The 72,089-nt window shown below is 47.1% G+C and overlaps 1 protein-coding gene across 1 annotated transcript; it reads right to left on the bottom strand.

Moving 5' to 3' along the window:
- Positions 1–55,233: 55,233 nt before the first annotated feature.
- LOC125538360 (uncharacterized) lies at positions 55,234–60,596 on the bottom strand. The gene is made up of 8 exons (XM_087544215.1): positions 60,224–60,596; positions 58,719–59,285; positions 58,529–58,635; positions 57,095–58,436; positions 56,767–56,994; positions 56,438–56,671; positions 56,087–56,340; positions 55,234–55,997 (listed from the first exon to the last, which is right to left on the bottom strand). The coding sequence occupies exons 1-8, from the start codon at positions 60,395–60,397 to the stop codon at positions 55,526–55,528; spliced, it is 3,378 nt and encodes a 1,125-aa protein (XP_087400341.1). The 5' UTR covers positions 60,398–60,596; the 3' UTR covers positions 55,234–55,525.
- Positions 60,597–72,089: the final 11,493 nt, after the last annotated feature.

The raw sequence follows: 72,089 nt of genomic DNA, 5'->3' as shown, positions 1-72,089 counted from the left end.
ACCGCTGAAGTTTCGCATCGGCTTCCTGCCCGAGGGCAGGTCGTCCCTACTCCTGAACCCAATGAAGACGTCGTGTTCATCTCCCACTTCCTCCGAGGACTAGGCCTCACTCTGGATCCCTTCGTTAGGGGTTTGATGTTCTATTACGGGCTAGATTTCCACGATCTAGCTCCAGATTCCTTTCTCCACATCTCGGCATTTATTGTCGTATGTGAGGCCTTCCTCCGCATTACCCCTCACTTCGGCCTGTGGCTCAAGACCTTTGATGTGAAGCCGAAGACGGTCGAGGGGCAGCATGCAGCGTGCGGAGGTGCATTGATAAGCAAGATCGCTGGAGCTCCATGGCCAAAGGGTTCTTTTCCAGAGGTGTCCGGATTATGGCAACGGGAGTGGTTCTACGTCACCGCTCCCAGAAGTGCCAAGTGGGTAGCTTACCCCGCCTTTCTCTCGGGCCCTCCACCACAACTGATGTCATGGATCAGCTAGGGGCTGAGCTGGGGTCCAGCCAAGGATGTGCCCATACTGCAGAGCCGCATCCGAGATCTCTTCGAGGGAGATTTTAGTTTGGTTATGGTAGTGCAAGTCATGCTGGTTCGTCGAGTCCAGCCTTGCAAACGTCGGCCCCTCCGTATGTGGGAATTCAACCTAGAAGGACCGCACACTATCCAGAACTTCCTCGGCCTGACGCACGAGGAGTTGTACAAATCGTTCTTCGGACCCCAAGCAGAGTGTTCGGACACTACCGAGGACGTGGGCCTAAGCAGCAATTGCACCGCGGCCCAAGTAAGTAATCCATGGCCGAACACACTGTTTTTTTATTTATCATGACATCATTCTGAAGAGTCGCTCTTTGACCAGGAGTGGATAGCAAAGGCGAAGATGATCCGGTGTTCGGCCCCCCTTCCTGAAGGCTTGGACAATCCGGTGCTGGAAAAGATGCTCGAGCCAGCACCCTACCCGGTGCCCTCAAAGGAACATGAAGGGGGGAATAAAGAGAGCGAAATTGGGCCTCCACCGCTACCTATTCCAACCGAGGGAATGAGTGTCTCCGTGAGGGAGGATAACCAAGGGGAAGAATCTGACATTCCCTCACCCCGGGGGAGGAAGAGGACTACCTCTGAAGATCCAGAAACCAAAGTTTTCAAACGGGAGAAGAAAACTTCACCAGAGGGTCCTGCCTCAGAGGGTGCTCTTGCCGCACAAAGTCCGCGCGGGGATCAGCCCTCTAACAAGTTGTAAGTAATCAAAAAGTACTTAGTAGCAAAGATATACTACCTTACCTTTGAGGAAAATGACCGAAGCATTTATCTTGCAGTTCGAATCTTAGCCCTTCTTAGCAGAGCTCGTCTTCGGGGGATCTTCTTTCGGAGATGATGGAGAGCGAAACGCCTCCTCCGGATTCCCCGGCTCAAGAAGCGGGCGACCTTGAAGTGTCGTCGCAGAGGGTCACTCCAGATCCGGTGAGGCCAGAAGATAATCCTATGGTCGCCCGAAGTCCCCAGTATCCGGCTCTTGAAGAGAGCAACCAAAAGAATCCGGCACCGTCTGGTATGTGGTCGGATGCACTGAGGGATCTGCTAGAGAGAGCCACTATCTCAGAAGAGCACCGTACATTGATGGGTATGGTGATTGAAAGGATTTCGTCCGCCAAAAGCGGGTTGCATGAAGCCTTTATGAGTCTACTGGCGAGCCTTGAGGTACGTGAAATGATATACATTTGTGATAGTACCGCACATGTTTAGGTGTGCCCTGTGTAGATAGTAGCCCCTGAGACTGTGGTTGTCGTCGAGAACGGCGATGAATAGAGGATCATAGTCCCAGGTAATAACCAGACAGCCTTTATGTGCAGGTGTCTGAAGCTCCGGTGGCAAGCCGGACTGATGGGGTTGCCGACCTAAAGCGGCGACTAGATGCGGCGGGTGCCGACATCGATCATGTTAACAAGCGGCTTGACGAGGCACAGGGTAGGTGATGTTTATAGTGAATGTCACATAGTAAGAGCAGCGTGATGCCAGTATCTTTAATATGTTGTGACTGCAGATGGAGCTGCCACCGTGGAGGCCCTGCGGGCGGAGCTTGCCCGAGCCAAGGAGCAAGCAAGGAGTAGTAATGCGGCCGCTTTGAAGGCGGCCGAAGAGTTGAGAGCCGTGAAGGCCTCACATAGCGAGAGCAAAGATAAAATGGCCAAAATGGCTGTGAAGTTAAAAGACACTGCCGACCGCTGCCAGTTTCTTGAAGAAGAAAACTAGGCAAAGGCTACGGACCTCGAAAAGGCCACAATGGCGACCAAAGACACCCGCTCTGCAATGAGAGCAAAGAAGGAGGAACTGCGTGAAGCCGGGGACATTGTGGCTAGGAAGCCCTTTATGCCGCGGAGGAAGTTCGGAGATCCGCGGTATGCCCCTCTGGATCGGCTGTGGAGTTCGGCCGACGCATATCTTGATTTGGCGGCGAGCGCTGTCGATGCGGCCGAATACTTCCGAGATCAAATAGATCGTGAAGTGGACAAGCTATTCTTGTCGCAATTTAACGTTCCAGAGCATCCGCTTCCATTGACTGGTCAGCTTGCCGAATGGGCTGAACTCAATAGATTGTCCGGACTCGCCATGAGGTCTGTCGTGGATCATCTGTGGCCGGAAAGGCCAAAGCCGAACAACTATTTTAGCTTGGTGCAGCAGTTCCTTGGTGTAGTGCCACGCATTAATGCGATGAAGAGGTCGGCATGCATAGAAGGCTCGCGGATGGCCCTTGCCCGTGTCAAAACATACTGGGCGGAGATGGATGCCACCACTGTCGCGGCGCAGGGTTCGGCCATAGGCCGAGTGGCTGCCGAGCACTATTTTGAAGAAGTTCTTGAGGGCGCTCGTTCGATAGAGGCCCAGTGCTCGAAGAATGTCATGTTTGAGTGACATGTATTCCCATTGTAAAAACAACGTTTTATTGAATTTATCAAGGTTGTATTTATACTTTTGCCCGAAAGTATTGTGATGCCTCCTATGCGGCCGTTTATGTATACATGTATATAACCTGAAAGATTGCAGTCGTCGGCTTCAGCCCCCATGCATATAATGCGGGGGTGTTCGCAGAAGACGCATATTCACACTTAATCCAACATCTTGGTCCTATTAAGGAGGTGATAGCGCAACGAACTAGGCAACCGGACTATAATGATTTAACACTTTCACTTAGCCAGAGGAGTTTGAAAGTGGGGCTACTATATAGCCCCTGGTGGCTCCGCACTCATTCGGATTCGAGGTGCGTACATGCCTGGCCGAGAAACGGCCCTTCGTTAATGCGGAGGAATCCCAAAGATTCCAATAGGTCATCGAGTGGTTGACCAGTCTCACGCTATATCATGACAGTCAGTTTTCGGCTTTCTCTACTAAGGTGCTCGTCCGGATGAACCAGGGCACAATCGCAGTAGTTCTCCTGGTGCCGCCTTAGCCGATAGAGCGGAACGTAAGGCAGCAAAACACAGGAGCCGGGCAAACCCAACATTTGACCAAAGACATGATTCAGAGCTGATGCATATAAGGCCAAACTCGCGAGTCGAACACTCCCTAAGGTATTCGGTCTTTTATGGTGTAAACCGGGCCTAAACAGTGCCCTTTGTAATAAGCCCCTGGTGTCCAGGTACATGCATTATTCTGACGTGGCCACATGCCAAGACATCAGCATCCTTCTCAATTGTACTGAGAATTCAAGGGATGTGTAGCAACAAGAGACAGTAAAAAAGGTTTACGCAGGGTCTTAATCTAAAAAGAATCCTTGGAACGGGTCCCTGCTGCACGTCTGCGCCTGTGTCTCCGTTGTGCTGTATCCTGGACGGGTGTAGCACGATGGTCATCTGTAAAAGAGAGGAACTTAGTTGAAAAGTTGTCGCGCAAAAAGGTAGGTTATACTAAAGAAACCATGTACAATGCAAGATGAGTAAGATTGAGCCTAATTGCCACTTGTTTGCGCACCTTGAGCCCCTTGTATTGTACTAGGGGTATGGCCATCAAACCTGTATTAATTACATATAGCTGCGCCGGACTCATCTAACCGCGTCCATGGTCTTAACGACCTGTCGAATGCTTGAGTTGGTGAGGCCGTTTAGTGTGCAGCTGCCAAGGCGGCCGCACTTTCTTCGGCGCTCAAGGAACGCTTAATATTTCCATTTACTATAATGATGTCGCGTGGGCCGGGCATCTTAAGCGTGAGGGAAGCATAATACGGTATTGCATTAAAGCGAGCGAAAGCTTCGCGTCCGAGTAGTGCTTGATAGCCACTTTGGAACGGAGCGATGTGGAAGGTTAAATTTTCGCTGCGGAACTATCGGGGAAGCCGAATATAACCTCTAGTAGCAGGGAGCCCTTGGAATGAGCCTCTGGACCTGGCGTTACTCTTTTAAAGATAGCATTGCTGCGGCAAATATTTCTTGGGTCTATCCCCATTTTGCAGACTGTATCCTGATATATCAGATTGAAACTGCTGCCACCATCCATCAGGACTCGTGTGAAGTGGTATCCGCCAATTATTGGATCTAATACCAAGGCAGCCTATCCTGCATGCGGATACTTGCCGAGTAGTCCCGATGATCGAAGGTGATCGATTGAGACGACCAGTGGCGGAGCTCCGCGGTGATAGGCCCTGGGGCATGTTTCTCTAAAGGTGCCGCTTTGTTTCTCCCTTTTATCATGTGTAACACATTGACTGTTTTGACTTCTGGTGGGAATTTCTTCTGTTCCCCTGTGCTTTGCTTGCGAGGCTCGTCCTCGTCTTCACTTGGTGTATCCCGCCCCTTGTGTTCGGCGTTGAGCTTGCCGGACTGTTTGAAGACCCAACATTCTCTTTGGGTATGATTTGCAGGTTTATCAGGGGTGCTATGGGTCTGACATATTTGGTCCAGAATTTTGTTTAGGCTGGACAATTCATCTCTGTTGCCTTTGGAGGGCGTCTTTTGCTGACCTGGCCGAGAGCTTCTGAATCCGGCGTTTACCGCCGTGCTCTTCGGGTTGTCTTCTTTATTCCGGCGCTTATTATTGCTGCGTCGTGATTTCCCGTTTCCATCCCTGACTTCTGATGTACTTGGGTCGCTGGTGCTGCATCGGGCTAACCAGCTGTCCTCGCCCGCGCAAAAGAGGGTCATGAGGCTTGTTAATGCTGCCATTGTTCTCGGCTTTTCTTGACCGAGGTGTCTGGCAAGCCATTCATCTCGAACGCTATGCTTGAAAGCTGCTAAGGCTTCGGCGTCCGGACAGTCGACTATTTGGTTCTTTTTAGTGAGGAACATGTTCCAAAGTTTTCGGGCTGACTCACCGGGCTGTTGAGTTATATGACTTAAATCGTCTATATCCGGTGGTCGGACATATGTCCCTTGAAAATTTGCCCGAAAGGCGTCTTCGAGCTCTTCCCAACTTCCGATGGATTTTTCGGGGAGGCTTTTAAGCCAGTGCCGAGCTGGCCCCTTGAGCTTGAGGGGTAAGTACTTGATGGCGTGGAGATCGTCTCCTCGAGCCAGATGGATATGGAGGATGTAGTCCTCAATCCAGACCCTAGGGTCTGTTGTTCCGTCGTACGCCTCTATGTTTACGGGTTTGAATCCCTCTGGAAATTCATGGTCCATCACCTCGTCGGTGAAACATAGGGGGTGTGCGGCACCCCTGTATTTGGGTGTACCGTGGTGTTCGGATGTTTGTTGTGTTGCATTGTATGTTGGAGCGCGCTTGCGTGGTCCATAGATGGATCTGGTTGCGCCATCCTTTTGATGCGAGCCCTTACGCGGATCGCGTACTAGTTTATGTGCGGCGTCGTTTGCCGCTTTATGTTGGCTATGAGGTCGTCTATCTGACCGGATGGCCGTTTTATTTTTTAATTGTGGAGGATCTAAGGCCTCCTCGTCGAATTCAGGTAGCAACTTTCGCTTCGGATAGCTCTTGGTGTGGCGATTACTGCTGTACTTCGCTGCAGTGTTGAGTACTTCACTCCATTTGATTTTGAGTGTGTCTTTGTCACATCCTAGCTACTCATGCTTTAGAATGTTGCATCATGTCTACCTTTCATCAGAAACTTGAATTGGGGAAGACAGAACCCCCAGCACCCCTCTGGAATCAACTAAGGTTTACTAAAAATATTTTCAATGAACCTGAAATGCCCTTCTAAAAAGTTCACTCTCTTTGTCTTGGGTTAGAACCTCTGGCAAAATTGGTGCATAATTTTCTAGGTCAACAGAAGGTCATTGAATTAAATCATATGTAATTTGCATTTGGGCATTTGAATGCTAGTAAATATTTTAAATGCTCAAATAATTCTGAAGATAAGTGTGGGCTGTTGGAAATATTCTAAACAGAGCCTCTGATTATTTTCAGGATTTTTAGAAGTTCCTAGCTATTTTTAATAAAGCCACAAACCTACAGAAAAATAGAAAAACAGAAATTAAAAGAGAGGGAGAGAACTTACCTGGCCGCAGCCCATCAGCCGGCCCACCTGGCGGCCCAGCGCTGTGCTGGCCCATGCCAGCCAGCTGCTTCGTCCCCGCCAGGCAGGCAGAGAGCTGACGCTAGCGAGCGCGAGCTCGCCACGGCGCCAGCAGCTTGCCGCTTCGCGCGCCTGGACACTGGATAGGCTCCACGTCGCCGCCCCGACCCCGTGGACACCTCACTCGCCCCCTGCCTCTCTCCCTCGCTCTCCCGCACCATGGTCGACGCACCTGCCGCCGCACCGCCGCCGTAGTTGCGCCCTCCGTCGTCCCCACGCCGAGCCACCATGTCCAGAAGCTCCGCCACCTTCCACTCCTTCGAGCAAGCCGAGCCCCGAGCGCTCGCTTGCCCCGCAGCCTCTGCAACAACCTCGCCCGACTCCGCCATCGCCGGAGATCCTCTTTGTCGTCGCCACCGCATCAGCTCGTCCCCGACCGCGCCGTCCATTCCTACGTGACCGCCGTGAGCTCAGCTACCTTCCCATCCTCTCCGTTTGCTTTCTCGTGCACTGTAGCAACTGCACGAAGCTTCACCGCACGCGCCACCGCCGAGCTCGTCGCCGACGTGTCTCCAGCCAATCACCGGCCACACCACCGTGTCCAACACACTCACTGCACCCCCAGGAGGCCGTAGCACCCCTCTGCGCCCCCTGTCGCGCCTCCTAACGCCGTTTCCGTGCATGCCCGAACTCCGGCCGCCGCCTGGCTCGACGCCGGCGTCATCTCCGGCCACCCCCGCACACACCGCTTGCTCCACTCGGCGCGCGAGTTCACCAGTAGCACGTAGATGCCCTCCGCCGGCCATTTGGTCACCGGAGGAGGAATCCCGACGCCCTCCGCCGCGTCTGTCCTCGCCGGCGGCTTAACACCGGCGGGTTTGACCCGTTAACCTTGACTGGGTGGGCCCAAGTTGACTCCCCTGAGTCTATGACAAGTGGGCCCCCCCTCTACTAATTAACCCAGATTAGTTTTAACTAAATTTAGTTAGTTTAAATAACTGCTGACACGCGGGACCCACTGGTCAGGTTGACCTGGACGTCCCCGTTGACCACTGACATCACCCTGACGCACTGCTGACGCAATAACTAATTTCTAGATTTATTTTTATATAGAGAATTCCAGAAATTGTTGCAAACTTTAAAAAATAATAGAAATTAATCTGTAACTCCAAATGAAAAGATTTATATATGAATTGTGATCAGAAAGATTCAATCTATCCATTGGTAATGGTTTCATGCATGACAAAACAAGTTAACCTTGCTATTTAAGCAAAATAAGATAATGCACTAATATGGCTATGTTAAATGAACTAACATTTGAATCTTTGATTCAAATGGGTTCATTCCTTTCTATTTTATCTTGCATTAGGCCAAGACACATTCATTTTGCCATGGCATAGCATGCATAATATTGTTGCATATTGTCATGTGTTGATTATGTTCGGTGTGTCTTTCATGGTAGGTTCTGCCTCCGAGGATAACCCCGAATATCCGTCTGAAGGGCAGTACCCTACTACCACTACATCAGGCAAGCAGCCCCATTGATCATATCGATATAATCCCATGTTCTCGCCTCTGCTCTCATTTACTGCATTAAGACAACAACGTTTCAAACTGTTGTGTGCTACGGTAGTTGAACCCTTATCCTCTGCATGACCTGTCATTGCCACAGTAACTAGATGAAACCCACTAGCATGTGTAGGAGTTGATTGAGCCATGTATGTGTTTCCTACCTTGCTATGCCTGCTATGCTTAGAGTTATGTCAAGTCTGGTTCATCTGGGTGATGGGCTAGAGTGAAATGATTATGTCGGTAATGTGAGGGATGTGTTGAACATGTTTTGGTAAACGTATCGATGAGAGGCCATGTAGGAGTACATGGTGGGTTGTTTCATTGAGGCCGTCCATAAGAACTGAGATCTGTATGCGTGATTTAAGATTCAGCTACTACCACACATTGGGCCCTGAAATATGATCCCGCTCGACTTACTGACCCCTCTCGTCCTCTGTCCAGGGGTTGCAACTAGTTCTGGTGTTTGTAGGTTATGTGTTGGCGGCCGTGCGTAGCGCTGACCCTAGGGGTGGGTTATGATGCGGTAGATACACCGTGGCACGGTGTACCGAGTCGCCCGTTTGGTGTCTCGGGAACCCTGCACACATCGTTTGGGGCCGTTGAGGACACCCCAGCCGGATTTCCTTGCGGATGGAACCTGAATAGGCGATAAACCTGGACTAGAGACTTGTGCGGTTAGTCATGTCGTGGTCTACACCCACGTCGGCTTTCGCTTGAAGTCTTCCGAGCACATGTCGTGTGCAGACCCTAAGTGGTGGAAACATGTGTGATGAAGTACACCCCTGCAGGGTATAAAACTATTCGAATAGCCGCGTCCATGGTAAAGGACTACTTGGTTGCCTATACAGTTCATAGACAAGTTAATGTATACTACTAAAAGACTCAAGATAAGTGTGTGTACCGAGGATGGCCCTCTCGTAGGATGACGAGGGAGGATCCCCGGTGGTGTATTGTGTTGGTGATTAGTGGACTTGTGCGCGAAAACTATTTTACTAGTGGTGTCCCGTAGGATAGCTTAGCCAAGAGTCAAAGCTGGCTTGCTGCAATAACTCCACCACCTTCTTGAGAATGAGCATGTATAGTAGGTTCTGATGTAAGACTTGCTGAGTACCTTTGTACTCATGTTTGCTTAATTACTGTTTTCAGACGACAACACCGCCCCCTCCGATGGGTTTTATGTAGATCTCGACGTCGATGAGTGACTTGCCACCCAGGTGGTGATCCTGGCCATGGAGGGCTGTATTTAGATAGACAGGCTTCGAGAAGCCTTCTTTCTTTCTTTCTAGTGTCTGTACTCAGACTATTTGCTTCCGCATGTGCTTGTATGCTTGTATGACTTGAGTGTCGGGTCATGTGACCCCTACCTGTATGAACTTGTTATGTATGGCTCTCTGGAGCCTTTAAATAAAGTACTTGAGTTGTAGAGTTTTGTTGTGATGCCATTTTGTATTTGCACATATCGAGCATATTGTGTGTATGATTGAAATGCTTGGTATGTGTGGGATCCGACAATCTAGTTGTTTATCCTTGGCAGCCTTTCTTATGGGGAAATGTAGTCTAGTGTTCCTCAAGCCATAGTAGTCCGCTACAGCCCGGTTCATCGGACTCCTGCTAGCCCAGCACTACTGCTCAGGACACTTGACTGGCCGGCATGTGTTTCACTTCGTTCCTATGTCTGTCCCTTCAGGTAAATGTCACGCGGTGACATCCGGAGTCCTGCCTAGCCTGCTATAGCCCGGGTTCATCGGAGTCCTGTTAGCCCAGTGCCGCTTTGGGTTCATGTATGCATGTCTCCTTAGGTCTGTGCCGCTTTGGGTTCTCGACTAGCCATGTCGGCCCGGGTTCTCTGTCATATGGATGCTAGCGACACTATCATATACGTGAGCCAAAAGGCGCAAACGGTCTCGGGCCATGGTAAGGCGACACCCGTGGGGATACCATGCGTGAGGCTGCAATGTGACATGAGGTGTTACCGGCTAGATCGATGTGACTTGGAATCGGGGTCCTGACAGCGTTGGCATTAGAGTCGGACTGCCTGTAGGTTCGTTGAGCCAAACTGGTCGATGTCGAGTCTAGAAATGCTTTAGTTATATGTAGGGGAATTGATTGTGGGAGGGAACGTAAGTCTCTTTTTACTCCTTTACCTTATGCCCTCTGATCTGTGTCATTCTCTTCTCTTTCTACGTGGGTTAAGGACTAGGCTCTCTTTTCTTTGTCAGGTTCACGTGTTACTAATCCGTAGTAACTTATAGGATTGTTGGTTACCAGCCTCAGTTCAGTTTCTACCACTTTAGTATGTTATCAGTTGAACCAGAACCTTGATATGTTGTTGTTGAGTGGTTTTGCAATCTGTTGTGAATGTCTCAAATCTGTTCCTGAGCATTTACAGCTGTTATGCAGTCCAATTTTCCCTAGAAATTCTAATGTCTTTGCATTGTGGTTGTGCTTTCAGATGGCCACTCGTGCTCAAAACCAAGTGGTTCGCCTAACCCGGTGCCTCGATGTGCCCGGTCATACTGCTATGTTAGTCTAGGTAATGATCGAGACGGGTTACCGTTGGTATCCTGAATACACCGTCGAAGAGCAATTCCGAGACTTTAATCAAAGCCAATATTTCTGCACCGTCAGGATATTTCCTTCTTATCCTGGATCTACCGAGCCCCTCCACTGTTCCTATGGACTCGGGGTTACTGTTGAGATGGCTGTGCAAGATGCTGCCTATTCCATGATGACCATCATGCGAGTCCGGACTGGCCTGCTTCGAAACACCGACTTCCGTTATATGCCAGCTTCACTCCCGGGAGCGCAAGGGTATCTCCAGGCTATCTATGCTGACTCCACACATGAGGACTCACTAACTCGCACCACTACCAAGATGCTCGAGGATAAGGATCGAGAGAATCGGGCCTTGAGACTAGAGCTTTTCAACGCCCGTGCTGATCATTGGGCCACTTTGACTCGGTTTGCACCTGGTGTGCAAGCTGGATGTATGGATACAAGGGATCTGTATCCTGTGAGATCTGCTCTGCCAGACATGGTGGATTGGCGTGATGTGGGAGGCATCACCCCACCCCGTGGTCCCCGCAAGCCACCGTTTGTTGGTCCAAGACCTCATCCTAGCCCCTATGGTCCACAAGCTCCTCAGGACCGTCTGTTCCCGGATGATCACGTTGAACTTCCAGGCTATGGAGGTGACTTCTATGAGGACTACTACGGAGCTGTCTGAGTTAGTAGTAGTATCACTAGTATTGTAATAGTTGTATTTCCACTGTCCTGCGTGACTGGTGGAATATGACTTAGTGTGTAATCAATTCCGGAGGTGTAGAAAAATAATGTATAGGAGCTTGGAATGCCTCCGATGAGATGTAACGTCTTTCATCATAGTTGTACTGTAGCCTGGGCTTGTACTAAACTATGTATCGTGTGTATGACCGTTGGTATATATATGGCAGTTCTATATTACCATGTCATACGGATGAACATCTCTGCATTCCGTGTCATCCATTACATTCTGCACTTCCTTGCTAAGTTGTGCCATCCTTATCTAAACCGTTGTCTTGTTTTCTCCGAGGATGGTCAACACCCGCAGCAACCCTGCTGCCTCGGAGCAGGGGGAAGCCAGTGCAGTTAGGGGTGAAAACCTGCCTCACCCGCCTTCTTTGGCCGAAGTGATGCTGGAGGCGGAAAGAAACAAGTGTGAGACTAACTGCTTGCTGGAGCGGATTGAGCAGAACACTGCACGCCATTAGCGAAATGACTTGGTGTCAGTTAATGACTTCATCAAGTTGTACCCACCAAAGTTTAACCATTTCGTTGAGCCCCTCGACGCGGATGACTGGCTTCGCAGCATCACCCACAAGCTACGTTCTGCCAGTGTAGCTGAAGCTGATAAGGTTACTTATGCTGCCTATCACCTCGAAGGCCCTGCTAGCCTTTGGTGGGAAAATTTTGAAGCTATGCGCCTGGTCGGCCAAATCACTACTTGGGCTGAATTCAGTGAGGCTTTCCGTGAGCATCACATCCCGGAAGGTCTCATAGATCGCAAGAGGGAAGAGTTCTGCAATTTCACCCAAGGAAGACTGACTGTGGATGCATATAGTCATGAATTTGGGAATCTGGCACGATATGCTCCTGAAGAGGTATCCACCGACGCTAAGAAGCAGGCAAGGTTCCGCAAGGGACTTAGCCCTGAGCTTCACCACGATCTTCGTCTGCACAAGTGCACCTCCTTTCAGAGGTTGGTCAATAAAGCCATCAGTGCTGAGACATGCCAGTCTGACTATGAAGCTTCACGCAAGCACTCTCGTGATTTTGGCTCTTCATCCGGCTCTGGATCTCAGAAGCGCCGGGTGTGGATTCCAAGCACGGCACTGCCACCCAGGTTCATTCCGAGGCCATCCTTTGAGGCGCCTCGTCCCAACTAGTAGTTTGCACCGTCCAAGCCCTATGGTGGCCCCGCTGCTAATGCTGCTCCACGCCCCAATGTTGTGACATGTTTCAAGTGTGGAGAGCCAGGTCACTATAGTCGAGAGTGTCCCAGAACAACAACCCCAATCAGTCTGGAAAGTCTGTTGGTCGTGGTAAGCCAGCGGGAAAGACATTCTACGCCAAGCCGGTCACCATTGCACGTGGCCATGTTAACTATGTCTCAGCCGAGGAGGCTCATGAGGATCCTAACGTCGTCCTTGGTACGCTCCTTGTTAATTCCAATCCGGCATCTGTTCTTTTCGATACTGGAGCATCTCATTCATTCATATCTGAGAGCTATGCTCGATTGCATAACACGACATTCTGTGACATGCCCACTTCCATGGTAATTCAAAGTCCGGGTTCCAAATGGCAAACTTCTAGAGTAAGCCATGGGAATGAAATTCTTGTCGACAGACTTGTCTTCCTTGCATCTTTAATAGCTCTCAAGTCCTCAGACATAAACATCATCTTGGGTATGGACTGGATGTCATCTCATTATGCTAAGATTGATTGTGCCACTAGAACCGTTCAACTTACTCACCCATCGGGCAAGATAGTCAATGTCTTAACTCGAGTGGCCAAGCGCCAGCTTTACTCCCTAAATGCCCCTTCCAGACCTTGAAGATATTCCGGTAGTCCGGGACTTTCCGGATGTCTTTCCAGAAGAACTGCCAGGTGTTCCACCTGACAGGGATGTCGAGTTTGTGATAGATCTTGTTTCAGGAACCGTTCCAATTTCTAGAAGACCCTATAAGATGGCACCCTTAGAACTAGCCGAGCTTAAGAACCAACTCGATGAGTCCTTGAAAAAGGGTTTCATCCGTCCTAGTTCCTCTCCTTGGGCTTGCCCCGTCCTCTTTGTCAAAAAGAAGGATGGAACGGATCAGATGGTTCTAGATTACCGACCTGTCAACTTGGTCACTATCAAGAACAAGTATCCGCTTCCCAGGATCAACGATTTGTATGACCAGCTCGCTGGATCCTCAGTCTTTTCCAAGATGGATTTGAGGTTGGGCTACCATCAAATCAAAATCAGAAACGGGGACATTCCCAAAATGGCCTTTGTTACTCGTTATGGCCAATACGAGTACACTGTTATGTCCTTCGGTTTAACCAATGCCCCAGCCACCTTCTCTCGGTTAATGAACTCGGTCTTCATGGAGTATTTGGATAAATTCGTCGTAGTATACCTCGATGACATACTCATCTACTCCAAGAATGAAGAGGAACATGCCGAACATCTAAGGCTGGTATTGACGAAACTTCGAGAGCATCGCCTTTATGCCAAATTCTCCAAGTGTGAATTTTGGTTGCTAGAAGTGACCTATCTAGGCCATGTAATCTCTGGTAAGGGTATTGCTGTCAATCCCGAGCGAGTTCAAGCCGTCCTTGATTGGACTCCACCTGAGACGGTCAAGCAAGTTCGGAGCTTCCTTGGCTTAGCGAGCTATTGTCGCCGCTTCATCGAGAATTTCTCCAAGGTTGCTAAACCTCTAACTGAACTCCTCAAGAAAGATAAAAAGTTCGAGTGGACCCCACAGTGCGAGTTCAGCTTTCGGGAATTGAAAAGATGCCTGACATCTGCTCCCGTACTGGTACCACCAAATTTCTCCAAGGACTTTATTATCTATTGCGACGCCTCGCGACAAGGACTAGGTTGCATACTCATGCAAGATCGTCAGGTAATTGCCTATGCTTCACGGCAATTACACCCACATAAGGAAAATTATCCCACACATGATCTAGAGCTTGCAGCTGTAGTCCATGCTCTTAAAACTTGGCGACATTACCTCCTCGGTAATCGTTGCGAGATCTTCACCGATCACCAAAGTTTAAAATATATCTTCACCCAACCGGATTTGAATCTTAGGCAACGCCGTTGGGTCGAGTTGATCTCGGATTACGACTTAGGAATAACTTACACCCGGGGCAAAGCCAATGTCATGGCTGATGCGCTAAGTCATAAATCTTATTGTAACAACCTGATGTTACAACAAAGTCAACCACTTCTCCATGAGGAATTTCGTAAGCTTAATCTTCACATTGTTCCTCGAGGATTCCTATCCACCTTGGTGGCGAAGCCTAACCTTACGGATCAAATCATAACTGCCCAGAAATGTGATAAGGGCATATCCCGGATTAAGGAAAACATCGCTAGCGGAGTTGCTAAATGTTTTTCCATGGATGAGCGAGGTGTTGTCTTCTTCGAGAACCGCTTGGTGGTTCCCAAGAAACAACATTTACGCCAGTTGATTCTTAAGGAAGCTCATGAATCCCCTCTCACCATTCATCCCGGTAGTACCAAAATGTATCAAGACCTACGCCAGAGGTTTTGGTGGACTAGGATGAAGAGAGAAATTGCTCGATACATTGCTAGCTGCGACGTCTGTCCTCGTGTTAAAGCAGAGCATCAACGGCCTGCTGGCACCCTTCAACCTTTGGCAATTCCTGAATGGAAATGGGATAAAATCGGTATGGATTTCATTACTGGGTTTCCCAGGACCAAGAGGGGGAATAATGCCATCTTCGTCGTGATCGACCGTCTTTCCAAAGTAGCCCATTTCCTACCTGTTCGTGAGAGTATCACCGCTAGCCAGCTAGCTGATTTATACATCTCCCGAATAGTGTCTCTTCATGGTGTCCCATTGGAAATTAACTCAGACCATGGGAGTCTCTTCACCTCTCAATTTTGGGAAAGTTTCCAAAATTCTATGGGAACTCGTTTCTCTTTTAGCACCGCCTTCCATCCTCAATCAAGTGGTCAAGTAGAGCGAGTCAATCAAATTCTGGAAGATATGCTTCGAGCTTCTGTCATCTCATTCGGAATGGGTTGGGAGAAATGCCTTCCATTCACGGAGTTTGCTTATAACAATAGTTATCAAGCTAGCTTGGGCAAAGCTCCTTTCGAAGTTCTCTATGGACGAAAATGCCGAACGCCTCTTAACTGGTCAGAAACTGGGGAAAGACAACTCTTTGGCCCGGATATGATCCAGGAAGCAGAAGAGCAGGTTCACATTATTCGTGAGAAATTGAAAACGGCCCAATCTCGCCAAAAGAGTCAATATGACCGCAAGCATAAGCCTATGTCTTATGAATTTGGCGAGAATGCTTACCTTCGGGTTACACCTTTAAAGGGAACCCATCGATTCGGTATCAAGGGCAAGTTGGCTCCTCGTTACATTGGACCCTTTCACATTCTTGCCAAACAAGGAGAAGTTGCCTACCAATTGGAACTACCTTCGCATCTTTCCAGAGTCCACGATGTCTTCCACGTTTCTCAACTCAGGCGTTGCTTCGCGGATCCTATCCGTGAAGTGGACCATGAAACACTTGATCTACAAGATAACCTCTCATATCGGGAATATCCCGTTCGTATCCTTGATCAAGCCGAGCGTACCACTCGACGCCATAATATCAAGTTTCTCAAGGTTCAATGGTCACACCATTCCGAGCAAGAAGCTACTTGGGAAAGGGAGGATCGTCTTCGACTCGAGTACCCCACCTTCTTCCCGGCAGATTCTAAATCTCGGGACGAGATTCGTTTGAGTGGGGGTGAGTTGTCACATCCTAGCTAGTCATGCTTTAAAATCTTGCATCATGTCTACCTTTCATCAGAAACTTGAATTGGGGAAGACAGAACCCCCAGCACCCCCTCTGGAATCAATTAAGGTTTACTAAAAATATTTTCAATGAACCTGAAATGCCCTTCTAAAAAGTTCACTCTCTTTGTCTTGGGTTAGAACCTCTGGCAAAATTGGTGCACAATTTTCTAGGTCAACAAAAGGTCATTGAATTAAATCATATGTAATTTGCATTTGGGCATTTGAATGCTAGTAAATATTTTAAATGCTCAAATAATTCTGAAGATAAGTGTGGGCTGTTGGAAATATTCTAAACAGAGCCTCTGATTATTTTCAAGATTTTTAGAAGTGCCTAGCTATTTTTAATAAAGCCACAAACCTACAGAAAAATAGAAAAACAGAAATTAAAAGAGAGGGAGAGAACTTACCTGGCCGCAGCCCATCAGCTGGCCCACCTGGCGGCCCAGCGCTATGCTGGCCCATGCCAGCCAGCTGCTTCGTCCCCGCCAGGCAGGCAGAGAGCTGACGCCGGCGAGCGCGAGCTCGCCACGGCGCCAGCAGCTTGCCGCTTCGCGCGCCAGGACACTGGATGGGCTCCACATCGCCGCCCCGACCCCGCGAACACCTCACTCGCCCCCCGCCTCTCTCCCTCGCTCTCCCGCACCATGGCTGACGCACCTGCCGCCGCACCGTCGCCGTAGTCACGCCCTCCGTCGTCCCCGCGCCGAGCCACCGTGTCCAGAAGCTCCGCCGCCTTCCACTCCTTCGAGCAAGCCGAGCCCCGAGCGCTCGCTTGCCCCGCAGCCTCTGCAACAACCTCGCCCGACTCCGCCATCGCCGGAGATCCTCTTCGTCGTCGCCACCGCATCAGCTCGTCCCCGACCGCGCCATCCATTCCTACGTGACCGCCGTGAGCTCAACTACCTCCCCATCCTCTCCGTTTGCTTTCTCGTGCACCGTAGCAACTGCACAAAGCATCACCGCACGCGCCACCATCGAGCTCGTCGCCGACGTGTCTCCGGCCAACCACCGGCCACACCACCGTGTCCAACACACTCACTGCACCCCCAGGAGGCCGTAGCACCCCTCTGCGCCCCCTGTCGTGCCTCCTAACGCCGTTTCCGTGCACGCCCGAACTCCGGTCGTCGCCTGGCTCGACGCCGGCGTCATCTCCGGCCACCCCCGGACACATCGCTTGCTCCACTCGGCGCGCGGGTTCACCAGCAGCACGTAGATGCCCTCCACCGGCCATTTGGTCGCCGGAGGAGGAATCCCGACGCCCTCCGCCGCGTCTGTCCTCGCCGGCGGCTTAACACCGGCGGGTTTGACCCTTTGACCTTGACTGGGTGGGCCCAGGTTGACTCCCCTGAGTCCATGACAAGTGGGCCCCCCTCTGCTAATTAACCCAGATTAGTTTTAACTAAATTTAGTTAGTTTAAATAACTGCTGACACGCAAGACCCACTGGTCAGGTTGACCTGGACGTCCCCGTTGACCACTGACGTCACCCTGACGCACTGCTGACGCAATAACTAATTTCTGGATTTATTTTTATATAGAGAATTCCAGAAATTGTTGCAAACTTTAAAAAATCATGGAAATTAATCTGTATCTCCAAATGAAAAGATTTATATATGAATTTTGATCAGAAAAATTCAATCTATCCATTGGTAATGGTTTCATGCATGAAAAAACAAGTTAACCTTGCTGTTTAAGCAAAATAAGATAATGCACTAATATGGCTATGTTAAATGAACTAACATTTGAATCTTTGATTCAAATGGGTTCATTCCTTTCTGTTTTAGCTTGCATTAGGCCAAGACACATTCATTTTGCCATGTCATAGCATGCATCATGTCGTTGCATATTGTCACGTGTTGATTATGTTCGGTGTGTCTTTCATGGTAGGTTCTGCCTCCGAGGATAACCCCGAATATCCGTCTGAAGGGCAGTACCCTACTATCACTACATCAGGCAAGCAGCCCCATTGATCATATCGATACAATCCCATGTTCTCGCCTCTGCTCTCATTTACTGCATTAAGACAACAACGTTTCAAACTGTTGTGTGCTACGGTAGTTGAACCCTTATCCTCTGCATGACCTGTCATTGCCACAGTAACTAGATGAAACCCACTAGCATGTGTAGGAGTTGATTGAGCCATGTATGTGTTTCCTACCTTGCTATGCCTGCTATGCTTAGAGTTATGTCAGGTCTGGTTCATCTGGGTGATGGGCTAGAGTGAAATGATTATGTCGGTAATGTGAGGGATGTGTTGAACATGTTTTGGTAAACGTATCGATGAGAGGCCATGTAGGAGTACATGGTGGGTTGTTTCACTGAGGCCGTCCATAAGAACTGAGATCTGTATGCGTGATTTAAGATTCAGCTACTACCACACATTGGGCCCTGAAATATGATCCCGCTCGACTTACTGACCCCTCTCGTCCTCTGTCTAGGGGTTGCAACTAGTTCTGGTGTTTGTAGGTTATGTGTTGGCGGCCGTGCGTAGCGCTGACCCTAGGGGTGGGTTATGATGCGGTAGATACACCGTGGCACGGTGTACCGAGTCGCCCGTTTGGTGTCTCGGGAACCCTGCACACATTGTTTGGGGCCGTTGAGGACACCCCGGCTGGATTTCCTTGCGGATGGAACCTGAATAGGCGATAAACCTAGACTAGAGACTTGTGCGGTTAGTCATGTCGTGGTCTACACCCACGTCGGCTTTCGCTTGAAGTCTTCCGAGCACATGTCGTGTGCAGACCCTAAGTGGTGGAAACATGTGTGATGAAGTACACCCCTGCAGGGTATAAAACTATTCGAATAGCCGCGTCCACGGTAAAGGACTACTTGGTTGCCTATACAGTTCATAGACAAGTTAATGTATACTACTAAAAGACTCAAGATAAGTGTGTGTACCGAGGATGGCCCTCTCGTAGGATGACGAGGGAGGATCCCCGGTGGTGTATTGTGTTGGTGATTAGTGGACTTGTGTGCGAAAACTATTTTACTAGTGGTGTCCCGTAGGATAGCTTAGCCAAGAGTCAAAGATGGCTTGCCGCAATAACTCCACCACCTTCTTGAGAATGAGCACGTATAGTAGGTTCTGATGTAAGACTTGCTGAGTACCTTTGTACTCATGTTTGCTTAATTACTGTTTTCAGACGACAACACCGCCCCCTCCGATGGGTTTTATGTAGATCTCGACGTCGATGAGTGACTTGCCACCCAGGTGGTGATCCTGGCCATGGGGGGCTGTATTTAGATAGACAGGCTTCGAGAAGCCTTCTTTCTTTCTTTCTAGTGTCTGTACTCAGACTATTTGCTTTCGCATGTGCTTGTATGCTTGTATGACTTGAGTGTCGGGTCATGTGACCCCTACCTGTATGAACTTGTTATGTATGGCTCTCTGGAGCCTTTAAATAAAGTACTGGAGTTGTAGGGTTTTGTTGTGATGCCATGTTGTATTTGCACATATCGAGCATATTGTGTGTATGATTGAAATGCTTGGTATGTGTGGGATCCGACAATCTAGTTGTTTATCCTTGGCAGCCTTTCTTATGGGGAAATGTAGTCTAGTGTTCCTCAAGCCATAGTAGTCCGCTACAGCCCGGTTCACCGGACTCCTGCTAGCCCAGCACTACTGCTCAGGACACTTGACTGGCCGGCATGTGTTTCACTTCGTTCCTATGTCTGTCCCTTTGGGTAAATGTCACATGGTGACATCCGGAGTCCTGCCTAGCCTGCTACAGCCCGGGTTCCCCGGAGTCCTGTTAGCCCAATGCTACAGCCCGGATTCTCTCGCTGATGACCGACATGCTCGATGTGATTCTTGTATGCATGTCTCCTTAGGTTTGTGCCGCTTTGGGTTCTCGACTAGCCATGTCGGCCCGGGTTCTCTGTCATATGGATGCTAGCGACACTATCATATACGTGAGCCAAAAGGCGCAAACGATCCCGGGCCATGGTAAGGCGACACCCGTGGGGATACCGTGCATGAGGCTGCAATGTGACATGAGGTGTTACCGGCTAGATCGATGTGACTTGGAATCGGGGTCCTGACAATCTTGTGCAGCCTTGAGCCTTTGATTCTGTTTTTTCAGACTCCTCGCAGTGGCAACCGGCCTTTGATGGGCATTCTGTTGCTCCGGGTGCCTGTCCGGTGTGATGTCGTCCGGACTATTATCTTCGACGGGGTTGGGTTGTTCGGCTTGATTTTCCGTGTTGCCATGGTCAGGCAATGGTTCACCCTGCTCTAACGCTGGGTCTATATGATCGTTATTTCCACCGAGGCGGGATTTGGAGCGGCATTTATGCCGCCGCTTTGACTGCTTCTCGAGGGAACAACCCTTGGCTGCGTCCTTCTGTTCCTTGTCGTCGTTTTCTTTGGGTGTGTCCACCATGTATACGTCATGTGATGAAGTAGGCGTCCAGTGCCCTATGGGCGGTGGTTCCTGTTCGTCTCCTGCATCGTCGTCCATACCGTCGATGTCTTCAGAGTCGAGGTCCAGCATGTCGGTTAGGTCGTCGACAGTGGCTATTAAGTGGGTGGTGGGTGGGCTGTGAACTTCTTCGTCATCCGCCTCCCAATCCTGCCGAACGTAGTTTGGCCAGGATTCTCCTGACAAGGAGAGAGACCTTAATGAGTTCAGTATGTCGCCAAAGGGCGAGTGCTGAAAAATATCCGCGGAGGTAAACTCCATGATCGGCGCCCGATCGGATTCGATAGGCACGGGCGCAGGCGGTTCGGAGTCCGTGGCCGGAGAAGGATCCGGCAGTTCGGCAACACGGCTCTCGTGAAAGGTAAGGTCGATATTCTGTTCGATCGCCGTGGAGTATACGGCCTCCGTGGCGGGGTCTATCCACCCGTCCATGGACGGCGCAACTGGTTCCGAATTGAGGGTCGGAGTGGTTGCTGGTGCGATCTTCTGAACACTGTCCGATGGTAGAGCTAAATCATACTCATCATGGCCGTGTGGCGCACAAGGCAGGGGCTCTAACCCATCGAAGATCAAGTCTTCGCGGATATCGGCCGTGTAGTTTAAGCTTCCAAACCTGACCTGGTGGCCAGGGGCGTAACTTTCGATCTGCTCCAGATGGCCAAGTGAGTTGGCCCGCAATGCGAAGCCGCCGAATACGAAGATCTGTCCGGGGAGAAGAGTCTCACCCTGGACTGCATCGCTATCGATGATTAAAGGAGCCATCAAGCCTAATGGCGATGACACAGAGGAACTCTCAATGAAAGCACCAATGTCGGTGTCAAAACCGGCGGATCTCGGGTAGGGGGTCCCGAACTGTGCGTCTAAGGCGGATGGTAACAGGAGGCAGGGGACACGATGTTTTACCCAGGTTCGGGCCCTCTTGATGGAGGTAAAACCTACGTCCTGCTTGATTTATTCTTGATGATATGAGTATTACAAGAGTTGATCTACCACGAGATTGGAGAGGCTAAACCCTAGAAGCTAGCCTATGGTATGATTGTATCTTGTCCTACGGACTAAAACCCTCCGGTTTATATAGACACCGGTGGGGCTAGGGTTACACAAGGTCGGTTACAAAGGAGGAGATATCCATATCCGTACTGCCTAGCTTGCCTTCCACGCCAAGTAGAGTCCTATCCGGACATGGGACGAAGTCTTCAATCTTGTATCTTCATAGTCCAATAGTCCGGCCAAAGGATATAGTCCGGCTGCCCGGAGACCCCCTAATCCAGGACTCCCTCAGGGAGAAACATCATAAGATCCAACTATAATAGCAAAGCTCGCGATACATCAAGATCGTATCACCTCAAGAACACGAGAGAGAGAGAGAGAGAGAGAGATCAAACACATATCTACTGGTACATACCCTCAGCCCCGAGGGAAAACTACTCCCTCCTCATCATGGAGAGCGCCGGGATGATGAAGATGGCCACCGGTGAGGGTTCTCCCCTCCGGCAGGGTGCCGAAACGGGTCTAGATTGGTTTTCGGTGGCTACGGAGGCTTCTGGCGGCGGAACTCCCGATCTATTCTGCTCTTCGAAGTTTTTAGGGTATATGGGTATATATGGGAGGAAGAAGTACATCGGTGGACCTCCGGGCTGTCCACGAGGTAGGGGGGCGCGCCCAGGGGGGATGGGCGCGCCCCCACCCTCGTGGGCAGCCTGGGACTCTCCTGGCCCAACTCCGATACTCCGTGGGCTTCTTCTAGTCCAAAAATAAGTCCGTGAAGTTTCAGGTCAATTGGACTCCATTTGATTTTCCTTTTCTGCGACACTCTAAAACAAGGAAAAAACAGAAACTGGCATTGGGCTCTAGGTTAATAGGTTAGTCCCAAAAATCATATAAAATAGCATATAAATGCATATAAAACATCCAAGGTTGATAATATAATAGCATGGAACAATCAAAAATTATAGATACGTTGGAGACGTATGAACATCCCCAATCTTAATTCCTGCTCATCCTCGAGTAGGTAAATGATAAAAACAGAATTTCTGATGTGGAATTCTACCTAACATATTTATCCATGTAGTTCTCTTTATTGTGGCAAAAATATTCAGATCCATAAGATTCAAGACAAAAGTTTAATATTGACATAAAAATAATAATACTTCAAGTATACTAACCAAGTAATCATGTCTTCTCAAAATAACATGGCCAAAGAAAGCTATCACTACAAAATCATTTAGTCTGGCTATGCACTATCTTCACCACACCAAATATTTAAATCATGCACAACCCCGATGACAAGCCAAGCAATTGTTTCATACTTTTGATGTTCTCAAACTTTTTCAATCTTCACGCAATACATGAGCGTGAGCCATGGACGTAGCACTATAGGTGGGATAGAATGGTGGTTGTGGAGAAGACAAAAAGGAGAAGATCGTCTCACATCAACTAGGCGTATCAATGTGCTATTGAGATGCCCATCAATAGATGTCAATGTGAGTGAGTAGGGATTGCCATGCAACGGATGCACTAGAGCTATAAATGTATGAAAGCTCAACAAAAGAAACTAGTGGGTGTGCATCCAACTCGCTTGCTCATGAAGACCTAGGGCATTTTGAGGAAGCCTGTCATTGGAGTATACAAGCCAAGTTCTATAATGAAAGATTCCCACTAGTATATGAAAGTGACAACATAGGAGACTCTCTATCATGAAGATCATGGTGCTACTTTGAAGCACAAGTGTGGTAGAAGGATAGTAGCATTGCCCCTTCTCTCTTTTTCTCTCATTCTTATTTTATTTTATTTTATTTTATTTGGGCCTTTTCTCTTTTTTTATGGCCTCTTTTTTTCTCTTTTTTTTATTTTTCGTCCGGAGTCTCGTTCCGACTTATGGGGGAATCATAGTCTCCATCATCCTTTCCTCACTGGGACAATGCTCTAATAATGATGATCATCACACTTTTATTTACTTAAAACTCAAGAATTACAACTCAATACTTAGAACAAAATATGACTCTATATGAATGCCTCCGGCGGTGTACCGGGATGTGCAATGACTCAAGAGTGACATGTATGGAGAATTATGAACGGTGGCTTTGCCACAAATACGATGTCAACTACATGATCATGCAAAGCAATATGACAATAATGAAGCGTGCCATAATAACGGAACGGTGGAAAGTTGCATGGCAATATATCTCGGAATGGCTATGGAAATGCCATAATAGGTAGGTATGGTGGTTGTTTTGAGGAAGATATATGGTGGGTTTATGGTACCGGCGAAAGTTGTGCGGTACTAGAGAGGCTAGCAATGGTGGAAGGGTGAGAGTGCGTATAATCCATGGACTCAACTTTAGTCATAAAGAACTCACATACTTATTGCAAAAATCTATTAGTTATCGAAACAAAGTACTACGCGCATGCTCCTAGGGGGGATAGATTGGTAGGAAAAGACCATCGCTCGTCCCCGACCGCCACTCATAAGGAAGACAATCAATAAATAAATCATGCTCCGACTTCATCACATAACGGTTCACCATACGTGCATGCTACGGGAATCACAAACTTCAACACAAGTATTCCTCAAATTCACAACTACTCAACTAGCATGACTCTAATATCACCATCTTCATATCTCAAAACAATCATCAAGTATCAAACTTCTCTTAGTATTCAATGCACTTATATGAAAGTTTTTATTATGCCTAAAAAGCAAATTGCCATGTTGTTCTAAAGGACTCTCAAAATAATATAAGTGAAGCATGAGAGATCAATTATTTCTATAAAATAAAACCACCACTGTGCTATAAAAGGATATAAGTGAAGCACTAGAGCAAATGACAAACTACTCCGAAAGATATAAGTGAAGATCAATGAGTAGTCGAATAATTATGCAACTATGTGAAGACTCTCTAACATTTAAGAATTTCAGATCTTGGTATTTTATTCAAACAGCAAGCAAAACAAAAGAAAATAAAATGACTCTCCAAGCAAAACACATATCATGTGGCGAATAAAAATATAGCTCCAAGTAAAGTTACCGATGAACGAAGACGAAAGAGGGGATGCCTTCCGGGGCATCCCCAAGATTAGGATTTTGGTTGTCCTTGAATATTACCTTGGGGTGTCTTGGTCATCCCCAATCTTAGGTTCTTGCCACTCCTTATTCCATATTCCATCGAATCTTTACCCAAAACTTGAAAACTTCACAACACAAAACTTAAAGTAGAAAATCTCATGAGCTTCGTTAGCGAAAGAAAAAAACACCACTTCAAGGTACTATAATGAACTCATTCTTTATTTATATTGGTGTTAAACCTAATGTATTCGAACTTTTCTATGGTTTATAAACTCTTTTACTAGCCATAGATTCATCAAAATAAGTAAACAACACATGAAAAACAGAATCTGTCAAAAACAGAACAGTCTGTAGTAATATGTAACTAACGCAAACTTCTGGAACCCCAAAAATTCTAAAATAAATTTCTGGACGTGAGGAATTTATATATTAATCATATGCAAAAATAATTAACTAAATAGCACTCTCCAATAAAAAATGGAAGCAATTCTCGTGAGCGCTAAAGTTTCTGTTTTTTACAGCAAGATCAACAAGACTATCCCCAAGTCTTCCCAACGGTTTGACTTGGCACAAACACTAATTAAAACATAAAAACTCAATCATAACATAGGATAGATGATTAATTTATTACTAAACAGGAAAAAAAAGCAAGGAACAAAAATAAAGTTGGGTTGCCTCCCAACAACCGCTATCGTTTAACGCCCCTAGCTAGGCATGATGATTTCAATGGTGCTCACATAAAAGATAAGAATTGTAACATAAAGAGAGCATCATGAAGAATATGACTAGCACATTTAAGTCTAACCCGTTTCCTATGCATAGGGATTTTGTGAGCAAACAACTTGTGGGAACAAGAATCAACTTGCATAGGAAAGCAAAACAAGCATAACTTCAAAATTTTAAGCACATAGAGAGGAAACTTGATATTATTGCAATTCCTATAAGCATAAATTCCTCCATCATAATAATTTTCAGTAGCATCATGAATGAATTCAACAATATAACCAGAACCTAAAGCATTGTTTTCATGATCTACAAGCGTAGAAATTTTATTACTCTCCACATAAGCAAAATTCTTCTCATTAGGAATAGTAGTGGGAGCAAACTCAACAAAATAACTATCATGTGAGGCATAATCCAATTGAAAACTAAAATCATGATGACAAGTTTCATGGTTATGATTAATATTTATGGCATACATGTCATCACAATAATCATCATAGGTAGCAACTTTGTTCTCATAATCAATTGGAACCTCTTCCGAAATAGTGGATTCATCACTAAATAGTCACGACCTCTCCAAATCCACTTTCATCAATATAATCATCATAAATAGGAGGCATGCTTTCATCATAATAAATTTGCTCATCAAAACTTGGGGGACAAAAAATAGCATCTTCATCAAACATAGCTTCCCCAAGCTTGTGGCTTTGCATATCATTAGCACCATAGATATTCAAGGAATTCATACTAACAACATTGCAATCATGCTCATCACTCAAATATTTAGTGCCAAACATTCTAATGCATTCTTCTTCTAGCACTTGAGCACAATTATAGGAATCCTTATTTTCATGATAGATATTAAAAAGATGAAGCATATGAGGCAAACTCAATTCCATATTTTTTTGTAGTTTTCTTTTATAAACTAAACTAGTGCTAAAACAAGAAACAAAAAGATTCGATTGCAAGATCTAAAGATATACCTTCAAGCGCTAACCTCTCCGGCAACGGCGCCAGAAAAGAGCTTGATGTCTACTACACAACCTTCTTCATGTAGACGTTGTTGGGCCTCCAAGTGTAGAGGTTTGTATGACAGTAGCAAATTTCCCTCAAGTGGATGAACTAAGGTTTATCAATCCGTGGGAGGCGTAGGATGAAGATGGTATCTCTCAAACAACCCTGCAACCAAATAACAGAGAGTCTCTTGTATCCCCAACACACCCAATACAATGGTAAATTGTATAGGTGCACTAGTTCGGCGAAGAGATGGTGATACAAGTGCAATATGGATGGTAGATATATGTTTTTGTAATCTGAAAATATAAAAACAGCAAGGTAACTAATGATAAAAGTGAGCAAAAACAGTATTGCAATGCTAGGAAACAAGGCCTAGGATTCATACTTTCACTAGTGCAAGTTCTCTCAACAATAATAACATAATTGGATCACATAACTATCCCTCAACATGCAAAAAAGAGTCACTCCAAAGTCACTAATAGCGGAGAACAAACGAAGAGATTATGGTAGGGTACGAAACCACCTCAAAGTTATTCTTTCTGACCGATCTATTCAAGAGTCCGTAGTAAAATAACATGAAGCTATTCTTTCCGTTCAATCTATCCTAGAGTTCGTACTAGAATAACACCTTAAGACACAAATCAATCAAAACCCTAATGTCACCTAGATACTCCAATGTCACCTCAAGTATCCGCGGGGTATGATTATACGATATGCATCACACAATCTCAGATTCATCTATTCAAACCAACACAAAGTACTTCAAAGAGTGCCCCAAAGTTTCTACCGGAGAGTCAAGACAAAAACATGTGCCAACCCCTATGCATAGGTTCATGGGCGGAACCCGCAAGTTGATCACCAAAACATACATCAAGTGGATCAATAGAATACCCCATTGTCACCACGGGTATCCCACGCAAGGCATACATCAAGTGTTCTCAAATCCTTAAAGACTCAATCCGATAAGATAACTTCAAAGGGAAAACTCAATCCATTACAAGAGAGAAGAGGTGGAGAAACATCATAAGATCCAACTATAATAGCAAAGCTCACGATACATCAAGATCGTATCACCTCAAGAACACGAGAGAGAGAGAGAGAGATCAAACACATTGCTACTGGTACATACCCTCAGCCCCGAGGGAAAACTACTCCCTCCTCGTCATGGAGAGCGTCGGGATGATGAAGATGGCCACCGGTGAGGGTTCCCCCTCCGGAAGGGTGCTGGAACGGGTCTACATTGGTTTTCGGTGGCTACGGAGGCTTCTGGCGGCGGAACTCCCGGTCTATTCTGCTCTTCGAAGTTTTTAGGGTATATGGGTATATATGGGAGGAAGAAGTACGTCGGTGGACCTCCGGGCTGTCCACGAAGCAGGGGGGGCACGCCCCCCACCCTCGTGGGCAGCCCGGGACTCTCCTGGTCCAACTCCGATACTCCGTGGGCTTCTTCTGGTCCAAAAATAAGTTCCGTGAAGTTTTAGGTCAATTGGACTCCGTTTGATTTTCCTTTTCTGCGATACTCTAAAACAAGGAAAAAACAGAAACTGGCACTGGGCTCTAGGTTAATAGGTTAGTCCCAAAAATCATATAAAATAGCATATAAATGCATATAAAACAACCAAGGTTGATAATATAATAGCATGGAACAATCAAAAATTATAGATACATTGGAGATGTATCACCATCCAGCGCCTCGCCGAGACGCACACCACCGAGTACCCATCCACTATCTCACTGAGAAGGTGTTCTATCTCCACTCCCTCTAGAGTCGCTGCCTGCCCGCCCTCGCCCCCGTCCCTTCCCTAGGCTAACAATGGGCCGCGGCCTTCCGCACCTTAGGGGAGTTCTTTTCGGACGCCCACGAGCGATGACGAGGGGTCTGAGTCTGAGGGCGGCAAGGATGCAGCGACAGGGTTCTTCTTCGTCGGGCAGTTCGAGCGGGGTGGCACGCTATGGGGACATACCCGCGACGGATGCCCTCCCCCGCTCTACCCAATCCATGGAGCCTCCGCCGCGTCACCCAATCCGGCACTGCTTCTGCCCAAGAGGTCTGCCTGGGAGCAGCTGAGGAAGTCCTGGATTAGGGGGTATCCGGACATCCGGATTATATCCTTTGGCCGGACTGTTGGACCATGAAGATACAAGGTTGAAGACTTCGTCCTGTGTCCAGATGGGACTCTACTTGGCGTAGAAGGCAAGCTAGGCAATACGGATATGTATATCTCCTCCTTTGTAACCGACCTTGTCTAACCCTAGCCCCCTCCGGTGTCTATATAAACCGGAGGGTTTTAGTCCGTAGGACAACATACAATCATACCATAGGCTAGCTTCTAGGGTTTAGCCTCTCCTATCTCGTGGTAGATCAACTCTTGTACTACTCATATTATCAAGAATAATCAAGCAAGACATAGGGTTTTACCTCCATCAAGAGGGCCCAAACCTGGGTAAAACATCGTGTCCCCTGCCTCCTGTTACCATCCGCCTTAGACGCATAGTTCGGGACCCCCTACCCAAGATCCGCCGGTTTTGACACCGACATTGGTGCTTTCATTGAGAGTTCCTCTGTGCCGTCACCATAAGGAAGGATGCCTCATCTCGTTGTTAAGAACAACATCACCGCCGGGGGATCCCTGGTTGTCAGCCAAACTCTCCGGCTAGGCAGTTTCATCATGACCGCCCGTTCGGCTGCTGCCCTGACGATGACTTCTCGGGTCATCGAAAACAACCTCCACGTCGGCTCGGAATTCGCCGAGCAGATGGATCCAATGGAGCTCTCTCCCCTAAACGAGCTCTTGGATCGCATCGCCGCCTTGGGAGTCGCTATGGACTATGATCGGATTGGGCTTAAACCCGATCAAAGGGAGATTAACTCTCCACCGGTCACCCACCATGTTGCGGTGGTGGAGGAACAATGCGGCGATTCCTCTTCTATCTTGAGGAATAACTATGTCCAGATTCCTCAGCTCTCCGAGCCGGATACCCGTTTACGGGAGGACATCACCCAAGCCCTGAACCTAGAGTCAGGCAGCGGGCCAGACTTATCGGGCAACATACCGGAACCCGAAATCCCAATATTGGAAACACCTCGGCCCCTGGGTCTCAGATTGGGTAGGGGTTCGGACTCAATTCCATCCACCCACCCAGACATAAACGATCTTTCCCACATCAGGCAAGAGCCCCATGAAACAGTACATCATTATTGGGCCAGATTCCTCCTTGTGATGAACAAGGTTAAGGACTGTCGCGAGGAAGATGCAGTCTCATTTTTCTGCAATAATTGCACGGACAAGGGAATCCTTAACGCCTTAAGTCGCTGTGACATAAAGTACTGTGCGATGGAAAGCGCCTGGAAAACCGAAACGAAATTTTGGGATAATCCGGCTAAGAATATACACCCAGTCCGAAGTAAAAGGGTGCACTATCATAAGACACCCGAGTTAGTTACAAAGAAACAAAAACCCTCTATAGGGCATGGAACCGTATTGGAGGGGTGGCTTAACGGACCCTGCAAAATTCATAGCACAGCGGATACCATACCAACGCATAGCCTTAGAGCATGTTGGATACTCCGGCAGGTGGCCAAAAGTGGTGAGGATCTTCTTATCCCAAATGCCATAGAGCACCATCCCGTGGATAACAATACGGTATTAACAGTTTTTGAAACCTTCGCATCAAATAATAGGCGCAAGCAAACACTCCGCAGCCTCGCCGAAATCTGCCATGTAGCAGCAACGAATCCATGGAGTGACATGGCTATTACCTTCAATGCCAGTGACGAACCTAAATTCCGAACTGCCCGAGCACCAGCTGCACTGGTCCTCAGTCTAATTGTGGACGGCTTTCAACTCACTAAAGTACTCATGGACGGCGGCAGTGGATTAAACCTCATCTATGAGGAAACTCTTCAAAAAATGGAAATAGACTGGAACCGCATTGAGCAAAGTAGCACAACCTTTAGAGGAATCATTCCTAGTAGGGAAGCACGCTATGCTGGGAAAATCACACTAGATGTGGTATTCGGCACGCCGGAGAACTATAGGTCCGAAGAAATTACATTCCAAGTGGCCCCGTTCAGTAGTGGATACCACGCCCTTTTAGGACGGGAGGCGTTCACGATCTTCCAAGCCATACCCCATTACGGGTACATGAAGCTCAAAATGCCCGGGCCCAACGGAATCATCACTCTTGCTAGTGATCCAGACACAGCACTCCACGCCGAAAACAAAACAGCCGCATTGGCCCTCGAGGCATTATACGAAGCCCTCTCGGCCGAGGAAATATTTGCGCTACGCCCCATGGTGAACAAGGGACAACGTAATACTTGACAAGAGATCCAAGTCCACCTCTTTTAAACCAGCGGACGAAATAGTCAAATTCCAAGTCCACCCAACGGACCCTACAAAAACGGCCTCCATCCGGGCACAGTTAAACCCCGCCGTGGACGCCGCACTACGAGAGTTCCTGCGTGAGAATTAGGACATATTTGCCTGGCACCCCTCAGACATGCCAGGAATCCCACACGGGCTGGCCGAGCATAGCCTCAACAGGGATTCAAGCCAGTCAAGCAGGCTCTTCGGTGTTTCTCTGAATCTAAGAGACAGGCTATGGGAGAGGAACTAGCCAAGTTATTGGAGGCCGGATTCATTAGAGAAATAAAACACCCGGACTGGCTAGCAAACATGGTGATGGTACCAAAGAAGGACAAATCCTGGCGCCTATGTGTCGATTTCAAGGACCTCAACAAGGCTTTCCCAAAGGATCCCTTCCCCCTCCCCCGCATCGATCAAATTATCGATGCTACCACAGGACACGAGTCATTGTGTTTCCTCGACGCATACTCCGGCTACCACCAAATCAAGATGGCGGAGTCCGACCAAGCCACAACGGCATTTATCACACCATATGGCCCCTTCTGTTTCAACACAATGCCTTTTGGGCTCAAAAACACCGGCGCAACATATTAGCGCATGATCCAGACATGTCTGGAAAAACAGATCGGCAAAACAGTAGAGGCATACGTAGATGATGTGGTCATTAAAACCAAACACGTCGACTCTCTAATAGACGACTTGAGGCTCACATTCGACAACCTTCGAACATACGACATCAAGCTCAATCCGGAAAAATGCGTTTTTGGCGTACCAGCCAGAAAGCTCCTGGGCTTCATTGTCTCCAGTAGAGGAATTGAAGCTAATCCGGCCAAAAACCGAGCTCTGTCACAGTTGGCTATCCCAACAAACCTCAAACAAATCCAGAAACTAACTGGATGTGTGGCGCCTCTAAGCCGCTTTATCTCCCGCTTAGGAGAAAAGGCATTACCCCTTTATCGCCTCCTTCGGCGCACCGAACACTTTGAGTGGACGGACGCTGCCACAGCCGGATTGGAAGAAATAAAAGCCATGCTGGCAACCAACCCAATCCTGGTCGCGCCAAACATCGGCGAACCAATGTTGTTGTACATTGCGGCAACTCATCAAGTTGTAAGCGCAGTGCTCGTCGTCGAACGAGAAGCTGACGGACATAAATTCCCTCTTCAAAAGCCGGTATACTATGTATCCACTGTCCTCACTCCATGCAAATCACGGTACCCACATTATCAAAAGATAGCCTATGCGGTATTCATGGCATCCCGGAAGCTGCGACACTACTTTCAAGAGTGTTCAATTACAGTAGCCTCGGAAGTGCCACTTAATGATATTATAAAAAACCGCGACGCCACGGGCCGGATTGCCAAATGGGCCATTGAGCTCCTCCCGTTTGACATAACATACAAACCTCGGCGAGCCATTAAATCGCAAGTATTGGCCGACTTTGTCGCCGAATGGACGGAAGCCGAACTCCCTAAAGAGTACGGCGCATACTCCAATTGGATCATGCACTTCAACGGCTCCAAAATGCTGGCCGGTCTGGGGGCTGGCGTCGTCCTGATGTCCCCAACCGGAGATACCGTTCAGTACGTACTGCAGATACTGTATACAGACTCCAACAACGCAACCGAATACGAAGCCCTATTGCATGGTCTTCGGCTGGCAGTCTCCATGGGCATTCAACACCTGGAGGTGCGTGGGGATTAGAACCTCGCAATATCCCAAATAAATGGAGACTTCGATGCCAAGGATCCGAAGATGGAGGCCTATCGAAATGCCATCCTAAAGATGTCAATTCGGTTCGACGGGCTCGAATTTCACCATGTAGCTCGGGAAAACAATCAGGCGGCAGATATCCTCGCCCGCATCGGCGCAAAATGCAATGCGCCCCCCCCCCCAACATCTTTTTGGAGATGTTGTTTAAGCCATCGGTGGTATGGGAAGGGGACACCGGTAACAATAGTCCGGACCCGGCCGAAATGCCCGATACCGAACACTCTGACATAATCGGAGGCTCTGCCACCGAAATAACACCTTCAGCCCACGTAATAATGGTCGTCATCGCCTCGTGGACAGAACCATTCCTAGCCTACCTAACTAGGCAGGAACTTCCCGAGGACTGAAATGAGGCACGCTGCATAGTGCGGCGATCTAAAGCCTACAGGGTCCATGAGGGAGAGCTGTATAAGAAAAGCACTATCGGAGTCCTTCAAAGGTGCATCTCCGAAGAGGAAGGGTGGAAGCTTTTGGCAGAAATTCATGCTGGACTCGGCGGCCACCACGCCGCAGCCCGGGCCCTTGTAATCAAGGCCTTCCGTACATGTTTTTATTGGCCAACGGCCCCGGCAGATGCGCAGGACTTGGTCCAACGCTGCGCCGGTTGCCAGCTTTTTGAAACCAAAGCCATATGCCACCCACCGCCCTCCAAACATTCCCCATTACTTGGCCTTTCGCGGTCTGGGGGCTTGACATGGTTGGACCCCTTAAAGGGGGAACCCATAAGAAAAAATACTTATTGGTCATGGTAGATAAATTCACCAAATGGATAGAAGCCAAACATGTTAAAACAGCTGAATCCGGACCGGTGATAGACTTCATATCCGGGGTTGTACACCGTTATGGCGTCCCCCACAGCATCATCACTGACAATGACACGAACTTCACGGCCGACGAGGTAAAACTCTGGTGCAGCAACATGGGCATCAAGCTCGATTATGCTTCCGTCTATCACCCACAAACCAACGGCCAAGTTGAGCGAGCAAATGGTCTTATCATGAGCGGCATTAAACCCAAATTAGTGCGGTCCTTAAAGGAGTCTAACAAGCACTGGGTAGAGGAGCTCGACTCCATACTCTGGGGGCTGTGGACCATGCCAAATCGCACTACCGGATATACACCCTTCTTTATGGTGTACGGAGCAGAGGCAGTTTTGCCCTGCGACATAATTCATGACTCACCTCGAGTGCGCATGTACGAAGAAAGAGAAGCCGAGCTCGATCGGCAGGACAGTCTGGACACCCTGGAGGAGGAGCGCGACGTGGCAAAAGCCCGTTCCGCATTTTATCAGCAACAGGCTCACAGATACCAAAGCAGAGAAGTACGGGCCAAAACTTATAACGTTGGCGAGTTAGTTCTACGCCTGCCGGAGAAGAAAAAGCCCAAGATCGAGCCCAAATGGGAAGGTCCCTTCATTATTGACCAAGTTCTGACCGGTGGAGTGTACCATCTACGGGATGCATCGAATAATCGACTTGAGCTGAACCCATGGAACGCAGCCAGGCTCCGAAGATTCTACGCCTAGCGCTGGACTCTATGTTCGTCTCCTTCCTCTGTCCATTTTTTTGCATATACATTATCTGTCTTTTTTCTCTTTCTTTCTTTTACTCTTTCCCTAGGCCTTCAAGGGCCACCTTGTGCCTCGCTTGCACATTATAGATGCGCTAACCACGCTCATTATACCTGGGGGCTTCTTACACAGAAGCTTAATTATCTATCTGGGTTTCATGCCCCGCACATGTGTTATTCTTCCGCATGTACCTTTTCTCCGCCACTATATGCATCGATATGACTTAAGTTTTAGCCAAGATGGGTTGCCTGGCTCTTGTATTTATGCCCTACGTTCCCGTTAATTCGGCTAGGGCATAAGGGGAGCACCTCTGCGATTGTTACTGCCGGGTCAGCCGGATGTGTACCTTAGACTGGGTGAAGCCGAAAGCTAGCGTTCTTAACGGAATATTCGGTCAGCGAGCAAAAGATGATTTTTATTTATTTATTTTCCATATGTCCCCCCAGATGTTTTTCCTGCCTTTCCTCTCGCAGTCTGGACATGCACTTTAGGGCATGCGTACCCAGGGAAAGGAACCCTTAACATAACTATTCTCCCTGGAAGATGTTTCTTACTATCCATGTAATATAACATAACTAGTTGGGCACTTGTCTGTTCAAGCACTAATGACCCCTACGCCTGGTCTCCACGCATACCCCGGTTCTTATATAACTGAGTGGGTATTCGGATACACTACGGACTATTGGGTCCCGAGGTTGAAGCGAAAAGGTTCGCCATGACAAATGATCTACAATCTGGCTAGAAGGCATTATACATGTCACTTTAATTACATAGTCATGTAGACTGACTAAATTCCTCTTCTATACCATCCAACAGGCGGTCTAGCCTACAATCCTGTTGGGAATACTTTGTGGCTAATTCTACTTGCCCATAGACTAAGCTAACGGGGATCTCTTTCCCGTCGGGCCCCACAGGTTCGACCTCGGCCATGTGATTTGGGTCAGCCTTGGTATACCGCGTCTTCACCATGGCCCAGGCTTCCCTGGCACCTTGACGACAGGCAGATATCTTCCATAATCGGAAGCGCCGCCGTGCTCCCTTGAGCTTCTCCACAAGCTCTCCAACGCCTTCTGACAGGGAGACGGATGGCCACAAGGCCTGGGCAATACCTTGCATCACCTGCCGAACTTGTTCGTGCAGTTGTGAGAGCTCGGATAGAAGATCACCCGCAGACCCGGGCATCTCCTCTGCGGGACGACCCGTTAGCATACCTGCAGACATAACTCTGTTAGCCGGCTTCCCTGCCGTCCCCTTTATTAAGGGTTCGTTCAAGCACTTATTAAATATGCCACGTCGAAGCCGCTTATTCTCCTTCTCGGAGTCCGCAAGCTGGGCTCGAACATCTTTCAGTTCCACGCTCAGCTTGGTATTGGCGTCTTGGAGATTGTTTTTCTCCCGCCTGACCTCAGTCAGCACGCGTTCGCCAGCCTTTACCTGTCGTACGGCGTGCTGCTCCTCCGGATTCATCTGCAACATCTATTATTAGATCTGCAGCCATGTCGCATGATATATGGTACCTATCATTCTTTGAAAGAAATGTTACCAGCTGGGGACTTTTTAGGTTCCTTCAATGCGGCAACAGCGGCCCGAAGTTGGGTCTTGCATTCCTCCAGCTCCAGTGACAGTCGACCATTCTTCTCTGTAAGAACCTACATAATAAGATGATCCTTAAATCAGTTCTGCTAACTGTTTCAAGTCTCAGGGGCTACTGATACATATAATCGTCAGATTTTCTTACCCGAACATCCTTTACATATTGGTCCGTGGCTCTGGCTAGACCATTTTGAGCAACACAGAGGTACGCCTCTCCATAATTGAAGGCATCAAATGCCACTGGTGAGAAGCAAGCGTCGCGGAGTACGGCCCGGCGATGCCTATGATTCATGGCGCTCTCCACTTCTGAATGTGTAGCGGATAGCCTATCCGCATCCTCTGTAGGGGGACTTGTTGGGTTTCGTAGTAATTTCAAAAAATTTCCTATGCACACGCAAGATCATGTGATGCATAGCAATGAGGGGGAGAGTGTTGTCTACGTACCCAACGCAGACCGACTGCGGAAGCGATGACACGACGTAGAGGAAGTAGTCGCACGTCTTCACGATCCAACCGATCAAGCACCGAAACTACGGCACCTCCGAGTTCGAGCACACGTTCAGCTCGATGACGATCCCCGGACTCCGATCCAGCAAAGTGTCGGGGAAGAGTTCCGTCAGCACGACGGCGTGGTGACGATCTTGATGTACTACAGCAGAAGGGCTTCGCCTAAACTCCGCTACAGTATTATCGAGGAATATGGTGGCAGGGGGCACCGCACACGGCTAAGGAATAGATCACGTGGATCAACTTGTGTGTTTAGAGGTGTCCCCTGCCTCCGTATATAAAGGAGTAGAGGGGGGAGGCTGGCCGGCCAAGGAGGGAGGCGCAGGAGGAGTCCTACTCCTTCCGGGAGTAGGACTCCCCTCCAATCCTATTCCAACTAGGATTCCCCAAAGGGGGAAAGAGGGAGAGGAGGGCCGGCCACCTTCTCCTAGTCCTAATAGGACTAGGGGAGGGGGAAGTGGCGCAGCCACCTTGGGCTGCCCCTTTCTCCTTTCCACTAAGGCCCATGAAGGCCCATATGGCTCCCGGGGGGTTCCGGCAACCTCCCGGTAACCCGGTAAAATCCCGATTTCACCCGGAACACTTCCGATGTCCAAACATAGGCTTCCAATATATCAATCTTTATGTCTCGACCATTTCGAGACTCCTTGTCATGTCCGTGATCACATCCGGGACTCCGAACAACCTTCGGTACATCAAAATGCATAAACTCATAATAAAACTCATAATATAACTGTCATCGTAACCTTAAGCGTGCGGACCCTACGGGTTCGAGAACAATGTAGACATGACCGAGACATGTCTCTGGTCAATAACCAATAGCGGGACCTGGATGCCCATATTGGCTCCTACATATTCTACGAAGATCTTTATCGGTCAGACGGCATAACAACATACGTTGTTCCCTTTGTCATCGGTATGTTACTTGCCCGAGATTCGATCGTCGGTATCCAATACCTAGTTCAATCTCGTTACCGGCAAGTCTCTTTACTCGTTCCGTAATACATCATCTCACAACTAACATATTAGTTGTAATGCTTGCAAGGCTTATGTGATGTGTATTACCGAGAGGGCCCAGAGATACCTCTCCGACAATCGGAGTGACAAATCCTAATCTCGAAATACGCCAACCCAACATCTACCTTTGGAGACACCTGTAATGCTCCTTTATAATCACCCAGTTACGTTGTGATGTTTGGTAGCACCCAAAGTGTTCCTCCGGCAAACGGGAGTTGCATAATCTCATAGTCATAGGAACATGTATAAGTCATGAAGAAAAGCAATAGCAACATACTAAACGATCGGATGCTAAGCTAATGGAATGGGTCATGTCAATCAGATCATTCAACTAATGATGTGACCTCGTTAATCAAATAACAACTCATTGTTCATGGTTAGGAAACATAACCATCTTTGATTAACGAGCTAGTCAAGTAGAGGCATACTAGTGACACTTTGTTTGTCTATGTATTCACACATGTATTATGTTTCCGGTTAATACAATTCTAGCATGAATAATAAACATTTATCATGATTATAAGGAAATAAATAATAACTTTATTATTGCCTCTAGGGCATATTTCCTTCAGGACTATCCGGTGTCCGCCCCATGTCGTCTTCCGCCTCTATGTCCAGTCCTGGAGCCCGACTGGTGGAAGCATGATCGGCAGCCTCACTGGACATATTCCAGTGAGCGTTTTTTCTGTTAAAGAAACATGGACGCCATTACATTTCAAGAAAGACGACAACCACGGAGCAGGGTTTCTGTCATACCTCTGCGTCGGCGTCTCCGTCCTGATCGCCTTCCTTTTTGGCCTGCCCGGCCTCAGTGCCTCTTGTTGTTGCTACGGGTTCGGCATGGCGTCCCAAATGCCTTCCCTGTAAAAACACCATATGTATATGGTAGGTGAAGTGTCTAAAAGGGGATCCTAGTTTTTGCAGTTGGGATTTTTGGTTTTTCTTACGTGCGACACAGGAAGCAGTCTGGGATAATCGGCCGTAATGGCCACCATGGCGTCATCACAGCTTAATTGATAGAACCGCCGGTCTATCAGCTCCATGAATATGTCCGGATCTTCTTTGAGTCCGGCACCGAGGGCCCGGTCAGGGTCCTCTGGTTGTGGAGATGGGCTGCTGACCTCCCTTATGGCTTTTCGCAGTTCCTGCCGCAAAATGGCAAGGTGAGTACTTACGACAAACAATGCGGGAAGAACGGGAGTAAGGAGATATAACTCACCCAGCTTGGAGGGTTGTACATGGAGAATCCATCCTGTGGCTTGATGCGGATGAACTCCTCTTCCTCTCCCTTGAACAATTCGGACAGAATTTTTGCTAAAGCGGCAGCATTGTCCGGACCCTTACGCCCGCAACGGGTGGCGTCATCTTCCTCGTTAAAACACCACAAGGGGTGCCCTCGATATTGAAGTGGTTGCACTCCCCGCATTATGCATATTGACATAACCTCGATTACTGTCAATCCTGATTGAGCCGGCGCTTTAATCCGGTTCATCAGGTAAAGAACTTCTCCGTTGTCTTCCTCCTGGGGGCTCCGTGGGCGCCAACTTCGGCGTTTCTTTAGAGGAGCATTGCTGAACTCAGGAAGACCCCGCCGAACAGCGTCCGGAAGGGGGACGTCCTCCATATAAAACCATTCCGAAGGCCAGTCTTCGGACGTCTTCTTCGGAGTACCGGACAGGTATCCGGTTTCGGCGATGCGCCATATTTCGGCTCCACCCACTTGATAAAGTGACCCCTTCTGTGTGCGGGGGACGAGGCAAAATAACCTTTTCCACAGCTCGAAATGAGCCTCGCAGCCCAAGAATAACTCGCAAAGGGCAACATAGTCGGCGATGTGTAAAATGGAAGCAGGGGTGAAATTATGCAGTTGGAGGCCATAAAACTCCAGGAGCCCGCAGAGGAACGGATGAATCGAAAATCCGAGTCCCCTCAATAAATAAGGGACAAGGCATACCCGCTCCCCTGTAGAGAGGCTGGGGAAGCTCTCCGCTTGCTCCCTGCCATTGTAGGTGGCGAGCCCGGCTCGGACGGGCACCATATACGCCGGAAGGAGAAATCCCTTAGTCTGCAGTTTGACTAATCGACTGTGTGGGACTGAACACCTCTCCCAATCATCGGGCTTAGGGCTACGGGGGCGGGAGGAGGAGCTGTGGAGGTCGGCCATGCTGGAGTGGATTTTTCTGAAGCACGCTCCGATGGATTCTCGCTGGGGGAGGATGACATGGATTGGATCTAAGAATCCCATCCCTTTAATAGACAATTTATTTATCTGGCTAGGGGGCGAATGTAAAAACGCCCTGGCGCCTCGCATTCATTTGACGCGTGGAAGATAGCCCTTATTGGGCGCAGAAGCCAAGAGGTTCAACATTTATGGGACCGGACACTGCTTAACAAACGTTCGAAATTTGGAAAAGAACCCGCCTTGCAATGCTGAAGACAACACTGCACGCCGGACTCATCGTCATTGAAGCCTGGTTCGGGGGCTACTGAGGGAGTCCTGGATTAGGGGGTATCCGGACATCCGGATTATATCCTTTGGCCGGACTATTGGACCATGAAGATACAAGATTGAAGGCTTCGTCCCGTGTCCGGATGGGACTCTACTTGGCGTAGAAGGCAAGCTAGGCAATACGGATATGTATATCTCCTCCTTTGTAACTGACCTTGTGTAACCCTAGCCCCCTCCGGTGTCTATATAAACCGGAGGGTTTTAGTCCGTAGGACAACATACAATCATACCATAGGCTAGCTTCTAGGGTTTAGCCTCTCCGATCTCGTGGTAGATCAACTCTTGTACTACTCATATTATCAAGAATAATCAAGCAGGACATAGGGTTTTACCTCCATCAAGAGGGCCCGAACCTGGGTAAAACATCGTGTCCCCTGCCTCCTGTTACCATCCGCCTTAGACGCACAGTTTGGGACCCCCTACCCGAGATCCACCGGTTTTGACACCGACAGCAGCGCTCTTCTGATTCTACATAGCCAAGACCACAAGCACGCTCTCGGCGCCGCCCCCCGTCCAAATTCTCCAGCCTATTCGAGACCACTCCCCACCGCCGTCGCCTCATCGGTTAGACCTTCTCGCTTTCCCCTTTATTCACATCTGGTGATGGCGTTGTGTACTGTGTGTGGGATGATACTATCTTGGTATGCGTGCTTTGCTCTGCGTGGTCTACTTGTACGCTGCTGCAATGTATTTATGTCTATAGAACAGTGTATAATAGTTACACTGGCCATACCCCATATTACATACAACACGTCTAAACTTGTCGAACCATGCTCTCGGAGACTGTTTTAGACCATAACAAGCTTTCTTTAACCTGCATACCTTGCCAACAGTCTCAGGCGAAGAGAACCCCGGTGGGATTTCCATGTAGATCTCCTCCTGCAGGTCCCAATGCAAGAAAGCATTCTTCACATCAGTTTTATGTAAGGATCCTCACAATGTTCATTTTTGCTACTAGAGCGAAGGTCTCATCATAGTCAATGCCATAGGTCTGGTTGTACCCCTCGCCACAAGCATTGCTTTGTACCTTTCAATATTTCCTCTTAGTAGCCAGCTTTCATGCAATTTCTTGCACTCCATATCAAGTTCACGTACCTTGATGGAGAATTGACGAATAAAACTTATATATGCTTCATCATCCTTTACCACTGGTCATGGGTGCTTTAAGTTTATTATTTTGAGGAAGTCTTCAATTGAAAATGGGTGCTTTAAGTTTATTATTTTGAGGAAGTCTTCAATTGAAAAGCTATGTTCGGTAACATGGCTCTTGTCAAGCTCCTTTGTTGTATCCTCGTTGCTCCCCATCATCTAGACACTTTCTGCCAGATTGGGCTCTGGTTTACCTACAAACTTAGCAAGGATAATAGTTTGGCTTTCAGCTATTTTTGCAACATGTGCTTCCATGGTGTGAGTTCTTTCTTGAAGAGCCTGCACATCAGTGGTTAGTACGTCAATTTTTTCACCTATCCATGTGCAAAATTATTTGATCTAGCATGCTAAAATGAGAGGGGTGACAAAGGCTATGTTTATTTTAAGCTCTAGGGAGCATGCCAAATTAAGTTAATTTAGCTTTACACTCTATCATTACCTCGAATAAATTTAGCTTCCTCGTTTTCCTATGGGCCTTACAACCTAACTATTTTATGGTATATGTGGTGCAAGAATGCTATAAGAACCTCATAAAGTTAGGACACCCAAAGACACAACATCATTACCACATTATCTTGTTCTATGATGAAAGCTGCGAGGAAGGCTAGTTTGTGCTCTTTCCTACTCGTCTTGCTTATTGCCTCTTCTAGTAAGTATAAATTGGTAAGCCAAAACCCTAACCTTGTGAGGCCAATTTATACTTGCTAGTAGAAGCCATAAGCAAGATGAGTAGGGAAGAGCACAAACTAGCCTTCCTCGTAGCTTCCATTGTGGAACAAGAGAATCTGGTAATGTTATGGGATGTTATGCAAAATAATTGGTTGACGTTTGATGTATCACATGACACAAACTAGCCTTCCTCGCAGCTTGCATCGACACTCTCTATAATATTGGAATGTTATGCAACATACTAGGTTAACACTGGTGTACCAGAAAATGAATGCATTTTTAGTGCTTATTAGAAACGAAATATATATTTGACACTCTGCTATCATGCATCATCATGTTATTTGATCATGTGTAATCATTGCATACAAATCGATGAGTGTCCACAATCATTCTGTTATTTGATCATGTGTACCTTCATAACGACGCTCACGTAATATGATGGTGGCTTGGTTTCGAATGTGGAGTAGGCGGCAATATCTGCTGATGCAGGAGATGTAACATGAAGTTGACCTCTTTCATGGTGGCATCCGTCCCACACCAAGAACATGTGCGCCTCCCGCCCCACCTACACCATGCTCTATCCTATCGTCACCCCTAATCCCCTCTCCCTCACCGTTCACCGTCTTCGTCTCGCCATCACCCTTTGACATCAGGAAGATGATGCTTGGGCAGTGAAGCAGTGGCACAAACATGATGATTGGTGGAGGTGTTCCCTTGTCGATAAAGTACCTCCAAATTTTTCTTTCACGAATGATGTGGAAACCAATATGATGGTCAATATCACATCAATTGCTACAAAAGAACCCAAGAACACTCAAATCGGAGTTCGGATGCGGAAGTTATGGCCAAATGGTGAAACAATCCTACGTAGTTTTTTTTGGGGCGAACGTCTGGCTTGGAAGGTGGACTATCTGGGGTAAGGCTGGACGTCCAGGTTGGAAGGCAGACATCTAGCCTCGTCGATGATGTTTTTGAGTGTTCCAGCTCGACATCCGAGATGGGAGGCAGTGGTTCGAGATGGAAGCCAGACGTTCGGGCTGGTTTTTCCTTATCGTGATTTTGGGGTGCGAAACTCTATTTTAAGGCGGAATTTTGAGATTTTGAGGTCAAAATTGATGGGGAAAATAACAAATTGGGACATGGGAATGGAAAGGAAGGTAGATCAATTATTTTTGGAAGAGATCCATGGATCAAAAACCAACCTTTGTCACAAAATCGAAGAAATCACAAGAAATTAGGTATGGGGCAAAAAATTGTTCAATTAGGCAAGAAAAATTCAAATTAAGGCTAGAAGATGGGGGTGTATGGGCCTGCAAATTCGTGGCAACCTTGCTCTTGATACCATATGATGTAGCGCTAGGCCCTTGATTTGCCCGATCTTCATGGATTGACGATGAATTTGAGGAAGACCATGGAAGAATAAGGGGAATACTCATGGAATCAAGGAAGAACACAAGGGAAAACACACAAATCAACACACAAGATGCACTAAAAGATACACATACATAGATCCATCATACAAATCATCTATAAGAGTGTGAAAGATCAAGATAGTGTTCTTTCCCAAGTCCAGAACAAGGAGGGCTTAAATTCCATGGACGAATCTACTCCTTGAGGTGGTCTTCTGCTTCTAGGGAGTCTTCCTCAGGAGGAGGTCTTGATTCCACTAGGGAAGATAGATCCCACATAAGGGACATACATGAGCTAAGCTCCATTGGTTTTAATTCTAGTCCTAACTAACCCTTGAAAGAAGGTGAGGGATAGGTATATATATAGGCTAGTAAAAACAAGTTTAGTACATGGTTCCGACATGAGGTCTCGAGTTCGAGTTCCGCCGACCGCACACCTAACACGATTTTTTTGAGAGAAAAAAAGTGAGTGTTCGTTAAATCACTTTACAACGGATGACTACAACTGATCTGCATGGCATTAGCCCTACGCCAAGATCCGTGCAACAGCAAGGAAGGCGTTCACCAATGTTGACCTCCTAGGGAACTTCCGCCAGATATCATTTCTGATATATAACAAAACCAAGATACATGGATGTACTAAGCTGAAATAGAACTTAAATTATTACTCATGGTAAAGATATCTTACGCATCAGTACATTGATCCCCTCAAATAGCACGTACTGATCCATCTTTACACCTTTTCTGCACACAATCTAATTTAAGGTACGTACGTAATCCCGGCCATCTTCAATGGCAATAGAACTCGCAGTCATCCGCTGACGGGAAACACGTCAGGCCCGGCTTCACGCAGCAATAGCACTTGTACAGCTCCCCGCCATTGCCGGTACATCCCTTGAGACTGCAAAATATGGCGTTACGCTTGCTCTCACCGATCGCCGTCGAGTTCACCACAATGCCGTCAGTGGTCGTGTTTGTCTGGCCATCTGAGATGCCTCTTCCAGCTCCGAGACGACCTAATCCATTTATCATTATACATGGTTGTCAGAATTCATCAATACATATAAATAGAAGAAGAAGAAGAAGAAGAAGAGATCATGAATGATGTATGCTTACACTCTGTTGTCGCAAGGCACCCGATGAGAAACAAGATGGTCATCACGCGCAGCAGGTCATTCCTCCTCATGCTGGATCGATCTTTGTTTATCCCTTTGCTGGATGGATAATCAACGGAAGAGGGAGGGAGGGAGGGAGGGAGGGAGTAAGTAATAACCATGAATGCCTCGCGCTATATACTAGTACGTACGAGGGAGGGAGGGAGTAGAAAGTTTGCATGCATGGTATGGAGAGATCGCGCTAACTAATGAAGATCAGAGAGCACAAAATCGTAGCCAGACACTGCTTGGAGGTTTCTTACCTTAACCAGAGTATTAATTTGCTTTCTCGGGATCACGGATGTAAATATCACGATTGCATAAAGATTACATGCATTATATTATCGACTAATTGACACAATATACTCCCTCCGTTCCTAAATACTTGTCTTTCTAGGCATTTCAACAAATGACTACATACGAAGCAAAATGAATGAATCTACACTCTAAAATATGTCTACATATATCCGTATGTAGTAGTCATTTGAAATGTCTAAAAAGACAAATATTTAGGAACGAAGGAAGTAATAGCCAAGCAATCCCATGAACCATGCGGGGAATAAGAGCATCTCTAAGCCATCTCCTATTTTTATTTTCCTAAATTCTAAAAAGTGCAGCTGTGCTGTATAGACGTCCCGAACACACACCTTACGCGTCGTTCGATCCAAATCGCAGCCTCCAGGTGTCGCGTGGTCGGTGCCGAAACAAACGACCCCACAAACTCACCTTCCTCAACACCCCAGCGAGATCCGCTTCGCTCCGCCTCCATCGACCTGGCCCGCCTCCAGCAATCCGAATCCTGCGTCGGAGCTCCTCCTTCCCCAACCTTCTTCTTCGACGATGTACCCCACACACCGACCGGCATCGAAGCATCCTGCGCAAGCGGACGCGCTCCCCCGCCCCAGACCGTCACCGTCGCGGCCCCGTGCCCCGCTTCTCCCTCCCGTTGTCATCCTGCGCGCCGCCGCGCCGATCCCTCGCGGGGTCGATGCATCCCGCGGCTGGGTCCTTCGATTCATGTCGGACGCAGGCCCTTGACGAAGCCGGAGCAATTGCGCAGCCATCTCCGTCGCCCCTTTTCTATCTACAGGATTGAAGCGACCACCGGAGCAAGTTCTTGGGCGGGCACCTGCAGGTAGTTCGCCTCCCTCCGGGTCAGTCGATCCAGGAGGCTGGGAGTGGAGGGAATGCGCACGACGGCTATATTCGTGGCTCAAGGTCGAGGACGGGGCCAGGAGGACGGAGCGGCCGGCGGCAACTTCATCGTGGACAGGTGTGGCGGCCCGATCGAGCAGAGCAAACATCAGATCAATCATCCGGCAACGACTTCATAATCTCCATCGAGCAGAACAAATACCGGCACGTCTAGCTAGGTCGCTGCTGCTGTAGGTGCGTGTGGCGTCTAGCCCGCTACTGCTGCTGCTGTTGTATGTGTGCGTCGCATTTGAGTTGATTCTGCTTGTGTGCTACATGCAACACATGTGTGAGGTACCATCTCTCTCTGCCTCCAGCATTCATGGATATTTGTGAAATTGACGTGTGTTTGTGCGTGGTTGATGTACATGTGTGAGACAGTCTTCTCTACTGAGATTCGACAAACTTTGGTCATTTGTCTTCTGTATTTACCTTGACACTTTCTCTAACAGTGAAACTAATTCTAGGCGGCCCATTAACACGGTACCCTCCTGTACGAACAATAATATGCAGATTAATGGTACAGGCATTTCAAGTCTGAGATCACATTGTTGGGATTTTAGTGGTGCACGGAAGCAACTTCCTTGCATAATTTGTACTAATATATAAATTTGTCTAACATTCTCCTCACTTTGCATACTTTAGTACACAATTTGGCTCTCCATGGCACCAAATTTGCTTCAGAAAAATAAAGTTCATCAAAAGCAACTTCATAGATGACACTAATCAACTTGGCGATCATGATAGCCAAGTACTGGACAACATTGAGTTGATAGGTAGTCATGATAGAGAACCTGACAACAACGTTTTTCATGTAGCATCAAAGTTGATAGATAGTCATGATAGGCAACTTCACGGACGTGATAGCCAACTTTATAATATCATTGATTTGATAGGTGGTCATGATAGACAACCCGACAACAAGATTTTTCATGTAGCATCAAATTTAATAGGTTGTCATTGTAGGCAACTTACAGGTAATGCTACGCAACCTGATGGTCATCGTAGCCAACTCAAAAGAACATCGGGTTGATAAATGACCAAGATACATAGCCTAACCGAAAGTTGCCTATTCTAGTAAATTGATAGATAGTCATGGTAAATGACCATGAAAAACATGATAGCCAACTTTATAACATCACCGGTTTGATAGGTAGTCATGATAGACAACCTAACAACAAGGTATTTCATGTAGTATCAAAGTTGATACATAGTCATGGTAGGCAACTTAGAGGTGATGCTAGGCAACTTGGTGGCCATCATATGCAACTCAGAAGAATATCGGAATGATAGATGACCATGATGCACAGCCTAACCGAAATTTGTCTACTCTAGTACAAAAAGTTGCCTCTATGTGGCACCGAAGTTGCCCAAGAAAAAGAAGTTCGCCGAAAGCAACTTCATAGGTGACGCTATGCAACTTGACAAACATGCTAGCCAACATTATAACATCACTGGTTACATAGGTCGTCATGATAGACAACCTAACACAAGGTTTTTCATGTAGTATCAAAGTTGATATATAGTCATGGTAGGCAACTTAGAGGTGATGCTATGCAACTTGGTGGTCATCCTAGACAACTTAGAAGAATATCAGAATGATAGATGACGACCATGATACACAACCCAATCGGAAGTTGTCTACTCTAGTGCAAAAAGTCGCCTCTATGTGGCACCAAAGTTGCCCAAGAAAAAGAAGTTCGCCGAAAGCAACTTCATAGGTGACGCTAGGCAACTTGACAAACATGCTAGCCAACATTATAACATCACTGGTTTGATGGGTCGTCATGATAGACAACCTAACACAAGGTTTTTCATGTAGTATCAAAGTTGATACATAGTCATGGTAGGCAACTTAGAGGTGATGCTAGGCAACTTGGTGGTCATCGTAGCCAACTTAGAAGAAAATTGGAATGATAGGTGATGACCATGATACATAGCCTAATCCAAAGTTGTCTACTCTACTGCAAAAAGTTGCCTCTATGTGGCACCAAAGTTGCTCAAGAAAAAAAAAGTTCACCGAAAGCAACTTCATAGGTGACGCTAGGCATCTTGACAAACATGATAGCCAACTTTATAAAATTACTGGTTTGATAGGTAGTCATGATAGACAACCTAACAACAAGGTTTTTCATGTAGCATCAAAGTTGACAAATAATCATGGTAGGCAACTTACAGGTGATGCTAGGCAACTTGGTGGTCATCATAGCCAACTCAAAAGAACATCGGGATTATAGGTGACCGTGATGCACAGCCTAACCGAAAGTTGCCTACTGTAGTATAAAAGTTGCCTCTCCGTGGCACCAAAGTTGCCTAAGAAAAAAAAGTGTGTCGAAACATATCTATATGGGATCTTGTTTTCAAGAGCTTGTCGCCAAAATCCTAACAGTGAAAAACAGATCTTAATTTCGATGCTCAGTTTAAAAGTTATGACTTTTTTAAACTTTGAACACACAAAATAATTGCACATGGGACAAGATCTTTCCTTTCTTGAAATGGATTTGGTATCATATCATTAGGACAAAATCTTACCTTTTTTAGCTGTGTGCTTTGAAATGCTAGGGAGCACACGTGTGCTCTCTAGTCGCGTCCTTTTATTTTTGTTTTCTTTTGAAACTGGGCAAAAGATTTGCCACTTTCATCATTGATTAAGAAGAAGGTTTAGAGGTTTTTTGGCCAAAGGCCGAATTATAACGCATCACCCTTGCCGCGTTACATTACACAAGTATTTAGCCCTCACAAAGCACCACAACTTAGACTCGTCTTTAATTCTAGCGACACCAATCCCAACCGGCACAATGGCACTACTGAAGACACGAGCCTTCCTCTCTTTTCAAAATTTCCATAAGATTAGTATCATTAGAGAGAGCATCGCCCAGCGAGATTACGAAATGTTGGATGCAATTAGGTCCACCATGTCTTTACTGAGTCCACAGCCACCCAGGCCGCAGGGTGCACATCAACCAAGCCAAGGCAAGATTTGATCATTCCCAAACTTGAACAGTGTATCCACATTGGAAAAGAAAGTTTGCTACCCTTTTTTTGCACTTGCTTGCATAGGAGGAAATGGCCGCAGTTGGGCCAGCCCGGACGTTGAAGCCTATCAGCCGTCTAAATCCTATTGTTGATAACTAGCCAAGCAAAGAATATGCACTTGGGGGAGCCCAGTTCTTCCACACCAACTGTAGCATGTCCGAGTCCTCCAAACCAAGGAACTAAGCCTTATAGGACGATGCCGTGGAGTAAATGCCATCATTAGTGAACTTCCAGAAGCTAGAGTCTGCCACATCTGGGTTGGGATGAACAACCGACCCCCTCCCCCCCCCAAAGGTTGACGAACTCAGTGAGATGGCTGGCGGAGATGATTCCACCAGCATGCACTTGGGAGGCCCAAAAGTTGTTATGCAAAGCCTTTTCGACCGAGCAGCCCCTTCTTCTATATACATCAAAGATTTTCGGGGCGATGTCTTTGGGCCTGATCCCATCAAGCCAAGCGGATTTCCAAAAAGAGTCACGAAGGCCATCTCCAACTAACACCTTGGTGGCAACCGCAAAATTATCTTTATCACTCTAAACACAAGGGTTCCCCTGACCTACCAAGGCTTCACTGGGTCTAGCCACTCCGCCCAAAGCCAACGGACACAGAGAGCAGCCGCAAATTTCTCGAAATTTAAGATCCCTAGGCCACCATGAACTTTGGATTTGCAAACTTGTTCCCAATTGATCTTGCATTTGCCATCGGTGATCTTGTCACAGCCAACCCAAAGGAAGGCACGTCGAAGGGAGTCAATCTGTTTCAAGATCTGAGCCGAAAGGTTTAACGCTGTCATGTAGTAGGCGATGGCCATGATGACAGACTTGACCAAAACCGCCCTGCCCGGAGATGCTATCAGCATGCCCATCCAGGGACGTTCGGCATGGATGGTGAGCTATCACAAAATAAATGAACAAGCATGCCCATCCAGGGAGGAAGTTGGGCGGCAATCTTGTCTTCGAGAGTTTGGAAGTAAATTCTATTCAGCCTTTTGACCGACAAACGCAATCCAAGGTATTTCATGGGGAAGGAGGAGCGGTAGGCGGGGAAGGAATGAAGGAGATGGGGGCAACCAAGCTTTTAGTGCAGTTTGTGACCAAGCCAGTGACCTCGCCAAAGCTCGTAAGTGTTCCGGCGAAGAATTTGACTTCAACTTTAATGGCGCAAGGAAAACCACAGCATCGTCCGCATATGAGGAGGCCCGGATCATCATCACATTTCCTCCAAGGGGGTGCAGCTTGCCTTGCTTGGTGGCCTTCTGAAGAATATGGTGGAGAGGATCAATCGCAAGCACAAATAGGAGAGGTGAGAGAGGGTCCCCTTGCCTCAACCCTCGGCCTAAGAAGATGGGACATTGAGGAACACCATTGAGAAGGACCCGCGATGAAGCAGGAGGGCCGCGACCCAGCCTCAAAAATGTGGTGGAAAGCCCAGGTGGTTGAGCAAGTCAAGCAGGGAATCCCAGTTGTTTTGAGGGTTAAGTTTTTTTCTGTTGACCAGGCCAACTTCGGTACAACACCCCTTGAGGGCAGGTCTCAACACCAGCCGTACCTGCAATGCCGAGCCAACAATCTGGTTGCCACAGCAAAGAGCTAGATATATAAAGCCTTAGAGCCTTTAAAAAAAAGATCATCAATCCAAGTGATGTGATTAAGTATAACTACTATATCTCCTTTTCAGAATCAGTGATTCGAGAGTTTAATATCCAACTGCTCAAACAAACAAAGTATATTTACATCATAGACAACTAATAATCACATTATTGAGTTTTATCTATTACACTGACTGCACCATCATTGGCATTACACGGGTCACCCAGCTGCCATTGAGCATCTTCGGGCCCTGACTGACTAAATTCTGGAGCTCATATTTGCCCTACACCAAGAATTCCTAACATCCTGAACTAGTACTAATTAATTTCTGTACAATGACTTATTCCCACCTCATCCGGCGGGACAAGAATTTACTGTGCGAAAGGCGTGAAGCGTCGTACCCTGATCGGGGTCGCGCCTGCGTGTTATATAGTCAGGGGCTTATCCCTGGATATGCATACAAGTAGTTTGGAGAGATTACATCTTGAGGAGTAAGAAAGAGATAAGAGATAGAGATAAGTACATGCGGTTTAGAGAGAATCTAAACTATCTCCTAACTACCTCCTGCCGAAGCTACGTGACACAAGTCATCGTGACATGATGATGTTTAACACCCTCCCTTAATCACAACTTGGTCAAGTTGAGATTACGTTTGAACTCTTCAAAGCTTCGTGTAGGTAATGCCTTGGTAAACCCATCTGCAAGCTGATCTCTAGAATGAACAAACCGGATTTCCAATTGTTTGTTAGCAACACGTTCTCTGAAAAAATGGAAATCAATTTCAATATGTTTTGTTCTAGCATGGAAAACTGGATTTGCAGAGAGATATGTAGCACCAAGGTTATCACACCACAAGCACGGTGCTGGGATTCGTCTTATGCCAAGCTCTCTGAGTAAAGACTGAACCCATATAATTTCTGCCGTTGCATTTGCTAAGGCTTTATACTCTGCTTCTGTACTTGACCTGGATACTGTAGCTTGTTTCTTGGCACACCAAGATATAAGATTTGGTCCAAAGAAGATGGCAAATCCACCTGTAGACCGTCTATCATCCAGACATCCTGCCCAGTCAGAGTCAGAAAAAGCACTAACCAGTGTTGATGAAGACTTGCTGAAAGTAAGACCAGTGTTCAGAGTATTTTTGATATATCTGACTATGCGTTTTGCTGCAGTCCAATGAACTGTGGTAGGAGCATGAAGAAACTGGCATACTTTATTAACAGCAAATGAAATATCTGGCCTTGTGAGTGTCAAATATTGAAGTGCACCTACCAGACTTCTGTAGTTTGTGCTGTCCTCTTGATTCAAGGGATCTCCTTCTATAAGTGACAACTTTTCTGAACTAGATAAAGGAGTGGGTGATGGTTTACACCCTTGCAACCCTACTCGTTTGACTAGGTCAGTAGCATACTTTTCTTGAGAGAGATGGAGGTCATGACCATGTTTCTTGACTTCAATCCCTAAGAAAAAATGCAAGTCTCCAAGATCCTTTAAAGCAAACTCAGCACTCAAATCCTTTAACAGTCCTGCCACTGCCTCATCAGATGAGCTTGTAACAATTATATCATCCACATAAATAAGTACAAATATAGATGTATTTGACCTATTGTATATAAACAGGGAAGTGTCAGACTTAGAAGGAATGGAACCAAGAGTTTTCAGTTTATGACTGAGCCTGGAATACCATGCTCTAGGAGCTTGCTTCAGTCCATAAATGGCCTTATCAAGCCTATAGACGTGATTGGGAAATTTTCTGTTTTCGAACCCAGGAGGTTGTTTCATGTAGACCTCTTCTTCCAGAACACCATGGAGGAACGCGTTCTATACGTCTAGTTTCCTGAGACTCCATCCTCTTGAAACTGCAATAGACAAAACAAGACAAATGGTAGCAATTTTCACAACTGGACTAAAGGTATCTTCATAATCTATGCCATACCTTTGTTTAAATCCTTTTGCAACCAGTCTAGCTTTATAGCGATCTATTGTTCCATCAGATTTTCTCTTGATTCTGAATACCCATTTGCAATCTATCAAATTTTTACCTTGTTTTGGGGGAACGAGATGCCATGTTTTGTTTTTCTGAAGAGCCATGTATTCTTCTTCCATAGCCCTTTTCCACTTCAAATCACCAAATGCTTCTTGCAAAGAAGTCGGTTCACCTGTGGTACATGCCATGCCAAACTTGGTAATATGCTTGTAATTGATAGGTTTAATTACCCCTTTTTGAAGACGTGTCCGTGTTTGTGCAGCAGGTACAGCCGCTGTATCCACAGAAGGTCCATCAGCCGCCTCGGATCCTGCACCAGATCTGTCCACAGGAGATAATGGAGCGCCGGGATCTTCTGCGGCTTCAGCTGATGAAGGGGACACGTGACCCGGTGCAGAAGATCCGGACCCAGCCCCTGCCAGCGCCTCGTCAGGGGGCGATGATGACGCCGGCCGATAAGGATCTGCGCTGGATCCCGAGCCAATGTAGGAATCAGGCCGACCGGTGGAACGACGCGCATAGCAGCAGTCCACTCCTGTGGGCCACCGACTCAGGGGCAGCCCAGTGGCCGGTGCTAGTTGGCGCGGCCCGGTGTCCGCTGCGTGACGAGCAGGAGAGGCCCGCATGGCGGATGCAGGACCGCTGCTGCTGGTGCGGCTGTCGCCTGGTGCGCCCGCACGTTCGCTGCTGCCTGCCGGCACTGAACCCGAGGCGCAGGTTTCCTGTGGCGGCACGGATCCCACAGAGGATTGCGCAGCAGCCTGCGGCGGTGACGATCCCGAGGGGGATATGCTCCCTGGTGCTGGACACATGAAATACTGGCTGTTTAGGGTGATTTCTTCACCATTTTGCACAATTTCTTCGCCGTTTTCTTGTCCCGTTTCATCACAAAACTCAGCCAGACTGGTGTTATGAGGGTTAGTCAATATTGTATCATCACAATTATTTCCCGGTGGGTCTGTGCCGGTTAGGTGAGATGGGAGAAGAAGAATTTCTTGTCGTAGAAGGGTGCCGGCATTAGGATGTAGATCAGAAAATGGGAATTTTGTTTCATCAAAGACTACATCACGAGAAATATATACTCGGCCAGTAGAGACATCAAGGCATTTGACACCTTTGTGTAGAGCACTATACCCTATGAAGACACATTGTTTTGACCGAAACATGAGCTTACGCTTGTTGTATGGGCGCAGATTTGGCCAACAGGCACACCCAAACACGCGAAGAGTGGTGTAGTCGGGTTTAGTATGAAGGAGACGTTCCATAGGCGTTTCATTATTAATGACACGACTAGGTAACATGTTTATGATGTGCACGGCTGTGAGGAACGCCTCATCCTAGAATTTCAAGGGCATGGATGCGCCGGCTAAAAGAGAGAGACCAACCTCTACGATATGACGGTGTTTGCGTTCAGCAGACCCGTTCTATTGATGAGCATGTGGGCATGATACGTGGTGAGAAATACCAAGTTTTTGGAAGAAGGAATTTAATTTTTCGTATTCCCCTCCCCAATCGGATTGGACAGCAATGATCTTGCTATCAAATTTACGTTCAATGAGTGCTTGGAAATTTTGAAAGACTGGAAAAACATCGGATCGTTTCTTAAGTAGATAAATCCAAGAGAATTTACTATAGTCATCAATAAGACTTACGTAGTAAGTGTGTCTACCCACAGAAGAAGGGGCCGGACCCCAAACATCAGAGAAAATAAGTTGCAATGGTTTAGTAGAAACACTCATAGAGATAGGATATGGCAACTGATGACTTTTAGCTCTTTGGCAAGAATCACAAACTGTTTCAACATTACGCTCTCCAACATATGGGAGCTTATTTTTCCTAAGCACTCGTTCTACTAAAGAAAAGGATGCATGCCCTAGACGATCATGCCACCGGGTTGAAGATAACTTGGTGACAGCACATGCTGTTTTATTGAATCTCCTAAGCTCGGGAATCAACGGATATAGCCCTCGAACGCATCTACCTCGATAGAGGATTTTCTTCGTGACCTGATCTCGAATCAAGAAGAAATAGGGGTGAAACTCAAGAAAGACATGGTTATAGATGGCAATGCGATGAACTGAAAGGAGATTCATGGAAGCTCTAGGAACATGCAATATTTTTCTAAGATGGATGTTTCGGTAAGGGGTTTTAATAATTGAGTGACCAACATGACTAATTCTCATACCTTCTCCATTGGCGGCGTGGACTTGCTCCGGGCCGCGGTATTTCTCCCTCATGGTGACCTTCTCTAACTCGCCGGTGATGTGGTTTGTAGCACCACTGTCAACATACCAGTTGGTGTCGACCCCATACGAGGCCTCTGCCCTGCCAGCAACTTTCTCATCTTGGGAGGAGTCTTCATCCTCTTCGAAGCGATACCAGCAATCCTTTGCTGAGTGCCCCGGTTTTCCACAGATTTGACACCGAATAGTGTCAGGGCGTGACCTGGGGAAGTTGCGACGGCCCTTGGAGTTGGTGTAGGAGGGTCGCGCACTGCCGTTGTTGTTGCCGGGGCCGCGGGGGTTGCTGTTGAAGTTGCCGTCGCCGCCGCCGTTGCTGGTTTTGCCCTTCCGCGGTGGGCCGCGGTAGCGTGATCCGCCGCCGCCGCCACCACCACGGCCGCGAGTGGCAGCATTGGCCGACGACTTGAAGCCGTCGTTCCCCTGAAAGAGCGCAACACGTTGGTCGAAGTTGCTCATCTGGGAGAAGAGCTCGCCGATGGTGACCGGCTGTGTGCGCGCGTCGAGGGCGGAGACGAGGGGCTGGTACTCCATGTCGAGGCCGGCGAGGATGTAGGAGACTAGCTCGCCGTCTTGAAGAGGCTTGCCCGCAGCAGCAAGTTCGTCCGAGAGCGACCGCATATATGCGATGTACGTCGCCACGGACTGCGTTCCCTTCTGAGCGTGAGAGAGCGCGATGCGGATGTTGTTCACCCTAGACAACGACTGCGAGGAAAACATCCCCGCTAGTGCTGTCCAGAGCTCATGTGCATGATCGATAGATGTGACCTGCACTAGTACTTCTTTTGTCAGATTGTTCAACAGATAGCCTAATACCCGTTGATCTTCTCGGATCCAAACCGAGTGGAGGGGATTGGGAATCGTTTCTTCTTTCCCATCCTTGTCCTTGGTGACGACGTGCTTGGCCAGCTTCGGTGTGGTTCCATCCACATATCCGAAGAAGCCGGCTCCTCTGATGTGTGGGGTTATCTGGGTGCGCCAGAGAACATAGTTGGTGCGGGATAACTTCTCGGTAACTTGACTGGAGAGGTTGGAGTTGGCTGCGGCAGAGGAGGACATGGCAGCGAGCTTTGGTGATAGGAAAAACCCTAGCGAACTAGACGTGATGAAGAAAAGGGGCTCTGTATACCATGTGCGAAAGGCGTGAAGCGTCGTACCCTGATCGGGGTTGCGCCTGCGTGTTATATAGTCAGGGGCTTATCCCTAAATATGCATACAAGTAGTTTGGAGAGATTACATCTTGAGGAGCAAGAAAGAGATAAGAGATAGAGATAAGTACATGCGGTTTAGAGAGAATCTAAACTATCTCCTAACTACCTCCTGCCGAAGCTACGTGACACAAGTCATCGTGACATGATGATGTTTAACATTTACAACCGTACTAACGTGTGTATTCACAGAACCAAACAAAGTAAAGCTATATTCACATTCAGGCGAGCGCTTTGTACCACGGGCCATGGACCTTCTCCGAGACCGTGGCCACCCTGATGAGCACTTCAGCCGCCTTCACCACACGGTCAGCGAGCTTCCCCGCGCCGACGCGGCGCAGGGCCGCATCCGCCAGCTTCTGGCCCTTGGCGCCGCTGCCGTTGAGGACGACGCCACGGAAGGCGCAGTGGACCGCCCGGGAGACCTTCTTGAAGACGACGTCGTCCGCTTGGAGGCTCTTGAGGACCACCCGGGTTATTATCTGCCTCCTAGCCTGAATCTTGGCATCTGACAAAGAGCCGGCTGAGGCCGACGCGCTCATCATCGCCTCCACAATCTCTTCAGTGCCTGCCTCCGGGGAGTTATCCAGCAGCTTCACCAGGGCGCCGAAGAGTTCTGAGATGACAGCCTCCAGCTCCAGAGGAGTGATCTTAGAATTCTCACTTATCAGGACTTGACGCAGGACGAGCATGCTGCACAAACAGTAGGTTCAGTTAGCACACAATGAAACATTTCGTCCTGCAGGCTAGGCTAAAATTATTAAAAGTAGTTTGTTGTTTACCTCGTAGAAATTACAATCACTTCTTGAAATTGGCCCTGCACGGCCCTCAATCTCAGAAAGTTAAGGTGGAAGCTCTCAGGAGTTGACTCCAATTGCAAGCCCTCCATACCACTGATAAGCTGCAACAAGCCAACCCTCACAAGCTTGTCAACCTTTTCTCCCTTGCACTCAGGTAAACCTGAAGTGCCTGCTGAAGGTACAGCAGCTGTTGGAGCTCCATGGCCAGCTCGGAGCACTGTAACAAGGGGCTGAGCCTGCCACAAAGGATTAAACTAGTGTCAGGAACCAGATAAAAATAGAATGCCGCTATACTACTGATGCTATTAAGACTCTGCATAGTTAGAAACTTACATGATTTGCTGCTGGCAGAACTGAAAGGGAGCCCAGATGTTCCCTCCATTCTGCGTCCACGATGCTCTTTGATGCTGAAATCCACTGCAGAGTTACAGGGAGAGAAGCTGACGCATTAGCAGGAGGTCCATAGCGATCGCCGAAAGCCTTCTGCAGGTACTCCACTCCAGCCGAGCCTTTTATCGTCGGTTGCATCAGCTGAACATATGCCTTGCTCACTTCTACTTGCAGTTGCTGTTTATAAAAAGGAAAATGTTAGAATTCCACTGCAGAAAAACAATTGCAGTTAATTATAGGACAAGTTTAAATTATTAACACGCTCAACACACCTTCATTTCTTCCAGAGTGAAACGCAGACCCTTGATGACAGCAATGACAAATGAGCTGATTGCATTATCATTATCTTCAGAACTTGCAGCCAACTCGCTCAATAATTTGTCATGACTTGCCTTCATCTCGTCATCCTTTGCAGCAGCAGACAGTTTTCTGACCATATCCAGAGTGTACTGCAAAATCTGCCCCAGATATTGGGTGTCCTGGGAGCCTGACTCGAGTATCTTTATTTGTACAGGAACAAAATTATGTCAATATTTCATGAATAAGAAAAAAGAAGCAATTCGATGACAAATTTCTGTATGCATAACACTGGGATCTTACCTGGGACAAAATTTCGAGGTCAATGTTCTCATAGATTTCCTCCTTCCATCCCTTGGGAGCCAAGTCGTGCAACGAATCCCTCACTTCCTTTACCAGGTTGATCAGTTGGCTGTAGTCAGGTTTGTCTCCTCTCATTGAGTCAGTAACCACATCCCAGAAAGCTTTCTCCATTGTTTCCCTCACTTTGTCTTGGAAATCCTTCTTGATGGTGCGGGCATCATTAGAATTGCCAGCAATCGCACCACCGTCCTCATGAAGCATCTCATTGAGCATCTGCTCATTCTCTGTAGGCAGATTCACTGGTGATGTCCTGCTTGATGCTGTTTCGGAACTAACATTAACCTCAGAAGGTGGGAGCTTTCCAGATGAATTAATGCTCAGAGGAGTAGATACATTTGCAACAGGTGTCGCCAATGGACTTCCATTCTCTTTTGCTTCAAAGAACTTTGACCTTGCATCTGAGAGAGCAGAGTCCATCCGCTCAATCCCTGCATCACCACTCAGATGCTGAACCTTCTCCCTTAGGAGTTTGTGATCGTCAGAAACCTGCTTCTGAATGGCCTTCATATCATGGGTGAGGTTGTGTGACCGCCCGTCGGCAGTTAACTTGCATGTTTGCATCATTGACAGCTCAAGCTTGCATGCAGCCCTAACAAGATCACCTTCTAATGATCTTGCATCTTTTACTTTCCACACCACAAATCTGTAAAGGTAGGTGCACCAAGCTTTGTCAAAATTAACCAGCCGAGTCTTGAATTTACTTTGACCGGCAACATCATAAGACTTCTGGCAACTAGATGATTCAGTAGCATCAAGAGATGGCTGCCTTGAGGCTCTTCCCGGTCCCTCGAGTATTGTCTTAACCAACAGCTCAAACTCCCTGACAAAGTTTGCTGCTGACTCCATGAGTAGTTTCTCTTGCTCACCATCTCCACTTAAAACAGCACTAGGATGAGCCAGGATCATGTAAGCACAGAGTGCCACCCTCAGTGAATATCTGGACAACCTGCTTGTTTCAGAAGTTCTGGCTGGCCTTTTTGCTGCAACCCTTGTTCTTCCGTCTCTACTCAGAGGTACCTTCCTCTTTGGAGTCACAAGGCGTTTCAGCAGATGGTCAATATTTTCTGCAGATGATGAACTTGCTGACTGACAAAGAGTCACACGCCTCTCGAACCGGTCAAGTAATGCCTTAGTAGCCTCAAGAGCTGTGGGAGATCCCATCAGCATAGCTAATTCCTCAAATGGCATTGACTTCACAGATTTTTCATTAATTCCCAAAGCATCATAAGCTTGAGATAAGGCAAGTGTTGTCTTCCTGGACTTCACAAAACTTCTCCAGTGCCTACAGTATATGAGAAGAAAACTTCAATTAACTCGAACGTGCAAATACAACCAAATAGTTTATTCAAATAATTTATTGCATGGTAGTAATACCTTGCAAGCTTTCTTGAAAGAAAATCTGCATGCTTGATGTAGTCGGCATGAGCAGAACTGCATGGACCTCCTCGCTGCTTCAAATACTCAGCTCTCTTCCTCTTGGCCTGTTCAAATAAGATAACAAATCAGATAAGAAGCAGAACATAAGAACTAAGACTATAATCAGCGTATGTATGACAACACATACCCTCTGAAGTTTGCTTTCAAGATGTTCTTTCAATTTAATCCTCTCTGCTTCTCTCTGGCTGCTTACAGTCATGGCTGCTTGTTGAATATGCATGAGCCGAGCATGAGCCTTCCTCTTCTCAGCTTCCAACAACGCCAGCCATTTCTTCTCAGCAGCAGCACGCTTTTCCAGGATAGCAGATCGCACCCGCTCTGTATACTTGCTCTCAGATGTCGCCTTCTGCACGAGGGACCTCTCTGTTCTATCCTTTAGTGCAGCCCGCCTCTGCATATCTGCATGCAGAAGGCGCATACGGTTTTCCTCTGCCTGCCGAACACGAGTCTCGACTCTAGTCTCAAGTTCTTCCTTCTCCTTCTCAATCCGCATTTCCACATCATTTTTGGCTGCTTGTCGGAGTTCATCCAACTTGGCTAACCGGTTCTGTGCCTTTGCCAAGAGGCTTAGCCTTTTCTGCTCAGCTGCCTGAAGCTTGGCTTCAAGGCACTGTCCGTAATCTTCCTCTTGAGATGAGCACGATGGGCTCCGTGGCTTCTTCCTTGCTTTGCAGGATAACCAATCGTAGAATTGCTGAGGAGGGACAATTGAACATGAGTTAATTTGATAATTCATTTCCAACTTTCTTTTAACCAAAAGAACATTAGTTGTTTCTATAGCCCCCTACGAGGATTACATCAACCAACAGACTACAGAAGTTGCAACTAAAATTTCAGCAGTACAAGTGCAAGGTAAGTTACTTCTAAGCCAGACCAAGTGGTCGATGATGAAAGCAAACTATCCTACCAAACTACCATAATTTTCCTACCACCGAAACAACCTGAAATCAATGGTTAACTTAAGCAGTTACAGCCTACAATAATTTCACCTTTATTATTTGTTATTTTTTTCCTTTTCTACAGGCAATAGTTAGTTACTGTAATTACTCTAATTGTCCCTGTTTACGTTTTCACCGAACTGCAGATAAAATTGAGACCTTTTTCAATAGAGGGAAAACGCTTCAATCAAACACCGGAAAACCCCAAACTAGGAAAGAAAGAAAAAAACGCGGCAAAATCCAACAGAAAAGCAATTCGTGTCACCCGTGAGACCAACTTCAGCTCACGACTACCTACCGCTATTGCCAAAGAATGTTATTTGGACTCCCCGACGAACAGGCTCAAACAAAGGAATTCTTTCACATACCCGCAGCTTTCACTATTATTTCACATACTTATACTTATAGACCGTCTAAATATACTGTAAAATCTTCCAGGAACAATACCACTTCTGTAGAATAAAAATAATAATAGCACTTCAGCAGCAGGAAACGCAACTATCTTTCACCAGTAAGGATGGGAACCACCGACGAGACAAGACGAGGATAACAGTAGTGCATAGAAAGAAAGCAGTCCTCAACACTTCGAATTCACACTTCACGCCCCCGACTTCGCAATCGACCGTGAGGAGGAAGAAGGGGAAAAGCGAAAGATAAATGTAGGAAACTAAAGGTATCCGACAGGGACACCTACCTGCCTACGGTGGTCGGCCTCCTTGAGCTTGGCCTCGATTTCCTCGGCGCTGGCAGGGCCGCCGCCGCCGCTGGTCCTGCCCTCGAGCAGCCTCCTCCTGATCCGCGGCGGCACCCTCGCCGCCGCCCCCTCCTCCACCGGTATCTCCATCGCCACCGGCTCCCTTGCCCCCATCACCGCACCGATCAGACTGCCCTCCGTGACTCCGTCTCCCTCGTCGATCGAACTCGCCGGCGAATCCCACAAGCAATCTGTTCTGCCTTCTCCCTTGCGCCACTGCTTTACTCCACTTGTTTCTCGAGTTTAATTTCTTCCGCGCCGTCCTGGGTGCGCCACGCGTGGCGCTATATAGGTGTAGTACCCCGGGGAAGCGGTTTCCGAATCGCAGAGCGGATCGGACCTTCGGGCCGGAGCCGAGACGGATAGGAAGATTTCGGTTATTTTCACGGCGTTTTCTTTTTTCTGAACATTAAAAGATTTTATTATTCATCTAGCAACATTTACATAGAGAAGTGTGAAGGGACTCACACTGAACAATGGGAGAACATCTCTCCCTGGACATTGACATGAACCTGAAGAGAGGCACCTAACAGCTAGAGATCTAGACTAAATTTTAAGAGCTATAACTGAGCCTGATGATGAACATTGAAGCACCTGCTCTTGTTAACATGAGCTATTCTGGTTGGATGGAAAACTGCGGACTGTTGAATAGCTGCAAGAAGTGGTCTGATGACCCAATGATCTGCAGTGTTGAAGACGGATGTAGTTGTCATCTTCGAAGCCAATATCACGAAATCTGTGAGAAAAGTTGGTTCCTGTATGTGAAGCTTTTCAGCCAACATGGTCGCTAGAAGCAGGCCAAAAGTTTCTGCTTGAAGAGAAGATACTGCTGGTGGAGATAGGGCTGAAACATGCAACTGTTTGAAGTGTTGATTGGTATCAGTTTTGATGATGATTCCTCTGCCCCGCTGGTGCTGAATCAATGTTCCTTTCAATCTTCCAAGCCGCGTCACAGAAAATGGCAGTACCTACAACAAAAGATTGGTCTTGTTGTGTCGCCAGTTGCTGTATTGCGGAGCAGGTAGAGCGGTGATCTTCAAAGGACTCCATATTCTCAATTTTAGCACCTTGCATAATTGCATTAGCAACTAGAATATGTGAGAGGGTTTGCAGAATTTCCCGCCAAAAAAAGCATCGTTTCTTGCTTTCCATAAGCACCACAAAAAGTATATAAACCGGTGAGGCTCATATGGGGATGTTGAGATGAAAGTAAGGCCTGAATCATTTGGGCAACATAGCGATTATTTCCAGCGATGACCTTAGTTTTGAGGAACCAAGGAGACGAGAACGAATCAACTTTTGAGAAAGAGCAAAGAAAAAACATGTGCATTTCTTCCTCTAAGCTGCCGCATCTAGAACACTCTTCATTAATATGTCTGGAAATTTTACTTGCTCGCTTACTAGTGGGTAGCGCTCGACGAAGAAGTCTTCAACCCAAAGCTTGAACCCTTGGCACTATGCGTTTTTCTTCCCATACCTGATTAAGAAGATTAACGCACTACTGTAGGATGATGCTAACGCGACACTACGATAAGAGACCCTTCGACGAAACTGTGTGCGATGCAATAACCGCAAACAGTGGTGTAAAAAACCCGTCAAAAAGGTGCAAAATGTTTGCGATGACGGATGCATCAAACACGGTTCGGATTTTAGTTGCGTGTGCGATGCAGGGCATACGGTTCAGTTTAATTAACTGTTTGCGATGAGGAGGGACAAAAGAAACGGGCAGCCAGATGAAGGTATGTGCGATATACATCATACAGTTCACTCGGATGAACTGTTTGTGATTAAGCAACTTAAAAAAAACGGTCAGCCAGATCATGGTGTGTGCGATATGCGGCATGCGGTTCACTCGGCCTTGTCGTTAGTGTGTGACCTCTGTGGCAACTGTTCGCTCCCTACTAGCCTCTTCTTGTACCGTGGCAACCATCCACCGCCTCTTCGTCTTTCCCTCTTAATTTGGAATTGTTGTTGCACGCTCTTCCTCCCTCCATTTGCCTTCATCCTTCCTTCTGCCATTGTTCGATCGTCTTCTCCATGAAGGGAACAGGCCAGAAACGACCCCATTATTTTTGCCCCAATCTGAAAGATGACGTGGTGGAGAAACTCATTGATCGGTGCGACGTCATCACCTCGGCTAGCATGGCAGGTTCGTTCAAATCCATTCTCAACTCAACAAATAACATCATTGCAAAGAACCCAAGGGTTCAGGAGCGGTTTGATCTCCCCTATCTTCTTCGCCATGACGCTGGTCGCCGGCGTGGGGACGACGGAAGCGTCGCCTTGTGCACGTTGATGCCGCTTGATAATGATACGTGTGATGTTAAGATGCCATCGCTTGAGGGTAAGGCTTGGGCAGGCGTAAATGAAGATTGGGTTGTTTATATTGGTTATAACTGCGAGTGGGAACTTGTGAATGTGTACACTCGTCACCGGGTTCCACTTCCAAAAATCACAGACTACCCTGAGGTTGAGCACACAGATGATCGACGTACGTTCAAATACGATCATGGTGACTATCATCTATGGAAGATAGCAATTTGTCGAGTTCCCAACTGCTCTTGGGATTACAAGAACTATGAAGTTGATACTATCTTCGACAAGCTTGTTGCCGTTCTTACTTCCACGCCTCGATGGATATTGCTCAAAAATCATTTTTTTGTACACGGATGAGTACTGTGATGCAATTCAATACGAGGGTCTTGTGTTTGTTTCCACTACTCGTGGCACTGTTTTTGCATGGAACCCTTATGGTTCCGGTACGTTTGTCTTCCACCGTAATTATAATTGTTTCATCCACATGCATGCGGGTTAGCTAGTTTCCCTTTACTAATTAACCTTCTTGTGTTTCCAAGGTCCTGTGAACATTCCACCACCTATACTTGAAAATTTTTATAACCAAAGGGGAGATGACGATGGTGATGATCACGAGCATGAGGACGAGCAGGACCTATATACTCAGTGGCGCCTGACAACTTATTCTGATGGATCACTGAAGGAAATATGCCCTAGAGGCAATAATAAAGTTGTTATTTATATTTCCTTATAGCATGATATGTTTATTATTCATGCTAGAATTGTATTAACTGGAAACTTAGTACATGTGTGAATACATAGACAAACCGGTATGATGCATTACGGAACGAGTAAAGAGACTTGCCGGTAATGAGATTGAACTAGGAATGATGATACCGACAATCGAATCTCGGGCAAGTAACATACCGATGACAAAGGGAATGACGTATGTTGTTATGCGGTTTGACCGATAAAGATCTTCGTAGAATATGTAGGAGCCAATATGAGCATCCAGGTTCCGCTACTAGTTATTGACCGGAGATGTGTCTCGGTCATGTCTACATAGTTCTCAAACCTGTAGGGTCCGCACGCTTAACGTTCGATGACGATTTGTATTATGAGTTATGTGATTTGATGACCGAAGTTTGTCCGGAGTCCCGGATGAGATCACGGACATGACGAGGAGTCTCGAAATGGTCGAGAGGTAAATATTCATATATTGGAAGGTTGCATTTGGACATTGGAATGGTTCCGAGTAGTTTGAGCATTTTTCCGGAGTACCGGGAGGTTACGGAACCCCCCAGGGAAGTTAATGGGCCTTAGTGGGCTTTAGTGGAGAGAGGGAAGAAGGGCCACGAGGTGGCGCACGCCTCCCCCTGCCCAAACCAAATTGGACAAGGGGTGGGGGCGCGGCCCCCTCCTTCCTTCTCCTTCTCCCCTCCTTCCTTTCCCTCTGGTGGAAGAAAGGAAAAGGGAAGGGGGCGCGAATCCTACTTGGACTAGGAATCCAAGTAGGACTCCCCCTGGCGCGCCCAACCTAGCCGGCCTCCTCTCTCCCTCCCTCCTTAATATACGTGGCCAGGGGGCACCCCAATAGCGTAACAGACAATCTCTCAGCCGTGTGCGGTGCCCCCCTCCACAGTTTAACACCTCGGTCATATCATTGTAGTGCTTAGGCAAAGCCCTGCGCCGGTAACTTCATCATCACCGTCACCATGCCGTCGTGCTGATGGAACTCTCCCTCGTCCTCAACTGGATCAAGAGCTCGAGGGACGTCATCGTGCTGGACGTGTGTTGAACACGGAGGTGATGTACGTTCGGATTGTGAAGACGTTCGACTACATCAACCGCATTACTAAACACTTCCCATTTCGGTCTACGAGGGTACGTGGACACACTCTCCCCGTGTCATTGCTATGCATCTCCTAGATAGATCTTATGTGATCGTAGGAATTTTTTTGAAATACTGCGTTCCCCAACAGTGGCATCAGAGCCAGGTCTATGTGTAGATGTTATATGTACGAGTAGAAAACAAAGAGTTGTGGGCGATAATAGTCATACTACTTACCACCAACGTCTTAATTTGATCCGGCGATATTGTTGGATGAAGCGGCCCGGACCGACATTACATGACCGCGTTCATGAGACTGGTTCTACCGACGTGCTTCACACACAGGTGGCTGGCGGGTGTCTATTTCTCCAACTTTAGTTGAATCAAGTTTGACTACGGCCGGTCCTTGTTGAAGGTTAAAACATCACACCTGACGAAAAATCATTGTGGTTTTGATGCATAGGTAAGAACGGTTCTTGCTAGAAGCCCGTAGCAGCCACGTAAAACTTGCAACAATAAAGTGGAGGACGTCTAACTTGTTTTTGCAGGCATGTTGTGATGTGATATGGTCAAGACGTGATGAGATATAAATTGTTGTATGAGATGATCATGTTTTGTAAAAGTTATCGGCAACTGGCAGGAGCCTTATGGTTGTTGCTTTATTGTATGAAATGCAATCGTCATGTAATTGCTTTACTTTATCACTAAGCGGTAGCGATAGTCGTAGAAGCAACAGTTGGCGAGACGGCAATGATGCTACGATGGAGATCAAGGTGTCAAGCCAGTGATGATGGAGATCATGACGGTGCTTTGGAGATGGAGATCAAAGGCACAAAATGATGATGGTCATATCATGTCACATATTTTGATTGCATGTGATGTTGATCCTTTATGCATCTTATTTTGCTTAGTACGGCGGTAGCATTATAATATGATCCCTCACTAAATTTCAAGGTACAAGTGTTCTCCCTGAGTATGCACCGTTGCTACAGTTTGTCGTGCCAAGACACCACGTGATGATCGGGTGCGATAAGCTCTACGTTCACATACAACGGGTGTAAGCCAGTTTTGCATGTGCAGAATACTCGGGTTAAACTTGATGAGCCTAGCATATGCAGATATGGCCTCGGGACACTGAGACCGAAAGGTCGAACGTGAATCATATAGTAGATATGATCAACATAGTGATGTTCACCATTGAAAACTACTCCATCTCACGTGATGATCGGACATGGTTTAGTTGATATGGATCACGTGATCATTTAGATGACTAGAGGGATGTCTATCTAAGTGGGATTTCTTAAGTAATATGATTAATTGAACTTTAATTTATCATGAACTTAGTACCTGATAGTATTTTCATGTCTATGTTGTTGTAGATCAATGGCCCGTGCTACTGTTCCCTTGAATTTTAATGCGTTCCTAGAGAAAGCTAAGTTGAAAGATGATGGTAGCAACTACACGGACTGGGTCCGTAACTTGAGGATTATCCTCATTGCTGCATAGAAGAATTATGTCCTGGAAGCACCGCTAGGTGCAATACCCACTGCAGGAGCAACTCCAGATGTTATGAACGTTTGGCAGAGCAAAGCTAATGACTACTCGATAGTTCAGTGTGCCATGCTTTACGGCTTAGAATCGGGACTTCAAATACGTTTTGAACGTCATGGAGCATATGAGATGTTCAAGGAGTTGAAGTTAATATTTCAAGCAAATGCCCGAGTTGAGAGATATGAAGTCTCCAACAAGTTCTATAGCTGCAAAATGGAGGAGAATAGTTCTGTCCGTGAACCCATACTCAGAATGTCTGGGTACCACAACCACTTGACTCAGCTGGGAGTTAATCTTCCTAATGATAGTGTCATTGACAGAGTTCTTCAATCACTGCCACCAAGCTATAAAGGCTTCATGATGAACTATAATATGCAAGGGATGGAAAAGACAATTCCCAAGCTCTTCGCGATGCTAAAGGCTGTGGAGGTAGAAATAAAGAAGGAGAATCAAGTGTTGATGGTTAATAAGACCACTAGTTTCAAGAAAAAGGGCAAAGGAAAGAAGGGGAACTTCAAGAAGAACAACAAGCCAGTTGCTGCTCAAGGGAAAAAGCCCAAGTCTGGACCTAAGCCCGAGACTGAGTGCTTCTATTGCAAAGGGACTGGTCACTGGAAGCGGAACTACCCCAAGTATTTGGCGGATAAGAGGGATGGCAAAGTGAAAGGTATATTTGATATACATGTTATTGATGTGTACCTTACTAATGCTCATAGTAGCGCCTGGGTATTTGATACTGGTTATGTTGCTCATATTTGCAACTCGAAACAGGGGCTACAGATTAAATGAAGATTGGCTAAGGATGGGGTGTCGACGCGTGTGAGAAATGGTTCCAAAGTCAATGTGATCGCCATCGGCACGCTACCTCTACATCTACCGTCGGGATTAGTTTTAGACCTAAATAATTGTTATTTGGTGCCAGCATTGAGCATGAACATTATATCTGGATCTTGTTTGATGCGAGACGGTTATTCATTTAAATCAGATAATAATGGTTGTTCTATTTATATGAGTAATATATTTTATGGTCATGCACCCTTGATGAGTGGTCTATTTTTGCCGAATCTCGATTATAGTGATACACATATTCATAATATTGAAGCCAAAAGATGCAAGGTTAATAATAATAGTGCAACTTATTTGTGGCACTGCCGTTTAGGTCATATTGGTATAAAGCGCATGAAGAAACTCCATGCTGATGGGCTTTTGGAATCACTTATGCTTGTGAACCATGCCTCATGGGCAAGATGACTAAGACTCCGTTCTCTGGAACAATGGAGCGATCAACTGACTTTTGGAAATAATACATACTGATGTGTGCGGTCCGATGAGTGTTGAGGCTCGCGACGGGTATCATTATTTTCTGACCTTCGTAGATGATTTGAGCAGATATGGGTATATCTACTTGATGAAACATAAGTCTGAAACATTTGAAAAGTTCAAAGAATTTTAGAGTGTAGTGGAAAATCATCGTAACAAGAGAAAATAAAGTTTCTACGATCTGATCATGGAGGTGAATATTTGAGTTATGAGTTTGGTCTTCATATGAAACAATGTGGAATAGTTTCACAACTCACGCCACCTGGAACACCACAATGTAATGTAATGGTGTGTCCGAATGTCGTAACCGTACTTTATTTGATATGGTGCGATCTATGATGTCTCTTACTGATTTACCGCTATCGTTTTGGGGTTATGATTTAGAGACGGCTGCATTCACGTTAAATAGGGTACCATCTAAATCCGTTGAGACGACACCATATGACCTGTGGTTTGGCAAGAAACCTAAGCTATCATTTCTTAAAGTTTGGGGCTGTGTTGCTTATGTGAAAAAGCTTCAACCTGATAAGCTCGAACCCAAATCGAAGAAATGTGTCCTCATAGGATACCCAAAGGAGACTATTGGGTACACCTTCTATCGCAGATCCGAAGGCAAGATATTTGTTGCTAAGAATGGATCCTTTCTAGAGAAGGAGTTTCTCTCGAAAGAAGTGAGTGGGAGGAAAGTAGAACTTGATGAGGTAATTGTACCTTCTTTCGAATTGGAAAGTAGTTCATCACATAAGTCAGTTCCAGTGATTCCTACACCAATTAGTGAGGAAGCAAATGATGATGATCATGAAACTTCTAATCAAGTTACTACTGAACCTCGTAGGTCAACCAAAGTACGATCCGCACCAGAGTGGTACGGTAATCCTATTCTGGAGGTCATGTTACTTGACCATGGCGAACCTACGAACTATGAGGAAGCGATGATGAGCCCAGATTCCGCGAAATGGCTTGAGGCCAGGAAATCTGAGATGGGGTCCATGTATGAGAACAAAGTGTGGACTTTGGTTGACTTGCCTGATGATCGGCAAGAAATAGAGAATAAATGGATCTTCAAGAAGAAGACTAACGCTGACGGTAATGTTACTATCTACAAAGCTTGACTTGTTGTGAAAGGTTTTCGACAAGTTCAAGGAGTTGAGTATGATGAGACCTTCTCACCTGTAGCGATGCTTAAGTCTGTCAGAATCATGTTAGCAATTGCCGCATTTTATGATTATGAAATTTGGCAAATGGATGTCAAAACTGCATTCCTTAATGGATATCTTAAAGAAGAGTTGTATATGATGCAACCAGAAGGTTTTGTCAATCCAAAAGGTGCTAACAAAGTGTGCAAGCTCCAGTGATCCATTTATGGACGGGTGCAAGCCTCTCGAAGTTGGAATATACGCTTTGATAGTGTGATCAAAGCATATGGTTTTATACAGACTTTTGGAGAAGCCTGTATTTACAAGAAAGTGAGTGGGAGCTCTGTAGCATTTCTGATATTATATGTGGATGACATATTGTTGATTGGAAATAATACATAATTTCTGGATAGCATAAAAGGATACTTGAATAAGAATTTTTCAATGAAAGACCTCGGTGAAGCTGCTTATATATTAGGCATCAAGATCTATAGAGATAGATCAAGACGCTTAATTGGACTTTCACAAAGCACATACCTTGATAAAGTTTTGAAGAAGTTCAAAATGGATCAATCAAAGAAAGGGTTCTTGTCTGTGTTACAAGGCATGAAGTTGAGTCAGACTCAATGCCCAACCACTACAGAAGATAGAGAGAAAATGAAAGTCATTCCCTATGCCTTAGCCATAGGTTCTATCATGTATGCAATGCTGTGTACCAGACCTGATGTGTGCCTTGCTATAAGTTTAGCAGGGAGGTACCAAAGTAATCCAGGAATGGATCATTGGGCAACAGTCAAGAACATCCTGAAATACCTAATAAGGACTAAGGATATGTTTCTCGTTTATGGAGGTGACAAAGAGCTAGTCGTAAATGGTTACGTCGATGCAAGCTTTGACACTGATCGGGATGACTCAAAGTCACAAATCGGATACGTATTGATATTGAATGGTGGAGCTGTCAGTTGGTGCAGTTCCAAGAAGAGCGTCGTGGTGGGATCTACGTGTGAAGTGGAGTACATAGCTGCTTCGGAAGCAGCAAATGAAGGAGTCTGAATGAAGGAGTTCATATCCAATCTAGGTGTAATACCTAGTGCATCGGGTCCAATGAAAATATTTTGTGACAATACTGGAGCAATTGCCTTGGCGAAAGAATCCAGATTTCACAAGAGAACCAAACACATCAAGAGACACTTCAATTCCATCCGCGATCAAGTCAAGGAGGGAGACATAGAGATGTGCAAAATACACACGGATCTTAATGTTGCAGACCCGTTGACTAAGCCTCTCTCATGAGCAAAACATAATCAGCACCAAGACTCCATGGGTGTTAGAATCATTACTATGTAATCTACACTACTGCAGGATGCTGCTAACGCGACACAACGATCAGAGACCCTTTGACGAAACTGTGTGCATAGCATTAATCACAAACGGGGATGTAAAAAAACCGTCAAAAAAGGTGCAAAACATTTGCGATGGCGGAGCCATGAAACAAGGTTTATATTTTAGTTGCGTGTGCGATTCAGGGCACACGGTTAACCCGTTCGAACTGTTTGCGATGAGGCAGAACAACAGAAATGAGCAACCATATCAATGTGTGTGCGATATACGGCATACAGTTCGCTCCGATGAACCGTTTGCTATTAGGGAGTGCAACATAAACGGTTAGCGAGATCAAGGTGTGTGTGTGATATAGGGCATACGGTTCACTCAGACGAACTGTTTTCGATTAGCGAATGCAACAGAAATGGTTCAACTTAATAAGATGTGTGTGATACGTGGCAAACAACCGACTCAGATGAACTGTTTGCGATGAGAAATTACAACATAGACGGTTAATACAGTTAGTTCGTGTGCGATTCTGTGTGTACAAAAAACTTTGAAAAATGCAAACTAGTTGCTTGTGGTGATTAGTAAGTTACACATATGTTTCCTTATGTTAACACTTGTGTGATAAATAACACATGGCACCGGATACGGTATTCGGGTTGTGTGTGCTCCACTTAGTCTTCCCGCGCTCCAGCGAATGCCTCCGGCGCTCCACATGGGTGAATTGTAAAATCCACGCCTATTCCCTTGCTGGTTTCCCGCCACCAGCTAACGGCTTGCTGCATATAACCCAGGCGGCAACGCACTGCAGCGACACTCTGCGAAGATCTAGTCCTCACCCATCTACCATTAGTTATTCCAAGCATGCCACGCAACGACCAAAGCTTCGACGTCGACGCCTACCTGCGTTACATCTTCGGCGAGGAGAATGAGCCGGAGCAGGTTGGGGAGCAAGAGCTTCATCGGCCGGTGCAGGCACCATGGCCCATCGACAGCGATATCGGTGTCACAGTCCTTGGGAGCACAATTGACATATTGCAGAGGAGGTGTGATGAGCAGTTTGCCATCCACCGTGCAAAAGACCTAGAGCTGCTCGGCGGCATGATCGACGACCCACCCCAAGAGCCGCTGTCACTAGTGCTCATCGAGAGACTGATGCCCCGCAAGGAATGGGCAGAGGATCTCTGCGATTCAGTCAAGACAAAGGCAGCCTGCGGCTTCATCATTGCCCGCGGAGGCCGTGTCAACCTCGATCCCGATGATGTGGTGGCCAGGCTTGAGCACATCAACGTGATATCTTGAGCATGCAGGTGATCGACAGAATTTGCTACCAAGCCAGAGACATGGAAATGGAGCGGTTCCGCGGAGTTGTCATGTGCGTGATTGCATGCTATCAAGCTCTTCTGGAAGAGGCCCAGCAGCCCCAAGAGCCTCCCAGCGCTAGCAGCTCCGCAGGCGAAGGCCGGTCGGGACACTTGGAGTGAACGGCCACAAGGGTGCTATGCTGATCATGGAGTCCGAGAAGACCATCGTCGGAAGGCCGCCAGCTCAGCCTTTTATCTTATATTTTATTATAATTGTATGCATATGTAGGTCGTGAGTGTTCTGGGCCTTGCCTCATTTGACATTTTAAATTATCCTTAATATATAAGACAAGTATTAGCCGTTGCCATTGTAACTTTGCCTCAACGACGAGCAAAACGCGCGCATGGACGCCAGAGCGGAGCGCGCTGCGGCCGCCTCAATGGCGAGCAACCATGTGGTCAACCTTCTGCCATCAATAAATTTTGACCTTGTTTCTCGTCACATTGCTGATTACAACGCAATAAGTAATTGCAAATCTATTCACACCTATCAAACTAATATGTGTTCACACTTAGCACCGGGCTATAAAAACTACCTACTCAAAAATTACTTCACAGTTCCTCTCCTCATCACCCACAAAACTGGTTTTTTCTGTCAAGTCGTTCCGCCATGACCAGTAGGAGGAGTTTAGGGTGGAGATATAACCAGGAAGCAAAGACCAAGGCTGCGGAAGCACTAGAGAGGTCCCGCCGCGAAGTCCCAGCCGCAGCAGAGATATCCTGGCGCGCCGCAGAGCCCTCGAATGAGCTCTCACGGGCACGCGAGGGCTCTCACAAGCGCATTCGCGGCATCGGCCATCGCGACGAGCCGACGTTCCTAAAGTCCTTCGCCGGCAACGACGACATTCTCGCTAGCATCAGTACGCAGCTGGAGCTGGTCAACGACTTGATGAAGCTGCTCAAGATCAGTGATGCCTCGGTTGACAAGGCGACCAGCCTCGTCGAGCAACTCATGGGTGACAATGCGAAGCTCCTCAAGT

The sequence above is a fragment of the Triticum urartu genome, chromosome 2A (assembly GCF_056163025.1).
Source record: "Triticum urartu cultivar PI428250 chromosome 2A, HENAU_Tu73, whole genome shotgun sequence".
Taxonomy (NCBI): Eukaryota; Viridiplantae; Streptophyta; class Magnoliopsida; order Poales; family Poaceae; genus Triticum; species Triticum urartu.
The sequence above is the reverse complement of the archived record's forward strand: the minus strand, read 5'-3'. Positions and strand labels throughout refer to the sequence as shown.

Coding starts and splice junctions, on each gene's coding strand:
- LOC125538360 (XM_087544215.1), bottom strand. CDS start 60,397: ATGGGGGCAAGGGAGCCGGTGGCGATGGAGATACCGGTGGAGGAGGGG. Junction 56,995..57,094: donor ACCTCGAAATTTTGTCCCAG/GTAAGATCCCAG, acceptor GTACAAATAAAG/ATACTCGAGTCAGGCTCCCA. Junction 56,341..56,437: donor TTCTGCCAGCAGCAAATCAT/GTAAGTTTCTAA, acceptor CCTTTGTGGCAG/GCTCAGCCCCTTGTTACAGT.